Here is a 60,686-nt window from a genome sequence, read left to right on the forward strand (position 1 = left end):
GAGAGGCCTACACAGACACACTACTGAAAGAGTAAATTGCATTTCAATATACGATGACGACTCATTACAAATAATTTGGCTTTTGCTGAGCTGATAACCTATGTAGGATTATAAGACTTAGACATCCAACTCACTGTTAATTGGCGATAAGTTGTCAGTCCTAATACAGTTTTAAACAAAGTTCTAAAACCTTTTTCTTTCAATGTGGGTCAATAGAAAATACATTAGTACTGCCTAAGTGCAGCCTAACAGAGAAAACTTATCAGTCCAATTTTCTACTTGCAGCATCAGAATCAGCTCTCGTGAATATTTTATCTTCCCCAATAATATGCAGTCCATTTTTATGTTAGCTTAGATTCCTACTTTAGAACGTTTGCAGGAACATCCAAAACTATATGGACTGCATAAGCAACAAAGAGTTATATGTCGAAATAATGGACTTCAATCACAATGTTCCTTATGTATGCATTGTCATTCTTTATTTTCCCCAGGTTGTTGTCCCATGATACTGGAAGGCATAGCTGGGTACTTGGTAATGGTAAGTTCTCAGCTACAAAGAACAATAAGTTTATTCACACAAAAATGAAAAAGCTTTTCAAAACTCGCATCATTCCACTGAACCAGAAACTTATACTTTTCATAATAAATTTTGCATTGTCACACCATAGAAACTTACACATCCGATAGTAAGATGTTTAACTGTTTAAAAAACATAAATCTGGGCAACAGAACAACACCCAGATAGTTAAAAATCCTGGTAACTAAGATTATCAACATCCAAAAATGCCTGTGGAAAGTTTGGGACATGATAAGAACACACCTGATGGCATGAAAACAACAAAAAAAGAACAAAAAATGGATCATCTGTGCAGCTAGTGGTTCTTGTCCAAGTTCCATGATGACATTCATTTATCATCCTGCAACTCTGCTTCTCCCTTCCTCATCAAGACCTCTCCAGATACTTGTTATACCAGGCTGCAATGTAAAAAGTAGCATGTTAGCACCTATTAAATTATCTTCATGTCATTGAAATCTAATGAAAAAGAAGAACAGACAGAAGTTTATCAATACGAATCCAAGGATGCACGCACACATGTTATCTGCAGAGTTTTATCTTTTATGGAAGGAGACAAATATAAGTATGTTTGGCAGGAGACTTGGAAGTGAAGCAGAGTTCATGAACAAAGCTAACTTCTTTGAGATAAGTCAATAACCAAAATGCACCTGTAAGATAAGTCAATAACCAAAATGCAATACAGATCCAATTTTTAAAAAGTAACAACTGGTGGGAAATTATGTGAATGGTTTAAAAGCATGAACTTTATAGACTACAGAACAAAGCATTTGTATACCTGTCTTTTCTCTGCATGACGAGCTATCTTGGCTTTTAATTCAGCTTTCTTCGAAAAAGCCGCCTCACAAACCAAAGATCGACGTGTTACTTTCTCTACTTGCTTCAAATCCAAACCAAAACAAAAATGATAGCGAGTCAGTCTATAGGAAAACCACCATGCACCAACACCAACAAAACAGAGGAAAAAGCACCAACGGCTCTACAGCAAACCTACATGTACCTATTACTTTAAATTGTTGACATGGCTTCATGTGCGATGTATCTCACTGCTAACTCGTTAAAGACTAAACTATGATGAGTAAAAAATGCAGACATATCCATTTCTATCTGAGTAAGAAATGGAGACCTACAATTCTGCTTCACATCCACTGACATCAGTATTGGTTCCTCATTGAAACTAACATGATTCATGATCCGAGCACGGGAGTATTTGGGTGCGACATCATGATGAAGATAAAACGACGATTACAAAAATTAAAATCTAGTGACATCGGGATAGCTGAAGCTCACCGGAGAAAGACAGATTATACGAAGCTACTAACATACGAGAAGAGTGGTGAAGAATCACCTGGGTTGTTCTCAGCACAATTAGTCCTTCAACTTAAAAAGTAAACATTACGGCACCTTACTACTTCACTATTACTTCTGTTGTATGTTTCGCAGACTCACTGAAAGTCAAATAATAACTTTAAAACTTAAAACGACTTGTAATAAGACTTAGAGAAACTAATAACACCTAAAATGATAACAAGGACTCCTGTGATTTACCTGAGTGAGCGGTGTTGGTCCATAGTACTTCAACTGCTTGAGGAGTTCAAGTCATAGTTGAGCCTGGGATACGAAACTTGAGTACAGTTTCTAAGTGCTGCAAAATCAATCATCATGCATCAATTTTGGTAAGAAATAACCAAAGCTCATAAATGACTAACCAAAATTTTGATAAGAGTCAATCATTATCCTAGATGCTCAGAACCCATCCTATGAGCAAAAATCCTGTACTTGGAGGTACTTGAAGAATGTCAAGTTTAAGTCTTTGACAAATAGTACCAGTTCTGTGCATCCGACTATAACTAAAAGCCCTACCAGCGATCTTGTCCACACCTGCAATACCAAACAAGGAGCATTCAGAAGAGAACGTGAACATCAGCAGAACAAACTGAGTTTATTTATCACTTTAAGATAAATGTTTTAAGGTAAGGTAAGGAATAACAACAACTATCTTTTCCTTGTTTGGGACGTGAAGTCCTGCAGTACAAACAATTAGATTCCACATCATGAAACTGGCAGGTCCTTAACTAGTCCACCCAACTATGTTTAAAGACTATAAGTTCCATTCGTGTAGACATATCCCCGGGAAAGAAAATCAAAAAGATCTTAACAAAACTCTATTTCTTTAAGATAATAAAAACTAACCATTAAGCTTATCAACGACTTTGAAAGTAGAGAAAAAATTAGCCATTGGGTCATAAAAGTTGAATCAAATTTCATAATTACAACTTTAGAACAGTATACCATCAAAGAAAATTAACCTTTGCCAGTAAAGATCGAATGAAAAACACAACTCACCTGTGTTGAAGCAGCATAAAGTAACATTAGAACCTCATTGACTCAGACACTTAAATAGTGTGACCATAACAAGGATTTTCACATCGAGGAACTTGTCAAAAAGCTCATCCTGTGAACAAGTTGAAATTTAGAAAAGGTCACGGGAATACACCATAATGATGATGCAAATAACATTCCTTACAAAGAGTAAAATGTTGAACAATCACCTGGGTTGTTCTCATGATAACAGTTTGAAAAATCTTTTTTTACATACCCATCTGATGCAAGCTTTCTAAAGTCAGTACTTACAATAAATCATCTGATACAAAAATGTAACAACTATAGTCATGCTGCCTACACGGTTTCTAACTTATACAGATAACAAATTAAACGTCTTAAGTAAATAACATCATAAACAAAAATTAGTAGAACATTTTAGATACACAATATAACTCCATCCCTTTCATGCAACACGTCCCTAGCTACAACTACAGCTTCACTACATACCCACCATATCGTCTTCATCTCCTCATTGACTCCACCAATAGTCCCCTGTAATTCAACCCCTTGTACTAACATCAAATATTCTTCGAACCACCACTATTATCTCATCCTATTTATCTATCATTCAAACTCAAGAACACTGGTCTAAGTTTATAACCAAAAACCTAATTTGGGATGAACCCTAATTCCCAATTCATTCATTATAAAAACTGAAATTAAACCCATCCAAACTTCAATTAAAAGCAAACCCATCACTAATCGATCGATCTATAAATCAATTCCACACAAAAACAAAGCTAATTAAATAAACCCCAAAATTCAACTTACCTTTCTGTTGAGTTTGAATCAACACATGGATCGACACCATGACCATCAAATATCCCTGATTTCATTCCATTTCTCTAAATCTCAGACTCATAATATTTATCTAATCTTATCTGTAAAAACATCACCTTTTTATTAATATTCTATGAATCCCTCTCTTAGAACTAAGCTCAAATCTCTTGAAATTGAAAATGACAGAGAAGAGGAATAGAGGAACAGAAAAGAAAGGAGAAAAAATGGCGGAGAAAAAAATGGAAGTGAATAAAACTAGATCTGTTTCAGCAGATAAGGCTGTGAAAAAATAAAAAAAAAGAAGAAGAAAAAATTCGACGGCTGAGAAACCGTAGCAATTACACTGCCGGAAAATCATTTTACTATGTCGGAAACAAGGAATCGACCAAAAAAAAATCTACTCCTTTGACTAATCCTAGTATTTCCTACAGTTGGTCAAAAACCCTCACAAATAGTCACTATTTGTGACGTCCCTAAAAAAACCCTCCCTAATAGGACCTATTTTTGTAGTGCTTTACTAAAACCGTAGAAATGGTAAAGACACATGCTTTCTACTGGTGCAGGAACCTGGATTCCGTGAAGGACATCGGGCTAGACTATATTATAGCTAATTGGGGTATGCTTTTCATAACATAGGGTTCGTTCGTTTTTTGGTTTGAAGACTGGGTTGTTTTTGCTTTTCCTATTGTTTTGTTGTAACTTTTTTCTTCTTCTTGGGCATGAGTTGGTTGTGTTTGTACTTCCTCCCATCTTTGGGTCTCTTTGTTCCTATGTTCCCTGCTTGCTTTTGTAAGCTTCTTCAATAATATTCTTAATTTTGCAGAGTAAAAAAAAAACATTACGGTCTACTGGACTAAACCTAGAACTTCGAAAGGTCCGTCTTCACGTATCTAAGGATGCATTTCTGCTAAGATGTCGTTTACTGAAACATCGTTGTGCAATATTTTCCAGTTGACCTCATCGAGCACCCAAACACTCACGGTCATTTTCCTTCCTGTCCGTCTAGTTTTAGCGTAACATACCCAACCTTCTGACTCCCCAAGAATACTCACTACACCAAAACCTCCGATTTGGGACGGAAATAAGCGTTCCAATGAATTTCACCAACGCGTACATCCTATGGCGTAGGAAATTTTTGTGCAACGCTTAAATAAGTTGGTCAAATTAATTTGTGCAACACCTAAAAACGTTGGTCACCTGGTTTACCAACGTTTCTTGAGCAACGTATTCTTTATTTTGTAACGTTTATTATAATTTAGGAACGTGTACTCTAATTTGAGCAACATTTTTATACGTTACAAACCAATTTACAGGTATTAAAAAAAAAAATTCCCACAATGTGTCCGGGTAAAAAATAAATTCCGTCTATTATTCCGGCGGTTTTCTGCACCTTCATATAATCAATTAAAAGACCCAATTTTTCATATGGTTGGTCATCACAATCCATCAAGACATACTCATAAAACAAAAAAGGCCAAGTTTGAACAAGTATATAGATGTAAGATGAGATTGCCATACATGTGCAAAAAATTTACTAAGAGCATTTATACCTATTCCATACACGAGACACTCGATCACTAAGAGCATATGCAGGTTGGAAATTTACATAAAATTCGAAAACATCCATATACTCTTCTAACCTTTTCTCTTCAGTACAACCTTCTGACCAGGTTGAGTGCCAGAAGGAACCTGTAACCAAGACCGGGATAAAATTACATTACCTGGGATAAGTTCTGAAAACATAACTGAATAAAAAAATACTACATATAGATATGGTCGTCGTAAAAATTATGAGCAGAGAACTACAGATGGGCAATTCAGGATTTGTCCCATAGTTTCCAGACACGATAAATTGATCTTTCATCCAATAAAGTAATAGCAAGAACTCCACATACCTTGAGAACAACATCCCCGGTAAGAGTTGGGACTTGAACCTTTCCACCAAGAATTTCCTATAAAAGAAACAACCCAAACAAGAATCTGGTTAATATTCCTCATGCATGAACTAGAAACTCATTCTTACCTACAATACAAATAAATTATGCGACTGATTTAACATACCAATATTCGGAACTTGTTGCATAGTTAATCCTGATGCAAAGAGCCATCCCAAATTTCTATTGCAGCAGCACCTGAAAAGAGGAAAATACATACAGTCAGCATATATAAAATACTCAATCCGATATGAGTTGAAGATATATGATACAAATTCAAACTCACTCAAGATCACACTTAAGAAGTTAACTTATTTTTTCAGTCAAGATCACACTTAGTGAACCTAGCAGGTCACTTTCTCCATACAAGTCACAGCATTACTAAAAGCATACAACCAACTAGTATCTTGCCAATTTTATCAATCCGTTGTGAATCAAGTCCAGTGCACAATAATGTCAAGGAGCCTTGATAGAGCAGAAATACTCTTTACCGATAAAAAATAGACGTGGTCTAAAATGGACAGTATAGAATAAATTAGTTGGGCAATAACAAACCTTACACCCCAAAAAGGTTTTAACGGGATGATTCTCTCCAACCTTACAAATGCTGATTTTGGTGTCAGCTGAGGTCGTTGCGAACGTGTAGCAATGCCGCCAATCAACATCCATGACTCAATCTGAAATGACACTTGATACAGACGTTAATCTTTACATAGCCGGTGGAGAGTGAGAAGAACAGATAAAATTGGAACATTAATATTTCAGCGACTAACCAGAGTGAAATTCAATTTTTTTAGTCCGTCTCAAGGTATTCATTCGCCACCGCCACATAATAGCAGTTCCATAGGAACTTCCAGTAAGAAGATTGTTACCCTTTTCGTTCCATTTTATACAGAAGATTAGCCCTCTACGATTGCTCGAGGTGCCCCTTAGCTCTGCTGATTAGAATAAAAAGATGAAAAGCTAGCAATTAAACATCTAAATTGAACAAAATCTTTCCATTTCTTTGAAGTCATAAATCAACACAATGTCAGTATATGACTTTGTAAAAGCAATACGATGCAGTATAGTTCAATGATTTTATCCACTGTTCATTTAGGTGATCTTTTTAGAATTTTCCCACTGAAAACTTCTTAATAAGCAATTTGAATGCAGAGCAGGTGTAAAAGTCAAGTAATCTAGAATTTGACTAAGACTCCACTATACAATGGAATCATAATACCCGCATGAAAGGGTATATCACCATTAACCAACAATAAGCTTAACTTGACGAAGGCACTAAATCAGTAACATAAACTCTGATTAATGCTTAAAAAAAATGATTAACCTAATCATTGGTTCCCATTGACTCAGCATTGAGGCATGGCGGCTCACTTTCAACACATAGGACATATTGGTTAGATTTAGATCAATACAATACATACACTCCCCTTTCTCTTACTGAAATATGGACTTGGAAGTAGAGTAATAATCAATTTTCAAAATGGGGTGTGTATATCTCATAGTTCATTAGCTAAATTACCTTTTTCATAACAACAAGAGCTGTTGGATCATGACCACGTTATACACAATCCTGACCGCATAGACAAAAACTACTAGAGATGCACCTGTGGAACAACCCATAGTTAATTGACATGTTTGGATTACAGTATATAAGCTAACTCAGTGTGTGACTCATAATCCCTTCAATGATGGATGGCCTGCAATTACCAGACAAACAATATATATCCATCTTATTGACCAACATATAATGAAATGTAATGAACAAAACATCCAAATCTCATTTACCAGAATATACCTAAATTAGCGAAGGAAGACAAACGACGTTGCAGACCAAGATTGTCCAATTCAGACTTGTATTATGAATATTCATTGCTGAAATATATTTTGAATTCGACTTAAGGAGAGTAGTTCATTGTGGCATGCCATTGGTGCAAACTGAATGACATAACTAAAAGTTGTAATATGATCCGAATTACAAGTACAAACATCAATTAACAGCATCATCAAACTGAATGACATAACTCAACATTGTTCTCAGGGGTATCTAACAATTCTGATCCTCCTTCCTTTATCACCTACAAATAAAAAAACCAACCTAATTTTTGATCTAGACCAAAATACAAACAATAACTAAAGAGTTAAGAGTTTAGTTGTTATACCAAGAACTGTGTTGAGTTCTAGTAGATCTAATGTAACCTCAGTGCTTAAGTTTCAACTGCTTCCTTCAGGGAAGAACCCTGCCATACACCATCCATGCACAACCTTCTCTTGGATTCACGTCTAATTCTGTAAGGCTCATTTTTCACTTTTATTCAACAACTCCCACCTACAATAAAAACATTGAAGATGTTATTAATTTAGATGAAACTTTGATAAATAAAGGGAAAAATTAGTTCTAATATACATAAAAATGAACAATACAATATACAAATTACTACTCCTTGCATCTTCTCATAGTTGTATAAGTCCGAATCTATATTCTTAGAGTAGTCAACAATGTGAAACTCCATCATTTCTGAATAACCAAAAGGCCGTTATTCTCAGAATCAATAAGGGATGGACAGGAGAAACCAAAACAACCAGATTAACTTAAAATCCAACCCACAAACCTCACATCTAAGCAATTAAATTCTATTAAGATTAAGCAACAACACCCAAATAATTGACCTAAATGATTTTTCCTACTGATAAATTCCACTGTAACCAAAATCAAAACTCAAATTCAAGAGAATAGTTTTCTAGGGTTTATAATGGAGAAAATCAACATACCTAAGGTTTAAAACAAAATTCGGGTTACAAGTACATTGAGTCTGATTTCATAAATATGGGTTTTGATTTGTGAGATAAGTTAAAGAGATCTCTAGGGTGACTGTCAGGGATCATGATTGTCAGGTGCTAGGTACTCTAACAAGGGGCATACGTATTGCATCAAACTTTATTGCAGAGGTATATGCTGTCATCATGTGCTTTAGAATTGGCAATTGATACCAGACCAATCGGAATAAATTCAATAAAGTCGACCACTGATGCCTTTGTACATGCCAGTTGTGTTGATTCTCTCTCTCCTAAATATCTTGTCTAAGCTCTCTAAAAAGATCTCTCTCTTTTACAAAGGCGCTCGGCTCCTTATATAGGAGTTTACATAGTGGAGGACAGCTAATAAAGTCCCTTATTTCGTATTTGACGTGCGTCACTGTCGCATAGGGAAAGCCACCAAGCACCATTAGCCATCCATCACCTTCTCAAGCATGAGTCCACATCGCCACATGTGAAATTTGTACGACCCCAATCAGCCAACATAAATCATATCTGCTACTTCAACATCATCATTCTTAAGCTTCAACAAAACTACACACGATCCAATGACTTACTCAGTCAAACAAAAGTTGATAGAAAACAAAACATTGAACCCGTAAATCATTTTCAAATTAAAACTTGCAATTCTTCCCCTCATTTCACCATCTCTCATACCCACCCTTTTCAAATTAGTGAACATTACTCTATTTTCATCCTGCTCTGCAAAACTGATTTCTACTCTATTATGGCATGTTCTTCAAACACACCTTCACCTAGCATTGATAACCTTGTGAACAAGATGAACACTGCTCTTACTATCCCTGAGGATTTGTTCCCTAAAGTCTTCATCAAATCTGAAAATATCATAACCAAACAACCTCTTGACTGGAAATGGTGTTTCATTGGAAAGCTCTGTAGTAACATCTGCTTCCAGACCTCTAGAGTCAGCACATTCATCAATACTCAATGGGAACTTCAAAGCAGAGTGGAACTAGACAACTAGAACAGGAGAAGAAACTACTACATACTCAGACTCACTCATGAAGAAGATTATTCAACTTTGATAAATGGAGGACCAAGAGGAGTTTTTGACAAGCTTATGGTCTTAGTTGGTGTCCATGTAGGAGTTCCTGACTTGATAAATGAAGAACTATTCAAAAAGGAGATGATTTGGTTGCTCATTAAAAGAATACCAGCACGCATCATCCCTGACATTCAAGGCATCGTCAGACCAATTGGAGTTTACCAAGCTGCTAAGAAGGCATATGGGAGGGACATATTTGAAAAGAACCTGGAGATAAAACTTACAATTGATGTCACTAGACCTCTTAAATTTGGTATTGAAGCTTTTGAAACTACTACTACTTCACACTAGCTTGAGTTTTCCTATGCTCTCAATGGAATAAAGTTTTGTAAAGTCTGTAGAATTCTGGATCACCCAAGACCCCCTGTCCCACGCCTCCAAACCACTCTCAATCCCATTATAACAACCTTCCAACACCACAACCATCTCCCCCTCCAAGAACTCAGCAACAAAAAATTGTGCAAGCTGGAAAGAATATTATTCACAGGCCATACTCTGATGCTGATGTTGCAGCTGAATTTGAGATAAAAATGAAAATTGCGAAAAAAGTTGGAGCTTGAAAAACCAATTGCAAACATTGCCTCTTCTTCAAAAGATCCAGTCACTTTTGGATCTCAACCATCAACTACTATGGAAGCAGATACACCTCACCTAGATGTCTTAGCTTGCAAAATCAGGAAAAAAAAAAGCTGGAGCTCTATAAGAAAATTGATGGAAACTACAAGAAAAACCTTCCAAGAATGAAGGCTGCTGCAAGAACCAAAAATGCCAGTACATCAAAAAAATAACCAACATCAAGCTGTGAATCCTGATGTCATTTTCCAAACTCTCCCCACCAAAACCCTTCCCCTTCAACACCCTTCCAACACTTTCTCAAATTAAGGAAAGAATGGAGGCTGAACAGGCTGAACACTTCGGGAAATCTACTTCACCAACTCCCCTGCCCACTATGATGGAGACCAAAAGCAGGAAACCTCTCCAAGCTGATAATGACATTGATACCAATTCCTTTGACTCTGACTTCTTCAAAAGATTCAAAGACCGGGATGATATCTCTGCAGTACCTCTGGACTCCAACAATATCTTGATGGCTAATGGTGACTTAGGAAACTCTGCATGTGAAACTATGGTACAATTCTACACTCTATACCACCATATGCCTATATTATTACTTATACTCAGGTTGTTTCTCCATTTGAGTTTACTTACCTTTTATGACACCATTGCTAGAAGACTTTCTTCAAAGTATCTTATTGTGTCCTATTTTTGGCAATTCTTTACCACTTTGGCATGGAATTGTCAAGGACTATGGACAAAGGATGTTAAAAGATACCTTAATGATATGTTTCTAAACCCTGATATCATATTTATCTCTGAAACCAAAAAAAAAAAACAAGAAAATCTCAAGAAAACCACGAATGATCTTAATGTTCAAAATTACTGGTTTGTCAACCCAGGAGGGGCTAGTGGCACTGCTGGTGTCTTAGATTTGATATGGATAAATAACCTTAATATTGAGATTATTGACTTCTCCTTAAACCATATCAATGCTATAGTCAATCCTGCCATTGGCACTCCTTGGTTATACACTGGTTACTATGGTAGTCCTTATGAAACTAATAGTAAACTAAATTCTTGGAAAATGCTGGAAAATACTGCTGCCATTAACAATTTACCTTTGTTGGTTATTGGAGATCTAAATCTCATCCTTCATGACACTGAAAATTCAGTGCCCAACCTATTGATAACAATGAAGCTGTTGTTTTTAGCAACAAAATTCTTGATTGGGATCTAATTGACTTGGGCACCACTGGATGTCCATTCACTTGGTCCAATAAAAGAAGTGGTCATGCTCTTACTGAAAAAAGATTGGATAGAGGATTAGCAACAGAAAGTTGGCTTCTTTTATATCCCAATACTACTATATCCAACATGCTTGCTATTGGATATGATCACCATTCTATCCTTCTTAATTCCAATCCTTCTTGGAAAACTGGTAAAATTCCTTTCAAATTATTTGGGCCTTGGATGGATCATAAGGATTGCAAGAAGATCATATATGAATGTTGGAGAAAGAATCTTAACTATCTCCAGTGCTTTTCTCATAGCCAGGAAACTTAAAGATATCAAACTTCATCTCAGAAAGTGTAACAAGGAAGTTTATGATAACATTAAGACCAACATTGAAGAATGCAAACAGCATCTCCATTGGTTACACAACAACTACTTCAGAGCTGACAGAATTCAAGCTGTAAAATTAGCCAAACAGAACCTCGGGGATTGGCAAGATATTGAAGAAAATTTTTTGAAGACTAAAAGCATGGATGAATTCATAAAACTTGGAGATCAAAACACAAGCTACTTTCATAGAGCTACCAAGTGTAGAACAAGAAGAAACAAGATTGATGTTATCCAAGACAGTAAAGGAAACTGGATTACTGACTATCAAGAACTAAAGAACTGTTTCACTCAACATTTCTCCAGAATGGCTACTGCTGAACACACACTCATTAACCCAGAAATTATCAACCTAATCCCCACCACTATGACCACAATTGATAACAGAATCCAGATCACAATGAAGTTAAAGCCATTCTTTTCAATATGGCAAAAGACAAAGCTCCGGGACCTGATGGATTCCCACCTAACTTCTTCCAAGCCAATTGGGAAATACTTGGAGAAGACATTTTTAAGATGGTGCAACATATCTTCATATCTGGAAATATGCTAAAAGAGATGAATTCAACCTTTATGTCTCTTATTCCTAAAGTGGAAAACCCTACTTCCCCAAGCCAATTTAGACCTATAAGTCTTTGCAATACAACCTATAAAATCATATCCAAACTCATAGCCCAGAGAATAAAACCTTATCTCAACAAAATAATATCTCATTACCAATGTGCTTTCATACCTGGAAGGAAAATATCTAACAATATTGCTATTGCGCATGAACTCATCCACTCTATGAGATCCAAAAGAGGTATTAAAGGTGAGAATGGGAGTATGGGCATAAAGATTGACATGGCAAAATCTTTTGATAGAGTTTATTTGAAATTCCTCAATACCATGACAAAGATGGGCTTCAATGATCAATGGTGCCAAAAAAATCATGCAATGCATAACTACCACTACCTAAGATGTTCTTGTAAATGGCTCTCTAGACTCTTTCATCAACCCTTCAAGAGGTTTAAGACAGGGAGACCCCTTATCCCCATATCTCTTTGTCTTCTGTATGGAAGATCTTTCTAGAACTCTTATACATGCTGAGGACTTGGGCATCATTACTGGAATAAAAATTTGTATAGGTGCTCCCTCCATTAACCATATTTTCTTTGCTGATGATTGCATGGATTTATTCAAAGATAACAAGGTTGAAGCTCAGAACCTCATGGACATCCTCAACATTTTTGGTGATACTTCTGGCCAGCTTATCAACTTCAACAAATCTGGAGTGTTCTTCAGCAAAATTACAGATCCTAATCTCATACCAATCATCAGCAACATCATGAGAGTTCAAGTTCTACAACTGGATGATAAATATCTATGTTCTCCTCTCTTTACTCATAGAAGAAAAATCAAGTCTTTCAGACCAGGGGTTGATAAGCTAAAATTGAGATTATCGAGTTGGAAAAATGTCCCTCTAAACCCTGCTGGAAGGAAAGTCCTAATCAAGACTGTCACTTCAATAGCTAGCATCTACTAAATGAACTGCTTCAGAATTCCTAAGCAAACTTGTCAGGACTTAAACAATCTTCAAATAGACTTCTTTTGGGGCAAAAATATGGAAAATACCAAAGGCTTGGACTGCAATTTGCAAACCAAAAGAAATGGGTGGATTAGGCTTCTTGAATATGGAACTCTTCAACAGCTCTATGATCATAAAAATTGGATGGAGAATTGAACAAGACAAATACTCTCGATGGTATCAACTAATGGATGCCAAGTATCCCTGGGAAGAAGTTTCCTAAATATGGATACAAAAGTAAAAGATGGAGACTCTTGGATCTGGAAAGGAATTCTTGAAGGTATACAGAACATACAACAACATTGTGACTGGAAGATTGGCAATGGGATGAGAATCAAAATTTGGGAAGACCTATGGATCCCAAATTCAACATTTAAGCTCATCAAACCCACTCATTGTCCACCACAAATAGAATTGCTGACACACCTCATGCAGCCAAATGGGAACTGGAACATTCATCTTATCCATCACATCTTCAATCATAACATTGCTCAAGTCATTCTGGCTCTGAATACTCATCCAGGGGAAGAAGACACAATCCAATTGAACTTAAATGAAACTGGCAAGTTTTCTTTCAAAGGCATCTACAGGGCAAAGATATACTACTTGTACAGAAATGATACCCTAACAAGAAATTATGAAGCTATCTAGAAACTGAGCATTGCCCCAGTTATCCAGATCTTTATCTGGAAATTTTCTCATGAAATACTTCCCACAAATGCAAAGACTGCGAGCATTTTGCATTATATTGACCCTATATGTCAAGTATGCAGTAGTGGGGAGGAAACTATGACACATATCTTCTTAAACTGTCATGCGGCAACTGAAGTTTGCCATGAAATCTTTAGAACCTCCCATTGAAAGTTTGATAATAATACAAACTTTATGGATTGGTTCAACTCCTGGTTCACCCCTGGAGATACTGTTGGAAACACTGACACTTATGCTACTACCTATTGGTATATTTGGAAGGCTAGGTGTGACCTAGTTTTCAATCACACGAAGCCTAATGCCAAGCACACAGCTCTTTCCATTAAGCAACACCTATGTGACTATAACAGGGTTCACAACCTGTCAACCCATGTCCTGGATAATTTCTCTCTCAATGGTGCAGAGTCCCACACAGAGACAAACGTTACAGTTCCTTATGATCTAAACCAACATACTACGCGGGAGTTTGGCTTTATCATCAGAATATGCACTATACAGGATCCTGAAAACTTTAAATATTTCTCTGCACTAACTATATTGGATGTTGCAGGAAACAACATTGATAGCAGAGGACACCCAGGCCATGTTGGAGAATGGGGAGCAACAGGAGGCGCAGATCTAGCTTTCAACTGGGCCAAGGAAAAGCAGCACATGAACATTGAAGTACATGCTGGATCCAGAGAAATTCTATTAAGGTTTCAGACTCTTTATTACCAGGCAATCAAGGGAAGATTCAACCTAAGTCACTATGAAAACTCAAGAAACAATGAGGAAGACAATTATTCAAGAACTAAACCAATATTTTTTGTGTTAACTAGTCTTAAATTTATCCATAGACTTCAAAATTCTTTGTTTATAAGCTACAGTAGAGTGTAAATCGAGTTTCTCTGATGTTGCTACAGACATAATCGGACTCAGTTATTGGAGTCAGATTTGGTTTCTCTAGTGGTTGACTTGACACCAATGTAGTCAATTGGTCTCAGACTCGGTTCGGACCAGACGTTGAGAGAATTTTTTCTCGAGATGATGTCCAGCATTTTATAAAACTACCAATTTTTAAGGGGAAAAAAAAGGTTTTCAGGGTTGGATTAACTTTTTATTACTGAATTTTTACACCTAAAACTTGTCTCAGCAAGATCTAGTGATACTCTTTTAAAAGGGAAAAATCACTCGAACAAAACAGTGGCAGTTTTACCGTTAAAGGAGTATTTACAATTCACTCAGAAAAAATTATGGTAAAATATGTTGTCCAGGAAATTTGATTATAAATTGTAAAATGAGAATCAAACACCCATTTATCACATTCCAATCTAATGATTTTAGCTAGAATGCACTAACAGCATGTGCAGTTACATGTGTTTTGACATGACGAATCCCATATATGTTTGCACAGGATTAGTGGCATACTGAGAGTGTCTTGGGGGCTCATACTTCCTCACCGAGCTAAAACTTCAAAGGGTCCGTCTTTAAAATTTCACATTGATATATATTCATTTCTAGTAAAAAAAAAAAAAAATCATGTACGGTTGCATGTGTTTTGACATGACGAGTCCCATTTGTGTTTGCACAGGATTGGTGGCATACTGAGAGAGAGTCTTGGGGGCTCAGACTTTCTCAGGCAGTGCACCACTACAAGAATTTCGCTTACCTGTTGTCAATCAAAGGTGTTGTTGCTTCTCCTGGCTTACTCGTACTGCTAGATGTTAGTATGGCCCAGCTTTCAAGGTTTTAAGATACTGGAAGGCGTTATTGGGTACATTCCATAGCTTTTCCATGTTGAGTTTCTTATTGATGTTTTCCCTGTTCACTTGAGTACGGTGGTTTCGGTAAGTTTCCCGCGCAGCTGCCAGATGCATATCATGCCTACTTTGGGTTTGCTGCATTTGGTCTGCTTGAGGACCCTAGCGGTCTTAACCTGCTCTGCATTCAACTAGGCATAACGGATTGGCTGCATCTGGAATCTGATCTACTTGTTATTCAGGTGTTCCTGCGTCAACCAACATAGGTGCAGATGCTCCACTTGGATCAACCAAGATGCACTTTTGCCATCATCTCAGGGTTCATATTGGATGTTAATCATGTGCAAAAATAAGAAAATAGAAAAACAAGAAATGACAACAAACGGAAAACATAATCAGGGATTCTACTCTAGTATACCTGCCGCATTGCTGGAGCTTTCATTTGCGCTTGCAGATCAGCTGTTGAAAATGGAAAACTTGAAGAGGATGATGGATCAGCTCTGAAATTTGACAACTCTGGAAAAGAACCAACTCCTGTTTATAGATGGATTAGAATTCCAATTTCTTCTGTCTTGACACACTATCTGATCCAGACCCATGACCGTTAAGCGCTACTGCTGAGGGAAGATAGACGATTCCCTTCCAGAGACGAGGCGACTCAAACATTAGCTTAAGAGCATCAGGCGGCATGTTGGCCATATCAGATGCGGACTTGAGCAAATCAGGGGACTTGAGCATTGGGTTGTCTCGCCAATCATGCTTGAGGCAGTCTTAATCATGTATGGTGACACTTTCCGCACTTGAACCACCCAAAGCCACAAGACTGTCAGGATCAACTTGTGAAATGAAATTCTCTGGAATGACCTGTTAACTAACAAGTAATAAAAAAAAAAGATATCAGCCGATCTGTCTGCAGCATGATAAACTAATAGAAAACAAGTGCGCAAACAGCGAAAAAACTGCAATTCCGTCTGGTAAACATTAAAATGTGGGATTTGGTTGGTTCTGAAAAATAGCTGAACCTTTTTGCACTTTATTAACAAAGAAAAAACACAGCAACTCAACAGAGAGATGTGGAGTTTATAGATGAACATAGAAGAAAATTGAATTTAAGTCTGAAAATTGATGAAATGAAAAAATCAAATACCGAGACATGCATGTTAGTTATTCAAGTAAAATGAAAACATCATTCGATCAAAGAGTATCACTTCTTGCAGATGAGAATTAACTGACCTGATGGTCTCAGGGTTGTACGCTAAACCCTGTAAACTCTCACCATTAGCAGAGGAACCCATCTAATCTTAGGCCAAGTTTGACCCGCTCCAGCTTCTGGTGCCTTGGCCACAGAATTTTCCTTCGGTGGGGGAACTTTTATTTGTTTCAACTAATGTGAAATGGACCTTTTATTTAGTTATTTCTTCAAATATCAATGCTGTGATGCAAAAATACATTAAGAACCCCATCTCCCCTGAACAATGCCCCGTACCTCTTGATGATGCACACAACCCTCCCCCTTCTTTGGACAATCTCCCGCTGGCATATCTGTTTTACTTAGAACTCTCATATTAACATGGAAAGGAATCAACCACATCCCCTTTTTAGTCAGAATAGAACTTTACCATGTGCAACAGATGTAGTCTGCAAAAGCATATTAAACTGAGAAACTTTAGAATCGGCATAATTACATGGAAAAAAATAACAACCTCACAAGTGAAGCTGGAGTATCTGAATGCAATCAATGAGTAGTAACCATCACAAGCATACACATCCTAATAGGAAGAATCCAAATAAACCTTAAGGTAGGGCCTCAGTGTGCCAGGAGCCTTGGGATGAATGCTAAAACTAGGCAAATCAGCTACTCGCTTAGAGTATAAGCACCAAAATATAGTGATTGAACTTTTTGAATTTAGATCACCGGATCGCTGTAATATGATGACATAAAATAAATATTTCACCATTTATGACCAAATGAATCCATACCTTATAACATCTGCAATGGTTTCATCATCAGGAGAACTCTACGAGCCTAGCTCAAATCAGAGACGGCATCCTAATATAAACAACAGGTAACAATCTTGATCAGAATGTGGAAGGATTGCAAGCAAGAATATCACCTATTGCATCTACAAAAGGGCTATACATGTAACCATTTTTTGTGTTCTTGCCGCTACACATTTTACAAATTATGCAATTATTTTATGGTACGCAGAACGCACAGCTGCCTGCTAGTTCTGGCAGTCGCATGTCACAACTGACTAATCTATTCTTCTCAACCTAAGTTATCCCGAAATGGAACGAAAAGAAATATTGAGATAAGGAAAAAACAGAAATTAAGGAAAAACTCACAGAAGCAAAATGGTTGACATCCTGATGATGAGCTTCATCTGCTCGGAACACAATTACGACATCTTTTAAACTTGCATCGCTGCGTAGCCTCCAGTAGTATAGCAATAGCAGGATCTGGAACATTTTCAATTTTACCACTATCAATCTCCTTCAAGAACTTTGTGTAAGAATGAACTGCTTCCTCCTCCAGACAACTGGTAATTGTATGAGTGAGCATAGGTGAAAGCAGATACATAGCAAAGAAGGCATTGAAGAAGACTCCTTCGACAGTGAGAACCAAAAAACCCTCATACCATTTGAGCTGCACAAGCTCCACAATAGTCATCAGATGCATCCTCCCGTTCTCTGCTTCTTCAAGTAATGCCTTAATCCAACAACAACATGTTGAAATCGTGGAAGATATGAGATGGAGATGCGTTCCTCCTACCATTTCTCAGACAGCTGCTACTGTTTCCAACATAATTGCAAGACAACCATACCTTCTCTGTATCAAGGTGTAGCAAGCAGGTATATATTCCCAATTCAATAGCAACTGATGAGTCTGGGAACGATAATTCTGTTTCCAACGCAATTAACTGTACCATCTGTACTCTAGTAACTTTAGGTCCAGAAACTCCCCAATAACTATAAACAACTCACTAGTTTCTGCTTCTCTCCTCCAACAGTATCATTCGTCGCTTTTTCTTCTTTCATTAGTAAAGCAGCTTCAACTTTCGCAGCAGAAGCCGATCCCAACTCAGTAGTCGAAACTGATTCCTGTTTTAGAACTCAAAGTTAGATACAGCAGAAAATGATTACTCCAACTCCTCTCTCTAACAAAACCCTCTGAAGAAGAAGATATGACAATGGATGTTGCTGTTGATGCTGAAATGTAACGAGTTTGTGAAAATTCCTGTTTGAACAAGTGAGTTTCAAAGTACAGACCGATCTAAGTTTGAATTCATCTGGACTATCAGAAAACTTAAGAGAAATTATCCTTGATTATTTACATTTCTCCTAAAATGTGTAAGAAGAAAGTGAAGTGCAAAAATAAACAAGCAAACCGTTTTATATGAAAATATTATGTGCATCCTGGTTTATTATATTACTAAGCATGACCCACGACACAGGCTTTATGCACGTCGTATAACTGCATAAAGATAAAGTGACAATGGTTATCTAATCAATGAATTATCATAATGACGATAGGCTAAGCAGATCTTTCTTACCAGTCTCTGCTTAGGATCAGCTAGAAATGTATATTCCAAGTCTTTTCATGGTTCTGCACATAGCAATATCAAGTATCTCAGGCATATATACTTTATGTTCCTTAATAAGCTTTACTCTTATCAAGCTCTGCTACTTTCAAATCTGGAATTCGTGCAGCTTTCCACCTACAAAAATAAACAAGGCTGCAAATCAAAACCATTGGGTACCTCTATCACTTCTTCTTCTTAACATTTACTTTTGTTGTTAGAGAATTCGATTTGTCATTTACTATGACTAAAACTATAGTAAAAATTTTAAAAAAAAAAAAAAAAATACCTGACAAACCTAGATACATACTTCTCCATCTTCTAAAGGTCCAGAAGCAAAATCAGGATCCCATTCAACATAAAAGGCAGGTCTACCAATGCTACCGTATTCATCATCACATTCCTCGTTTTTGTAGTAAGTGTTTCCATCATCATGGTCATCACAAAACATCATAAGTATTATCCACATTCTTGGAACACACTTCATCTGAACTATAGATTCTTCTATGTCAAGCTCCATATTACGAGAAAAATCTGTTACACCTGAAATTGTATGCCAAACTGATTATCCTTTAAGCCAATTTAAGTGATGATAAAGAATCATATACAGAAAACGCGGCATCAACCTAGCAGTTTGGGCCACTCTTCATGTCAATTATATACATAAATGGATTGGTCTTCCCACAGCAGTGACAGCACCTACAAATAGAACCGATACCGACCATATCGCTCGATCTGGTTAGTTTACACTGAGCAAGGAAAAGAAAAACTAGATACCAGGATCGAGTTTGCAATGCAGTCTCTTTGCACAGCTTAACATTAGTTGAAAGTGGCCAAACATATCACATACTAAGTTGAATACATAAACATGTAAGTCGCCTTACACTAATGGAGCAAAAACCTGTTACCCTATCATACATTCAGTAACATACAGTGAGAAGTATGAAGAACATTTTTCTTTCTTGCCAGTACAAAGAAAAGCCTACGTTGAGCATTTAATTCGTATTACAGTGATCATTAGCATGGACTTAATTCGTATTACAGTGATCATTAGCATGGACTTCCCATTTTATTCAGATGATCAGAATGCCTCAAACAGTCATCATTTACAAAAGAAATTAGAGATGCGTCAAAACTAAAGAAATAAAACGTACCTGGAATTGAGGCATTTCCTTTCTGCACTCCAGCTTGATGATGCTGGTGATGGTGGTTGCTGCGGGGGATGCTGACTGTACTGCTAGTGTTTTCGCTGTTGTTGGTTTCTGTCATTCCCTTTCTGCTAGCCTCTGCCAAAAAATACTAAGTTCTTTGGCTACAATAGGACCAAACCCAATGAGTTCTCTCGTCATATCTAACATGAATTTTCAAATCTCAGAGCTTCCAATTTCCTCCCGAGAATAACTTCGTTTATTTTCCTTGTCAATCTCCTTCGGCACACATTTCTAGCTTCAGCAATCATACTCAACACATATTTCTCTTCAACTTTGTCTCGAGTAAATTTTCACCTAGAACAATTCCCCTGTTTCGCCACTTGTTGCTTTATGATTCTCAGAGCAAGTTCCTGCCCTTTCTTTTTCCAATTTGCTACTCACAGGGTTTGTGGTGTGACTCCTTCAATATCGAACACTTGAAAGTTATACCACAGTGGAGTGCATATATATGTGGAAACTTGCAAGTTATACCAGAGTAAAGTGCCTCTCAGCACATTGCATGGCACTAACACCAATAATGAAGTAGAGGGCATAATACCAGAGGTCATCGACTTAATACTAATACCAGAGTAGAGGGCATAATGCTGAACATTAGTTCTATTGCAGTTAAGATGTGTTAATCAAATTTCAGAAAATTGGTATATGCCATGACCTTACTAATTCAGGGCAGATGTCAGGCCACAATCCGTAAAGTAGGAATATATAATTTGTGAAATGCCCCCTCATACCTTTGGTCAGAATAGGAACCCTATCCAGAAATTCAGAGATTGGTTTTTTACAAGCCAAAATGGAAAGATTGCTCAAAAGGGCATCAGATTTCACACGTACAGGTAAATTTAAAGAAGATTTTCAGAGTTTTTGCATGTACAACTGAAACTAAAGTTATCATATACTAGAAATCCCAATAGAAGAAGATCAGATGAAGCAAAACCTAAAACAAGAAACTAAAGTTATCATATACTACACATCCCAGCAGAAAAAGATCTGCTGAAGCAAAACCTAAAACAAGAAAGTGTACTATAATAACATTTATATATGCTACTACCAGCAGAATGATTACATACTACTAAACTAATAAAATTTCAGTAAGACATGGGGTGTAACATATGAAGATGCGGATGGATACCTCATTCTGACAGAAGATGTTCTCCCAAGACTCCGTATAAGAATCGATAAAAGTGCTAAACCCCAAATTGCTGCAACACATCAACTAATTATGAACAGCAGATCAAAAAGAACCCAGACCTTGTACATAAAATTTACACCATGGCTCTGACAGTCTTGACTCTTCATTTACAATTAGATAAACAAACAGGCATTGCTTTGGGATCCAACTCCCAACATCCACGCAAGTTTCCTACTTTTTCATCAGTCAACAAGGTTCTTAATTTTTCATCCGTCAACTGGACTGCAGGAATTTGATGAGAGAATTTAACCAATTCATGGCGTGGTATTTCAAGTATGGATTCATGGCCTGCTTTTGTCTGAACCTTGAAAATCGTCTCATAATCACACACCTTCTCCAAAAGCAACACCTTCAGTGTACCGTCCACTTGTAAAACTTTGCCTATGTCATACTCGCATGTCTGGAGGTCAGAAGAAGACCATTCTGAACAAAAATTCTTGTATACTGCCCACACCTCACCTTTCCTGGGAAACATCTCATACTTGTTTCCATTCGCAGCTTCTGCTCCTTTCGAAAGATGAGAGAAAAAACTAGTATCATCAAACTCCGTTTCGTTACCACTAGAAAAAACTCCACAGCATGTAGGCATCTTACTGTCAAGCCAAGCTAGCATACCCTTTGGTGAGGTGCAAGCTTCAAGCCATTGTATGTTCACTTTAAACTCCTGGATTAATCCAACCTTTTTGATCAGACCATAGTACTTGGGCAAGCCATCCAACTCACAATACAAAGCCCACACCTGACCAACTTGGAACTTGTCTTCAGTTTTGTCATCTTCAAATGTATAAAAAACTGACTCCGGAAGTTCAGAAGGGTCTATAAACGAAGAAGGTGAAGGAGGAATCTGCTCAGAAACTCTCTCTGTCTTTTCTGTCTCACCATTTGAAGTACTTAAAGTCTCAGACTCCTCGAAAGTTTCTTCATTTACATTCTTCGGCACACGAGGCCTCTCCTCTAATATAGATTTTAAGGAACGATGCCTTATACCACCAAGAGGTTTGGCTTTCCCATTAATCAAATCGGAAACTTCTTCAAGGTTACTGGGCAGGGAAGCAGGATCAAGCTCAGAATGACCCCTTTTACCACCAACAATTTTGGCTTTCCCATCAGAAACTTCTTCAAGGTTAAGGGGCAGGGAAGCAGGATCAAGTTCAAAAACACCTTCGGGGACATCTTTTCGTTCTCTACCATTTGTTCTAACTGAAGGAACCCTGTGAGAGAATTTTAACATTTCATCAAATGTTATTTGAAAGGAAGACATGCCATTGGTTTCGGTTCGCTTAAACAAGGATTCAAAACCTTTTAGCTTAACCAATTGGGCAACCAAAATGCCTGATTCATTGATGTAATCCGACAGGACCACAACAAACTCATACTCATACTCTCTGTTGTTGTCCCTATCAGAGCTCCATTTACTGTTACAGTTCTTGTAAACGGCCCAAGTTTCCCCTTTTCGGGGATAGATCTTGTAAGTATTTCGAGCACCTTCTTCCCAGACAATCTTATGGGAGAATGTACCTTTATCTTTAATTGTATCAGTCTTCTCGCGTTTGAATTTCCCACAAGCTACAGGTAACCCGCTTCTTTTCCAAGCAGTCTGATCCGAATCCCCAGGAACAAACTCCAACCATGTGAGATCCACCTTGAAAGGCGAATAATATACTTTATCGATCCGAGCATAGAATCTGGGCATGCCATCCAAATCGTCGAAAAGGGCCCAAATCTGATCAAGTGCAAAGCATTTTTCACTCTTATCCCTGTCGAAGTCATAAAATTCTGGATCGGGAATTTCAACGACCACTGGTTCAGGTCTTCCATGGTTGCCATCATCTTCGGCTACTTCGTCTCCATTATTCTTGCAGTTTTCAGCATTTCCAAATGGTTCACTTTCTTCAAAAAGGACCTTTCTTTTATCTTTCTCCACTGGCTCATTGATTTTAGTAGTCTTTCGTCTTGATCCACTAGCTATATCTTCGTCATCACTCAAGTTCTCTTTGTAACTAACATCATGTTTTCGCCGAGATGATCTGCCACTGTTGAGTCCAGGACTCTGTCCAGCTTTGTGATCACCATCTTCTTCCATGTCGCAGAGGCTTCCAGTTTCCTTTTCTGAGTTAGTGTTTCTTCCTCTTTTCATGTTCTTGGTACCTGAAGGTTTAGGCTCAGCAGGTATAGATTTTGCTTTCATTCCGGCTTCCACACGGACATTCAAGTCTTCTTTTGCATTGGGTTCCGGCGCCGTGGCAGCCACAGAACTGACAGAAGCCCTCCCTGTAGATTTACTTGGCTGTGATGCTGGTGCCATATTGCCACGATTCCCCTGTATATTCACTTGGGCACTCTTTTGACCATCCTGACTTGGGGCATCTTTCTTTTGAGGCACTGACCGGTTGTTAGCTCCATGAGGCATCCTTTGGTTATCCCAAACATAAGCAGTAAAAGGTTTCCTGCAGCTTTGCCTTTGACAGCGAAGATCTCTGTTCATAATGTCTAAGTAATACTGGTACCTTGTACTGCAAAAAGGGCACATAGTCCAGAATGTTTTTGGACCATTAGCATATATTGGTTGGGTTTGTTGCTGCTGTTTTTGCTGGGGAGGATTCATACGCTTGAATAGTGCTGCCATCTCGGTACTCACGGGATTTTTGCTCGGATAGTTATTCATTCTTGGCTGATTTTGAGACTGCCTCTGTTGCATAATGCTGCGCTTCATATCAAATGGTGACCGTTTTGACTGGTCACAAAGAAACCTATTTGCTTCTTCGATCAATTGAAAGGCAGCTCCTGCACCTGGAAACTTGTTCTTATCAGGATGAAGTAGGAGGGCGAGCTGTCTGAACTGCTTCTTAATGGATGCTTCATCAGCAGTTTGCTCAATCTGAAGGATGTGATACCAGTCTGGGACCGATCCAGGTTCAACTTTGCGCTCAGCGGAACAGTGTACTTGGCATACAGTTAGCATTCGACTGATATTTTCCATACTAGGGTATAGTTTTTGAGCCTTACTGATCAGTAATTGAGCTCCCACATAATCTTTGCTATTCATCTTCTCCTCAGCCAATCCCTTGGCTCTTACAGCCTCGTCTCTGTTGCCCTGCATTGACAAATTCAGATTAACACCCACTTCTGCCCTCCAAAATAGCTTTCTCAATTACCCAAGACTTCGACCGCAGGAACACACGATACGGCAGATTATGTAAAGGTTGATGTCCTATTTATGAGCCAAGAAAACATAATTGTGTTACACTATATTTGAACACAATTTGAAAGCGAAAAACATAATATGTCAAAAGAATAATTAGTCTTCGACTCCTTACATCTTTATCAGCAGCAGCCTTAACAAAATTGGCAAATCTTGTCCTCCGAACAGCCCACTTGAGCAAACTCCATATTGATAAAATTCAACAACTGATTAATACAAGTAAAAAATCGAAGACAGGCAAACAGTATTTCACAGAAATCCCATTGTACAGACAAAATAGATTGTGATAAGAACCCACAGCTGCTTGATTTTAAGTATGAACCCTAGAATTTTACAAAAAAAAAACAAACTAACAATTAAGGCAGCAGATAATAACTGGATGATCAACAAAATGAAGAAATCTTAGACTGTACTAAAAACCCACAACTGATTATTCTTTTGCATAAACTCTATATTTAAAAAAATGAAAAGGAAAAAAAAAAAAAAAAAACTAAAAATCAAAACCCTAGATTGAAAACAGGAAACAACTTACAATTTCAAGAAGAATAACCAGTGAGAAAAAAACTCCACCACCCTTCTTAGATTCTTCAAATGGAAAAATATGAATGAACTCAGAAGAAGTAGAACACGCCTGTTGCCTTTTCAGATTCTTCTGAGTGGAGAGAGGGAAAATGAACAGTCGAGAAGTTAATAGAGTACTATCGCGCGTGCGAAAAAAAAAAAAGTAAGCAAATTGGATGGCTTCGCCCAGGTTTGAACTGGAGACCTTCAGTGTGTTAGACTGACGTGATAACCAACTACACCACGAAACCTTTGTTGGCAATTATCGAGAAGGTAAATTTATATAATTTTTCATAAGCATCTCTTAGTTTCATCCTTTCACAGCCATTATTGTTTTCAAAGAATTTATTGTTAATATCTTTAAGCTAAGTGGTTTTCCTAGTTCTATAACGGGTAACATTTTTGTTAGTTAGTTTTGACAGGCCTTATTCAAATCTTTAAGTACCAGTACTACACCGAAAGTGGGCACTATTGGGCCGTTCGCTCCATGTGGCTATCAGTCATGTGCCCTTTAACCATTAGGGGGAGCTTCCTAATAGGTGCTTGTTAGGTTTGGAAAAAGAAACCGAAATTTGTATAAATCTACTCTTCATGAAACATGAAAAAGTTGCGAGCAGACCGATAGGTGTTTGCTAGGGGTGTAAATTCAGGCAGGCTAGGCCGCCCGGCCCAAAAACTAAGACAGGCCGAGCAGGTCAGGCTTAATATTTGTGAGCCCGTAAATAAAATCAGGCCGGACAGGCCGGGTAAAAGTAGATAATTTGCTACCCAAAGAACGCTCAAAGCCCGCTTTTTATACGGGCAGGCCAGATCGGGCCGGACATGCCACTATTTTAAAAAAAAAATATTTTAATTTTAATTTTTAAATGAATGGTATTAAATATATTTATTTTTAATACAATATCCTTTCCTTTCTAACATTGCATATCGTAAGTGATAGTATTATTTTATGTTTAAATTATAATGACAAACTTTTAAGTTTAGCCGATAATAAATAATTAATTAGAGTACAATAAACTTTCTATAAGAAAATTTATTATCATTAATGTTTTGAAAAGACTAATTATAAGTAAAAACAACTGTATATTTTATTTTTCTTGATACAAAATTGACAATTATAAAATGGTAACTTTTAAGTCTTTTAAGAGGATATTAAATGATTAATGGCACATAAAAGGCTTTCAAGTCTGGCACCAGGCCGGGTATCAGGCCGGGCATCATAATTAATTGCAATGCCCGAGACCGCCCAATTAATTAATCCAGGCCAGGCCAGGTGGCCCATGACAAGCCATAACAGGCTTTGGGCTACTTCGGATACGGACGGACTCGAGCGGGTACAGGAAGGCCCAGTATTTTCGGGTATTATTTACACCCCTAGTGTTTGCTTCCGTGAAAAAAAACAAGAGCAAGGAGAAAAAGGACAGCCGTCATTAGAGGAGATTTCCAGCAAATAACCGGTTTGGTCAAGGCCGGCCCTGCGGCAAGGTCAACGAAATCTGACTTCGGGGCAGCACAAGACTGGGGCAGCAAAATTAGTTCTTTGTGTAAGGGTGTTTTTGTGTTAAAAAAGAAATGAAGGCTTAAATCATGATTACAAGTAAAATAAAGGACTTATTCCTAGAAGATTTAGTGGCGTATTGTAAATAAAAAGCTACTTCAATGGTTTAGTACTAAATATATACAATATCTCCTGAGATTTTCATTATTTTCAGTAATGGCAAATATCTCATAGCTATCAAAATCACGTTCAGGAAGAGAAGGAAAAGTTGGAATATTGAACTCCAAACTTCAATTCCAAGATTGATATCCCACTTCTTCTACAGCGATCTCGTCACTCTAATCACGGTTCATATTATTTTTTGAATGACCATATGTCTGCGCGCTTATTATATCCACACTGACAAATCTCAAAAACCTCCCAACAGTTTGAGCTGGCTTTCGAAAGTACAATGCTTGTTATTAGTAGGGAAATATCAGAACTTTTCATCTGCCAAATGAAAAGCAGTAATCTTCCTTTGGTACTAGTTCAACCAATGAAGGGATATCCATTCCAAAATATACCGTCGGAACGTAATATATCATAACATAACTGATAACTAATTTATCCTACATTTCTGCATCCACTTTTATCACCTTCTCCGAGAGTATATACTTGGAGTGATCCTGTCTTTTGAACTACAGTAAATGAGATCCTGATTTCTAATAACATTGTAACTGTTGTTAAAAAGATTAATAAAATCCGGTGATTATTTTAGTTCGTTCGCGGTAGATTGTTGGAAGGTTAAATATTGTAACCAAATCAATCCTTCCGTGTAATTGTATCTCTTTTCTTTAGAGATGGGATATTTTGGTTTTGTAAGTACTTTGTAAAAATATTTTTTATCATCTTGTTCATCCCGATCAGACCGTGTAAGTTTAAGAACTTCATCATAGTATCCAAAACAAAGCCTCGAATACCCAGGTAATTCAACAAAAAAACAGAAACCGATTGCAATTTTTAGAAGATAAAAGAGAGATTCCCAATTTTTTGATCCAAGTTTGCAGCTTATACATACTCGAGAGGAATATATTATAGGATTTTTGATTGAATATCGCTGTACAAGTCAAGAATTTTGATGTGCTTGTGGAAACATTGGCAACTGAAAATATATATGTATAGACTTATATACGTGAAGATGGTAACATAACTTATAGACAACCTTTATACTCCTACTTACTTTTTTTTTATGTAAAGTGGCAACATTTTTTGAGTCTTCTTTGGGGCAGAAAAATGCCAGGGCCGGCCCTGGGTTTGGTTGGTGAAGATTTATCCACCGCATCCTACATCTCTTCGAAGGGTTTCTAAGGGTTTTTTCAAATCCTAGTAGTAGTAAATTTCTCATCTTTCTTGTGTTGTTGGTTGAATTTACCTAAGTATTTGGTAAAAGATTAGTTATCCATTGTTAGCATTGAGTAGAGAAAGAGGGCATTGTTATCCAACTGTTATATGCATCTTAAAGTTGTATGAAACCCCAGTTTGTGAGTAGTCGTTGTAACCCATTATTTTTCATAGTGGAAGTTTTTCCGTGGTTGTTTACTCTTCACATTGAAGAGGTTTTTTCCACGTTAATCTTTGGTGTTCTGTAATTGGTATTATTTTCGTCGTATTGTGTCTTATTGCTGGTGTAGGTTCAATATTTTCCATAGCATCCCGTATCGGCAATTCCCCAAGTAAGTGGTGTCAGAGCTACGTTGGTCGGGATAATCGTGTGCAATATGGAAGGTAGTGTGGCAATTTTGTGACAACCTGAAAAATCTGTTAAGGCATGATTGTAGCTGAAGAGAACAGTCACAATTGAGAAAGAAGCGTAACTTAAAAAATATTGAAGAAAATATGAAGTGTAAAAGTTCCGAAAATCTATAGCGGAAAGCAGAAAGTTGTTTTATGAAGGAATAAAAATAAGAAGATAAGCTTCTCCATGTTGTGAGAATAGGGGAAAAGAGTGTAGCCTTCTTTGGGAGAGTAAGAGTGAACCACCATTAAAGCTTCTTCGGTGAAGAGAGTGTAACCTCCATTGAGAGAGATGAAGATTTTTTCTTTTCATATCCTTGTTAGTGAAAACAAAAGTGAAAAAGTGAGATAAGCCAGGTGAAGCTGATGAAAATTGATAAGATTGGGGAGTTAGTTGAGAAGATACATACATAAGACAACGATTCTGATTTGTTGTTAATTTTGAACCATTTGGTAATGAAATTAGGGTATGAGAGGTTAGATAACCATACCTTTGAGATTATTTTAAATCTGTAAACTGAATCGAGAGGAAGATAAGTGAAGATCTCAATCAAGATATCATCTGTTAACTTAGTTGAAGAAACCATCGCTTTCAATTGAGATAGAAAAATCCCCAAATTAGTTTTATCTGATAGGGGGGGCAAAGGAGCTGTTTGAGAGTCTTTTAGTTTATCAGAATAAATTATAAATTCAATTGCGCATATTTTTTTTTCATAAAGTTGATATATTCTGATTATCACTTGTATTTATTTATTTGTTTTCTTGAATGCACCCTGAAACATCCTCTATTTGTTCAATCTTGTTGACAGGCACTCAAAAGTTCTAGCACAGCTGTTAGAGAAAAGTTAGCAAAATCGTGAAGGTGGATTACATAAAAAGATGAACAAATTCAACAGTAAAAAAGTAAAAATGAGAAACTGGAACAGTAAATACACAAATTCAACTTAGCATCCGCGTCGTATTATTCTTTTTTTAAAAAGGCAAATCACCATAACATGTATGTTTCATAAGTTGCTCTTATCAAATATGAAAGTAAAACTAATCTAGTTAAGCTGTTGGCAAAGAATAACCTCCCAACAATCATTCACAGAAATATTTTAGGAACTTGGTTTCAAAAAATCGGCAAAAAAAAAGAACCAACAAAAACGTATACCCAAAATCTTGTTGAAGAATAAAATCTTCACACAGCTACATATAAAATCTCAAACCCCAGTTAACTGGAATAGTGCAACTATTTCTTTGCTCTGCTAAGCCTATGCAAGTGATAATTGATGCTTCCCCATGGCTTTCTGTTTGCACTAGCCTGCAAAAGAGGTAACCAATGGGCATCAATGCAAATGACTTGAAAGAAAGGAAAGCTCGATAATCAACGAAGGTAATACACAAAATCAATGAGTGAATATACAGAATTGAGAGTAACTGTGCACCTGGGTATCCGTGCAAGTACGCAAGAGGTCCTTATGCTTAACACACTTATCATCATTGTTCCCACTAGTGGCCAAGCAATTTAGAAGCGCCATCATCTCTTTCATGCAAGGTTTTGAAAGAGTCCCAAACTTCCTTGGATTTATGTACAAACCACCAGCTTTGCGGCCCATGCTTCTCTAACCTGCAAAGTTTGAACAAGCTAAATGACTAACAACCAACTAAAGTTGAGATAAGATTAAGTTTGATCAAAAGTTTATTATACAAGGATTTATGCAACCAATCCATCAGAAAATATAAAAAGTAGTTTTGCAGATCAGATAATAACTTTAAAAAAATCAACAAGAGCAGCAGAGTGTAAACAACAAAAAGTCTTTTACTTCCATTCCATGAAGTTGGAAACCTCAGTAGGTAGGAGGAGTCTCACATTCTATAAAACCATAAAAAGTTAAAAACAACCATCTTCCTAAAAGCAATCTCTCATTGTCAGATTAGAATGTTACTAACCTTGGATATGTATGCTCTATAACAATTCTAACCATACAAATGTTTTCTGAACTTACTCGTATGATAACCCTTAAGCTATGAACAGCATAAAACCATATATACTGACGAACAGCATAAAAACTTCTGAAAGTTTAGACCTTAGAGTGCACCTGGAAAGTAAAGCCAAAAATCACAATAAACCAAACTCTGGATTTCCAATAGCGGGTCCTGGCGCATAGAAGTAACTCTATCGTCTAAGACAGAGTGCCCAGGAACAATTGGGATCGGCTTATGATTCATATTCGCGTCGATCTCCTCAAGGAGAAAAGAAAGCAGGTTATGATTAAGGGATTTACCATCATCTTTGATCACTAATAGCTACATTTCATAGGCATTTACGAGACGCTATCTGCGCCTTTTTTCTTAAAAATATAAATTTCAAAATCTACTAGTTAAGACATTAAAAACAAATAAGAGAATATTTCAAAGCCATACAGTACAGCATGAGTCATTAAACACCATTATAGAAACCAAAAACTTCAACAGAAACAGCTGCTACATAAAACTTGGCATAAGCTGCCACTTAAATACAGTCTGTATCTGAACTTCAACAGAACAGCTCTTATGCAACCCGAGTAAGCACTTTTTCATGACAATGTTTCAAGTACTAAGACAAAAATTCATGGAATTGGATCAAGGAGTTTCACAGAGAGTCAGTGAATGATTCTCAATTTGTTATAGCACAGACATAGCTTTAACTGTAAAACAAACTATGGGACAGTATTAGCTGCTGATGCATTGAGGGAATTCCTCACACTTCCAGCTTTATTTCACTGAAAAATCACAACGAAAGTGGTGCTAAAAGCTGCAAGTACGAAACAAGAGGGCATACTAAATATGCTAAAAGGAAAAGGTATCCTATGGCATCTGTTAGTTTTGAGTGACTGTTTGGTCTGTTCATCAAGTTCTCAATTGCAGTGGTTTGGTTCTTCATCAGGTAAACAGTTATGGTGGTATAAGATTTGGTTGTCGTCAATGGTTGAAATTCAAATTGGTACACAATGAGGTTATAATGTGTTACGGAACGCGTCCATTTAACATTTTCAAAATATCACCTGTCTAATGAACTAGTAATCCTCAAGTTATATTTTGAATTAACACCTAATAGTCAAAGTAGGGTACTGACGATTCTGAAGTCAGTACACTTAGGAGTCATTTCCACCTGTGACTTTTAAGTACAGGCCTCAGTAGGATTCTTCGGCGGACTTCGTTCAATTAAGGCTATGAATAGTGAGGTTTAATTGAGAGACCTAAGCATGTCTGAAGCACATCAAAGAAAGCAATAACTACACAAAAAGAATCCGAGAAAGCAATAACTAATCAATGAAATTGAAAAATGCTAAGCATTTCTAATGTTGACAGTACTAATCAAAGAAAGCAATAACTACACAGACAAAATCCAAGAACCCCCAATTTCATTTCGACACCAAAATTCAATTCAACCATGTCGAATGAATTGAATCCCTCAATTAACCACAAAACAACAACTCCATAGTCGAAGGACTAATTTCTTATAAGAAAAACACAAATCCAAATTAAAGGCACACAGACAAGGAAAAAAGGTTTTAAACCCTAGGTTTTATGTTCCCCGAATAATAACCAGTCATAATTTTGACGGAAGATATGAATTTTTGAGTGTAGAAAAGAAAACCCTAGATTGAAATCACAAGGAACTTACAAGTTGAAGAAGAACGAGTGAGATTTTTGGAAGAAAAAAAAGCTCCACCACCAGCAGCAGCAGCACCGCCCCTCTCAGATTCCTAAGTGAAGAAGAAAATGAACTAATTAAGAAGTTAAAATAGTACGGCCAAGAAAAATAGCAAAAAAGTTAAAAAAGGATAATGGCTTCGCCCAGGTTTGAACTGGAGACCTTCAGTGTGTTAGACTGACGTGATAACCAACTACACCACGAAACCGTTGTTGCTAAAATGTTGATGAAACTGATTTTGTAGTGTGACTTTAATTTTACTTCCGAGAGTGGGAATGTTTATTTTGAAATCTGACAAATTCATGGTGTGGATTCAAAATTAAAATTAGTTTATGTTGAGTGTTTTTTAATTGTATCCATATTTTCGGAATCATAACATGCTTTGATTATAATCATAAGTTTCTCACTAGTTTGCGCAACTTGTAAGGAAGTGCGACCATAATCTATAATTTTTGTTCACAAGTGCATGTTGACAGTATTGTCACTTGAAACATTCCAAACTTCACTATAAATGGAGACCTCCAACCTCACTCAATTTATCAAAAACAAGCTCAAGTGTTCTCCTTGCTACGAGTTCAGAAATTTCTCTCTTTTTTAAGAAACCATGTCTTACGGTCATGATAAGTTGAAATTTAAGTTGGGAGTGGAAGGAGGAGATGATGATGATATTCTTAATGGTAGGTGCTTCAACTTTGACGGATGCAGGTCTGGATCGGGGATGAGCCTAGAAGGACCTGGTGATGATATTGTTGAGGAAGGAGATGGTGATAATGACGATCCGAGCTCAGCTGTTGCTACCGAATACGTCCTTCAACAGTGAAGGATGCAAATAAGACACTTATGAAGTATAATATCTAAGTATCCTTGTAGGCTTAATGTTGTTGTAAAAATAAAACTGGATATGTGCTTGATTTTCTTTTACTTGTGAAAACAAGATAAAACGAATTTGCTTTTGTGTTTATGCTATGTTTGGGTTGATTAATGAAAGATTTATCCTCAGTCTGGTTCTTCTCTTCGTAAGGATCTCCCAGTTTTGACCGCCATAAAAATCGAAATAGAACTGGAAGCAAAGCGTCATCTACACAAACGGACAAAGCGATCAATTACTGAAATATTACATATTTCAGGGCAAAAGAGCAGAGAGAAAAAAAAAAAAAAAACAATTTGCAGTTGCCTGAGTGGAAGTCTTAATAATAATTCAAGAAATGTCAACCTGAAATTCAATATTTTCAAGAAACCATTTATCTAGCAGTGTAGCACTATCAACCTGATATTCCTAGAGTAATTACTTAGTAGCACTGTGGGGTCCGTACAGCTTTAGTTTCTCTAGTCTTCAGGTTCACAGTTAACACCAGGCGTCCGCAAGTTAATATGTGAATGAGAGTTATCGAAGCAAAAAAGAACAGAAGTAATGAACGCAAGAAAGAGCTACAAACCTACTGGTCGCACTGAAAAATACCAGTTCCTCATGGCCCAGAAACAAGAAATGTGCTAAATACTGAACTCCTATTGTGAGCTACAGTACCACGGACCCCTTCCACTTCCAGTAGGCTCACCTAAAGCATCTAAAACCGCCTGACTCTGACTTCCTTTCTCCAAGGGCTTGCTGAAAGACAGTAAAACACATAATAAATATAACCAAGGTTTCTTCCATACCCCAATTCAGAATATACACCACAAACAGCTTCAATACACGACGCTCAATTGACCAAACCCAAAATAACCTCAAACCATCTCAACTATACCACATCTTAAGGCTTTGCAGATACTACCACAAAAATGTTTTTCAAAACAAAGTTTGGCAAAGAGTTCACATATCATGTTATCAAGAAGGTTTAAACGAACAAATCACAAACTCCTTAACAACACCAACATTACATATTTACGCTTTCCATGGCGGTTTTTGTCCGTGTCTTGAATCTCAAAATCAACTAACCATCCTTAAAGTAAAAGTAAAATCAGTTGTAGCTAGATCCAGTGCAGGAGCATAGTTTACGGATATGGCTGATGGAATCTGTGAGTTATTGCCATTAAGAATATTGTTGACAGAGATTGGTTTCAGACCTACATGTCCTATGAAGTTGTACTGCGACAACAAGGCTGCCATCAGCATTGCTCACAATCCAGTCCAGCATGACAGAACAAAGCATGTGGAGATGGACAGACATTTCATCAAAGAGAAGTTAAATGCAGGGATTATCAGCACTTCGTTCGTAAGAACAGAAGACCAGATTGTAAACAATAACATGTTGAGTTCCTAGTCGACCATAAAACTCTTTCCTCGACAAGCTGGGAATGCACAATATCTATGCACATGCTTGAGGGGGAGTATTGGAATGAGTCATGAATGTCGTTGTACAGTTAGTAATATAGTGTTAACTTACTGTAGAGTTCGTGTTAGCGTTAGAAATATTTTCCTCCTAACCCAAAATATGTAAGTTGTAAAGACACCTAATTGTATAAAAAAAGGAGTCTCTCTTATGGGTGAAGATAACCCTTTCACTATCACTTTCTCTGTTTCTTCATGGTATCAAAACAAAGGAGACGGAGAAGAGAAAACCTAGCCTAGATCCCCTTTAAAGCTTCGATCTACTGTAGCTTCAATCTGGGATCGGACTTGAAAGTTAGACTCGTAAATTGTTCGTGAAGAACTAGTGGCTGATCTATAAGTAGGTTTCTCCATTTGAAAGTTGTACTTTTTGACAGTTGTTCTTTTTCCTCTCTTTATTTTGTTGAGTTAAAAGTAGATTTGATGCCTAGAACCTATGAGAACAGTGTTGAGACTTCTCTTCAGGGGGGAGTAGAATTAGTGAAGATCAGTTTAGGTATGATTTATGGTATGACCTATGCTCTGCACCTAACATAAGTAAGGAAAGTGAGACCACTCCACCAACGGCTTCTTCACTTCTTCAACTTCAACTTCAAATGGAGAAACCTACTTACAGATCAGCGACTGGTTCTCTACGAAGAGCTTACAAGTCTAACTTTCAAGCTATAGTAGATCAAAGCTTTAAAGGTGATCTAGGCTAGGAATTCTCTTCTCAGCCTCCATTGCTCTGATACCATGAAGAAACAGAGAAAGAGATAGTGAAGGGTTATCTTCACCCATACGGGAGGTTCCTCTTTCTCTACAATTAGGTATCCTTACAACTTACACATTTAGGGTTAGGAAAAAAAATATCTCTAACACTAACAATAACTCTACAGTAAATAACACTCTAATACTAACTGTATAGTGACATTATATCTCATTCCAACAGTAAAATACCTAAAACTATAACTTCTCGCAGTTTCTGTATACCTACAGCAGCAACCCTATATCACCAACAACAACCATAATCAACGACAACAAGTACAACCAAGCCTTCAGTCCCAAACGCATCAGGGTAGGGTAGAAATGAAACCCATGTCAAAGTCACAGAACAGCAGCAGCCTTACTACCCCTAATATGTCAAAGTCCCAACATGAGCTGTCTGTAGTAACATGTCTACTGTAACCACAATAAATTGCAATATCATTAAAAGCAGTCAATGCAACAGCGTTTCCTATTTTAAACTCAGTTGGACATTACTGATTCCAATCAGTAACACATCCAGTTGTAACACAAAGACTACCCAATGCCGATGGAACTATACCTTCATGGGTAAGTTATATCCGTACACATGACTAACATCATAGAAAATTAACTACCTAGACCAAATGTGAATTCAGCTAGTAGTGCTGCTGGCGGTGTTGCTCCTGCTTCATTACCTTCTATTTGATCTGATCCACAGTTACCTGTTAAGCACCTACCTTTATCCGATGACTCTTATGTGCAACAAGTTCTACACCAGAACCAACCTGACCGGCTGTCGGGGCTTTGAAAAGATACTGAATTGCCCATTGGTAGTTTGAAACCTGTGGGTTAAAACTTAAGGTTGCCCGAGTTTGATAGTATCCCTAGTAATTCTATGAAACCATAAAAACCACCATCATCCCAAAGGTGCAATGTACTTGTCAGGATTAGAATGTTAATAACCATAGAAATCTGTGCTATGTGAGACTTTACAGACACTCCCTACATTTCATCCATTAGACTTAGCCTTAGAACTCTCTACCAAAGATTCCAGAGTTTCAGTTTATTGTGATTTCTGACCTTAGAGTGCATCTGTACGGTAAACCCAAAAATCACAATAACCCCAAAATCTAAAGCTAATTCTTATGGATGAAATGTAGAGAGTGGCAAAAAAAGGTGTGTTCCCTGTCTCTCCTCTCAGTTGTGGGGAATGTAGTTGAGAAGAAAAACTTAGGCGACACATAGTGTCACGCAAAAAAAAAAACACACTGATGTCTGACAATTATTACTTTAAGCGAGACACGATGTCTCGTTTCGGTAAAACACTTCAATGAAAAGGATTTTAAGGCTAAGCAGGGGCGGACCTATCACTGGGCTAAAGGGGGCTTTAGCCCGGTTATCCTTCCCAGTCCACAAGCCGAAAAAGAAAAAAAATCTGCTCGACCAAGGCTTCTAGCCTGGGCCTTAAAGGAAAATTTATCCTTCCTGGGTCCGTCCTTGAGGCTAAGTGTTATGGTCAAGCAAGATAGCATGGCTCGCTTTCTACTTTTTGGGTAGGGAGACACCACGTCTCACGTAGCTTCATACACTGTTCCAAACCGCTGCACCCAGGAAATGTTCACAGTGACGTAGTAGGGGTCTACATACGGAAAGCCCATTAGACTAAGCCTAACACTGGTAACTCTACCTTTCCAAGTCAGAATGCCCAACAACTTCTTTTAGATTAGACTTTAGAGTACGATTCACATTCGCATCAATCCCTAAGGAGAAAAGAAAGCAGGTCGTGATCAAGGGATTTGCAGCATCCTTGATCACTAAAGGCTGCACTCCTTTAACAATGATCAACAACTGCACCATAATCAGAGATTACTAACCTATTCCAAGAACATTTATGACACGCTATGTGCGCTACTTCATTCTTAAAAACATACATTTCAATATCTACTAGTCAGGACATTAAAATAAACAGGATAGCATACAGCCATACACTCAACTGACAATCTTACAGTGTCAAACACCTTTATTAAAAACCAACAGTGCTACTGTTACACCAATCTTGGCATAAGCCGCCACTTAAATGCAGTCTGTATCTCAATTTCTATAGAACACCTCATATGCAACCCCAGTAACCAGTGCTTCTGATGTCCTCTTATCAGTCCAATCAAAAACTGCTAAGCATTTCAATGTTGACAATAATGCAAGAAAACCTTAACTACCCAGAAAATCAAAGAACCCACAAATTTCATTTCAACAGTAAAGTTCTATTTAAACTCCATGATGAAAAACTAACACAAGTCCTAATCACAGACAAGGAGATTGGAAAAAAACTGGAAGGAAAAAGGCTTTTTCTTTATGCACAGAATACAAAGTTTTATGTGCCATGAATAATCAATCAATCAGTAATTCTAATGGAAGATATGAATGCTTGAGTGTAGATAAGAAGCCCAAGATTGAAAACCAAGAGGAACTTACAAGATGAAGAAGAAGAAGACGAACCAGCGTGAAGTTTGGAGGAAGAAAAAATTCCACCACCACCAGCAGCAGCCTTCTCAGATTTCAAGTGCAGAACAAAAAAAAAATGAACGAATTAAGAACTTAATAGAGTACGTCAGAAAAAAATTTAAAAACTAGTCTTTCAGTTCCTTTGTATTACTTATCAAGGATGTGTACTATGAAATTCAGGTTTACATGGTCTTTGAACTCTTAGGATTGCTTGCTAATTATCCATTTTTATTCGATGCTTACGAGATTATTAAAAGTGGATTTTTCTATTCCATCTCTGAAGCCCAAGAAGACTGGTTGGAATTTTTTCATTTTTAGATGAATTATCATAACGACAATAGGCTCAGCAGATCTTTCTTACCAGTCTGTGCTCAGAAAAATTCAGCTAAAATGTATCTTCCCAATCTTTTGATGGCTATAGGTGAGGAGGGCACTTCACAAAATCAGGTATCTCAAGTATATATAGTGTTTGTTCCTTGATAAGCTTTACTCACATCAAGAGCTCTGCCTCTTTCGTATTGGAATTTGTGCAGCTTCCCACCTACAAGAATAAAAGGCAAACAACAAGGCTGCAGATTAAAACCATTGCATACCTCTATCACTTCTTCTTCTTAATGTTTACTTTTCGTTGTTAGAAAATTCGAACTAACATTCAGAAAACTAAAAATTAAATTAAAAAGATTACCTGACACGCCTACAATACTCAAGTTCATCTTCTGGGGTCCAGAAGCAAAATCAACATAAAAGGCAGGTTTTTAATGCTATTGTACTCATCGTCAGTTTCCTCGTCTTTGTAATAAGTGTTTCCATCATCATGGTCATAATAAGCATCATAAGCAATTTCTGTATTCTTATAGTACACTCACTTCATCTGAACTAGATTTTTCGATGTTCAGCTCCATATTAAGGAAGTAATATGTTACACCTGAAATTGTATGCAAAATTTATCAATCTTTCAGCCGTTTCAAGCGATGACAAAGAAACGCATATACGAAAAATGACATAAACCTAGGAAAGCGACATGTATTTTGAAGGTACGAATTCAGTAACATCTATCATCAGGTTTTCATTATGCTGCACAAGTGAAAAGTACAATATCACCACAAGTCAGCTCGAAATGGTAATAATAAGCATTGAATGTACATGTATTAGATGTGGTTGTATCTGCATAGTCAATTTGGTCTAACAGCTTAGGTGGCGCGTGGCAGTATACTGGTAACATTGAAAATAAAGGTTTTTTGCAGTTTGGGCCACTCTTCATGTCGATAAGTCGATTATATACACATGTGGATTGGTCTTCCCATAGCAGTAACAGCACCCGTGAATAAAACCGCTATCGACCAGGATCGAGTTGCAATGCAGTCTCCTTGCACAGCTTAGCATTGTTTGAAAGTGGCCGGACAGAACACATACTGATACGTGGTTATCAATGTTTACAAATGGATCTAGCGTTTTTTAACAAGGAATATGGTGATGCTGAGGTTGAGGTTGAGTACATAAACATGTAAGTCGCCTTACCTTAATAGAGCAAAAACATGTTATCCTATCAATGATTCAGTAACATATTGAAGTTAAAGTATGACGAACATTTTTCTTTCTCGCCAGTACAAAGAAAGCATACGTTGTGCATTTAATTCATATTACAATGATGATTAGCATGGATTTCCCATTTAATTCTTATGATCAGAATATCTCAAACATCAATCCATTTACAAAAGAAATTAGACCCATTAAAACTAAAGAAGTAAGACATACCTAGAATTGAGGCATTTCGGTTCCTCGTTTCCAGCTTGATGATGCTGATGTGAGTAGTGCTGCGGAGTTTGCGGACTGTACTGCTGATGCTTTTGCTGTTATTAGTTAATGATTCTGACAGTCCCTTTCTGCTTAGCCTCTACCCAAAAGTACTAAGTTCTTTGGCCACAATAGGATCCAACCCAGTATATATCTCTCACCATATCTGACACTGTTAATAAGAATTTTCAAATTCAGAGCTTCCCTTACCTCCCTTGAATAACTTTGCTTATGTAAATTTTCTACTAGAACAGTTCCCCTGAATCACCACATGTTGCTTTATGTTCTCAGAGCAAATTCCATCCCTTTCTTTTTCAAACTTGCTACTTATAGGGTCTGTGATGTGTCTCCTTCAATACTTCAACACTTCAATATCTAACACCTGAAAGTTATAGCAGATTAGAGGGCATGCATATGTGCACAATTGCAAATTATATCAGAATAAGTGCATCTGTGCACATTGGAAGACACTAACACCGATAAAGGAATAGAGGGAATAAGTGCACACTTGATAATTATATCAGAGTAGAAGAGAGCTTAAGCGCAGAATGCAGTACTAGGGTCAATGACTCTAACATAGGAATGCTCCACATTAGTTCTTTTGCAGTTAAGATAGGTTAGTCAAATTCCAAAACTGGTTCATGCCATGACCTTACCAAGTCAGGGCTGATGTCAGGCCACAATCTGTAAAGTACGGATATGTGAAATGCCCCCTCATACCATTGATACCCAATTAATCACTCCCCAAGTTTGCTCTTCTTTGGTCAGAACATAAAAACCAAAAATGGAATGATTGCTCAAAAGAGCATCAGATTGTTCACATGTATTACATCCAGATAAATTCAAAGAACTTCTAAAGTTTCAAGGAAAATTTTCAGAGTTTTCGCATGTGCAACTGAACCTAAAGTAATCATATACTGTAAATCCCAGCAGAAATAGATCTGCTGAAGCAAAACCTAATAATGTAAGAAAGCATAATATACTATGCTACTATCAGCATAATGATTGCAGATTACTAAAACTAATAATACTTAAGTAAGGCATGTGATGAAACAAATGAAGAGCAAAAAAAAAAAGAAAAAAAATAGCTACATGAAGATGCAGATGGATACCTCATTCTGACAGAAGATGTTCTCCCCGTACCGCGTATGAAAAACGAAAAAAATTGCTAAACCCCAGACTGCTGCATCACAGACTTGTACATCAAACTTACAGCATGTCTTTGACAGTTTTGACTCTTCATTTACTATTAAATAAATTACTTTGAGATCCAACTCCCAGCAACTATGCAAGGTTCCTACTTTTTCATCATTCAACGATTGCAGGAATTTTATGAGAGAATCTAAGCAACTCACAGCATGGTATTTCAAGTATGGATTCACAACCTGCTTATTGACCCTTGAAAATTGTCTCATGATCAGAAACCTTCTCCCAAACCAACACCTTGATTGTAGCGTCCACTTTTACAACTGTACCATCCACTCTTATCCCTGTCACAGTCATAAAAATCTGGATCGGCAACTTCAACGACCATTGTTTCAGGTCCTTCATACATCTTCAGCCACTTCATCTCAACTATTCTTGCAGTTTTCAGCATTTCCATCTGGTATACTTTATTCAAGAAGGGCCACTCTATTAAATTTCTCTGGCTTATCCACTGGCTCATTGTGTCTCGTCCTGATCCGCTAATTATTTCATCGTCATCACTCTTTGTAACTAACATCATGTTTTAGCCGAGATGATCTGCGAGTATGGTGGCCACTGTTGAGTCCAGGATTCTGTCCAGCTTTACGATCACCATCTTCTTCCCTGTCGCAGCTGCTTTCAGTTTTGAAACTGTCAGTTACCTCTTCTGGGTCAGAGTTTCTTCCTCTTTTCCTGCTCTTGGTACCCTGAGGTTTAGGTTCAGCAAGTATACATTTTCCTTTCTTTCCGGCTTCCACACGGACATTCACGTCTTCGTTGACATTGGGTTTAGCCGCCCTACCAGCCACAGAAGCCCTTCCTGACATTTTGGGAGGCTGTAATACTGGTGCCACATTGCCACATTTCCCTCGCATTTTTACTGGGGCCACCTTCCTACCACCTCTACGGGCTTTTTTCTTCTGAGGAGATGGCAGGTTGTTAACTCCAGAAGGCATCCCTCGTTTATTCAAATCATTCTTTTGAGGAGATGGCGGGTTGTTCACTCCAGATGCCATCCCTTGTTTATTCAGATTATTAGCAATAAAAGGTTTCATGCACCTTCGACAGCGGGGAGCTCTGTTCATAATGTCTCTGTGGTACCTTATACTACAAAAAGGACATACAGTCCAGAGGAGGCTATTAGCATATACTGGTGGGATCTGCTGCTGTTTTTGCTGGTGAGGATTCATGCTCTTGAATTGTGCTGCTGCACCAGTACTCGAAGGATTAGAATGCATCCCAGGTTGTTTGCTCGAATCGTTACTCCTACTCGGGTGATTTTGAGACTGCATCTGTTGACCAGGTCTCATAGTGTTACGCTTCATATCAAATTGTGATCGCTTCGACTGGTCACAAAGCAACCTCTGTGCTTCTTCGATCAATTTAAAGGCAGCTTCTGCACCAGGAAACTTGTTCTTATCAGGATGAAGTTGAAGGGCGAGCTTTCTGAACTGTTTCTTAATGGATGCTTCATCAGCAGTTTGCTCAATCTGAAGGATGTCATACCAATCTGGGTCCGACCCAAGTACTCTGCACTCAGCAGAACAGTGTACTTCACATACAGTTAGCATTTGACTGATATTTTCTATACCCGGGTATAGTTTTTGGGCCTTAACGACCATTCTTCGTGCTCCAACATAATCCTTGCTATTCATCTTCTTCTCAACCAATTCCTTGGCTCTTACACCCTCTTCTTTGTTGCACTCCATTGGTAAATTCGGATCTCAACACCAATTTCTGTCCTGCCAAATATCTGATTTCTGATATGAAAACCCAAGACTTCATTCCCAGGAACGCAACCACAGCAGATTATGTAGAGATTGATGTCCTCCTCACGAGTCCTATTGACGAACCAAGACAATATGATTGTGTTACACAATATTTGAACACAATAAGACAACACGCTTATTTCACAATGAGAATTTTTACCTACATGCAAAATGCACCTTGTTTTTCACAATGTCTCTTCCAATTTCTTCAAGATACCATAAATCCCTGCAGCGGAGAGACACAAGCACCAACTGTTGCTACAATGTTGCAGAGTTCAACTACAGTTCTTGTTGTTTTCAAAGATGTAATTAGTAATCTGAAATATGATTAAAGAGAAATATATTCAATCAGCAGCGCCGAAGTTACTCCTACCATGAACTCCTGCAAGTACAAACTGTGTAGAAAACCCTAACCACTCCAAGAAAAGTATAATTACGGAGAAATCGAAAAATCCCCAAATTTCATGTCAACAATGCCCTAAATTGACCACAAAATCGGTAACAACAATTCTATAATTTCTTATAAGAAATACACAAATCCTAAATCGAAGGAAAACAGACACAGACTAGAAGAGGTTGAAAGAAATGAAAAGAAAATAAGGTCTGTTATGCACAAATCCCTAAGTTTTATGTTCTATGGATAATCAATCAATCAGTAATTTCCACGAAGATATGGATGCTTGGGTGTAGAAATTAAACCCTAGATTGAAAATGGTAAGTAACTTACAAGTTGTAGAAGAAGAAGAACCAGTGAGAAATTTGGGGGAGGAAAAATGTCCACCACCAGCAGCAGCAGCGCCCCTTTCTCAGATGTCTATGTGAAGAAGAAGAGAATGAATGAGTTGAGAAGTTAATAGAATAAGCCCAAAACAAAAAGAAAAAACAAGAAAAGAAAGGAAAAAGAAATTATGGCTTCGCCCAGGTTTGAACTGGAGACCTTCAGTGTGTTAGACTGACGTGATAACCAACTACACCACGAAACCGCTGTGGGTATGAAGTCCAAAACAACACTTACCTTGTTTCTAGGTGTCATTCCATCAGGATTTTGGTGAAGGTTAGTTGACGGTAAAAAATTCGAGTAAGGATAGAAATATGTGAAAATTACAGGAAGACCCATTTTTCTAATTTCCCCCACTATGAAATCCATGCCCAAAAGTCTGAAGGCGCCCACCCATTTTTTAGGGAAAAATTATTCTCAAACCCATAGTTTAGAAAAATTTGTTTCTGTCTTTTTTTTCTTCTTCTTCTTCATCTTCTATTCCTTTTCTTCTTCCTCTCCACTATACCGAGTAAAATTATACATCGGCAAATCCATCCCTAGAAATCAAATTAGTCAATATGAATAGTTAGTCATACGCTGTCTGAAACCAAGAGAAGAATGGCGGCACCTAAAACTCAGAAAAAGGGAGAGACTCATGGGGTTGTGGGAATTGATTTCGAATTTAAGATTGAGAAGAACATATGGGTTTGAATCATATCGAGAAGGTGATTCTTGTGTTGTTTTCCGGCGATTAGGGATTAACGATGAGTACCAAGTTGATGAAATTGGGGATGCTGTTGATTATGATGCCCTGTAAATTGTTGAGATCTCAACAAATCTGGTATGTGGATCTGGAATTGGAATCGGAATTGGGATTTGTTGTTGTTGCTCTGGTGGTGGTTGTTCATCGGCTACCACGGATCTATTAATAGAAGAACGAAATAAATTTGATAAAATACTGAATATGTATGTTTTTTGGAGTCTGGGAAATCATTTGAAGACGCTGAATCTATCTCATAATCTTATTTCTGGTTCTATTCCATCCAACATCGGTAATTTTGGGTCACTTAAAAGTCTTGATCTTTCATTCAATAACTTCTCTGATGAAATCCCTGAATCTATTAACTCATTGTTGAATTTACAATTTCTTAGAATGAATCAGAATGGGTTCTTTGGGAGACTCCCACATGGCATTCTAAAGTGTGAAAATGTAGTTCCAATTGATATTTCAGTGAATGGGATTAATGAGTCTCTTCGCGATGGTTTTGGGTCTTTTCTCGACTGCTTGTTGTCACTATTTGTAAGGAGCTCAAGGTGCTTGTTGGCATTTAATTAAACAACAAAGAAAGTTTCATAAGGGAGATCTCAATAGATGTGGTAATGTTGTCGGAGATTGAAGAGTCTGATTTTTGCCGAGATATAGATAGGGAGTTGTGAAGTTGGTGGCTAGTTATGCACAACATGACTGCATAACATGTCATGCAGTCGAGAAAACGTCTGCATAATCTTTCATGCACCAAGAAAATGGTTGCATAATGCATTATGCATCCAAAAATATGGCTGCATAATGCATTATGCATCAATTTTTTTCGTATCCACTAAAATCAACCAAAACAGTGGCTACATAACTTGTCATAGATGCATAACTTGTTATGCAATCGAGAAAATGGATGCATAACCTGATATGCATCCAAAATATTGTTGCATGATTATGCATCGAGAAAATTGTTGCACAATCTTTTATGCATCGAGAAATAGATGCATAACCAGATATGCATCCGTAAATATGGGTGAATACTACATTATGCATCAATTTTTTTATGTACGCACTAAAATCAACCAAAACAATGGTTACATAACTTGTTATAGATACATAATTCCTCTTGTTTGCCATTGCATGATGATGTTTTGTATTTATGTCCATCTCCAAGTAGTAATCATCCCTTGCTTTCTGCCCCCAATAATCATTTTGAACTTGTTGCCAATGTTCAACTTGGGATTCTAACTGTTGAACTTGATGAGTTGCATTAATATCCTGGCTACCATCTTGAATTGCTTAGATTTGTTGATGAAGTAAGAATATATTTCTTTCAATGTCTCCAAACTTTTCTCCATTCCATTTAGAGATGTATCTTCTAGCAATAATAAGTCTCTGAAATAACTAATAAGCATTAGAACCATTTATCTGGTGATTCCAAGCATCTTGAATTTCAGACTTTAGAGAGTCATCTCTTTTCTAAGATTGGAAATATTTCCAATTTCTTTTTGTATCTCTAATATTGTGAGAAGTATCAAGCATTATAGGACAGTAATCCGATCCAAGTTACGACAGATGCATCAGATTAGCATCTGGGAAATGGATATTCCATTCTGCATTTGTAAGTTCTCTATCAAGACGAGAACGACGTATGCCAGTACCATGAACATTAGAAGACCATGTAAATGATCTTCCAGTATATCCCATATCTTCCAATCCAGCTTCATGAATAAGATTAATAAAAGGAGCATCTCTTGAAGAAGAACTAAATGAATAAGAAGAATTATTTGAGACGCTGCCAATATTATTAGAAGTAATTCTATCTTCATTTTGAAAAACCAAATTCAGGTCTCCCATTACTACCCATGGCTGTTGAATAAAAGTACTTGAATTCCTTATGTAAGACTATTTTTTTTCTTTATCGTTGGGGTATGAGGAACCATACATACATGTAAGGATCCACTCTGGATTAGATAGGTCATCCTGCACAATACAGTTAATAATCCAAGAATCCTGATTGACAAGTTTGAAATTAAAACCATCTTTCCATAATAAAATGAGACCTCTAGCTAATCCTATTGAGGAAATCAATTTATGATTTGGATATTTATATGGCCTAATTAATTTTTGCATTTTATCTTCACCTATCTTTGCTTCTGAGATGAAAACTATATCAGGGTCATATCTTTTTATGAGGTCTTTGAGATGATCTCTAGTTTTCTTACTGACAAAACCTTGGCAATTCCAAGCAATGATCCTCATATTTAAGCTCCAGAAACTAATATGAATTCTAGTGTGACACAAAGAAATCTACTCTTGTAATAACTCATAAAAACCAAATAAATAGACGTTTTGCAAGAAACCAAATAAAGTAAATAGAATGCAAATTTAAAGGTTTTGTTACCTCAAATGCATGGTCCTCCATGTTCTGCACAAGATTTTTCTTTGCGCTTTCCGCATTCTTCTCATTTTATCCAGTTTCCACCACCACAATAGGTTCAATATTCAAGTTATTGTTACCATCATTCATAGCCTCACCATGACTTTCCAGAATAGGTCCTTGTATAGATGTGTTGGAAACATTGTCTTCCAAAATTTGGTTTCTAGATCTTTTGGCAGTTATCTCTTCTTCAGCATCCGTCATGTCAACACCTTCTGCTTCAATATTCACTTCTTTACTAGTCATCTCAATACCTGCTTTTTCCTTATTCTTGCGATGTTCTTCATACTCCTCAATGGTCATGGCTCGTTCCTTTAATAATTCAGCTACTTCTCCACAAATATCATCATCATGGTCAATGATATAACACTCATTACAGAGACTATGAAGCTGCTTCAACCAGTGGTATCTGATCCAAACTAGTTCATCATGATTTGAATTCCACAATTCTCCTCTTTTTAATGGCTCTGTTAAATCGATTTCCACTCTAGCAGTAATCATACTCCCTGATCTTGGTCTATAATTTGGTGGATCAGTGGATATTTTTTTACCCATATCCTCAATAGCTTCATCAAACACGTCAACATGGTGATGCTCAAGTAACAAACCTTTAAATTGTACGCTCCATGCTTGTTTTCTGAATACGTAGTTTGTGTACGCAACACCAGTTGTATAATCTTGTAGCGAAAGTAAGCATCTGTGGACATTCCATGGTGATTTCTTCAAGATATCATTATTTTCCTTGTCAGAGTTAAACTTCCTTTATATCAGCTATTTTTATTTTATCACTATTTGTTATTAACTTTCCAATAAGACTGCTGGACCAAGAATTTGCGGCTTCATGCAGATTCTTGGCAGAATCGATAGCTCTTCTTTCAGCAATGATGGATGTGCTCTTCAACTTTGTAGTGATTGTTTTAACACCATTGTTATTTGTGGTACATTGTTATCTTTCTCCATTGTTCTTTGGAAGAAGTCTCTGCTAGGGTTTGGATGTTTCTTGGGTATGTATCGATTACCTAATCTACCAAGCTTTATAATTAAAGGATTTCCAAAAAAAAAGATATACCAAATATTCTGTTTCCTAAAAAAGAGAGCAGAAATATTTTGAAGACTAAAAGAATAATTCTTGTTATGATTCTGTTGCATGAGATCCGAGAAAATGTGATGCTTCCATATTTTACGGGAAGAAAAAGGAGGAAGATTTTGTTTTTGAATTTTTGAACCTGGATTGGTGAGTTAGTGAATGAACATGTATGTTGAATCATGGCATCAAAAATTTGAATCGGGGGAGAATAATGGTTTTCATATTGAAATGAACTCAGAGCTGAAACACAACGAGTATGCAATATAGCATTGTATGGTGGAACTATAGTAGGCAATATAGCCGATGTTGACAATACTGCCGCGAGAATCAAAGAAATGGTGAGCACCAAGACCCAATATAGGGAGAAATCCATTAGCAAACCAGGAGAACCTGCAAGAAAATCACAAATTTATGAATAAAACATATTATAAGACTAATGATTTAAGAAAATCTTGAAACAAGGAAGAGCTAAAAAGTAAAGATGAAAAATTAAGGAAAAAAGAATCGAATGAAGTTTTATTTGATGCATGAAATTATCTAAATGTTATTTTCTCACTTGCTATAGTATCTAGCAAGTGATGATACAAAATAAAGCAAATTATTTGTAAACTTTCATTATTTATAATTATCACCACCACCACCACTCTTCCTCATCATTATATAAATTATTTAGGGTTTGTTTTCGATTCAGGTATTTCCAATCCGTTCACAGGAAAATTAGGGTTTTTGAGTTCAAATTTGATGAAGATTAAACGGTTTTTTGCTCTGCATCTGAGACAGCGAAAGAACAGTGGTTTTATTGATTAATTCAAGAACACACGAAGGTTGGTGGCGCTATTGATATCTAGAAGCTGTTGCTGGTGGTGTATGAAGAGCGACTGCAATCGAAGCAGATGGGATTGATTGAGATTGGAATGGTGGTGAAGATGGTGGTGATTAGCTTTTGATAAATTCTGAAGTTAGGATTTGTAATTGATCGTCGATGGGTGGATGTTCTTGAGATGATATATGGATAAAGCTGCTTTCGTTAGAATTGGAAATGGATTGAATTGATGTGATGAAGATGCAAACTGGTGGTGTTATGAAGGATGTATGGTGTTGTTGTAGTATAAGAATGATTGGGTTGCCGAGATGTATGTTAGGAATGATGCATGGAAGAAGAATTGGCCTGAGATTGTTTTTACATCTTCTGAGATTGTTTATAATCAAGTGATTTATTCTTCCTTATTAAAATCCTGGCTAAATTGGGGCCTATGCCACTTAATTGGGGCCTATGGACTTCCACATCCACCTAATAGAGAATGATAAGGGGTGTCAAAAGATTGTAAAAATACTAAATTAACCCTTAAAAAAACTTAATTATTATAACACAAATACAAATACTAAATCATAACTTAATTAACAAATCCTAATCAATCAAAACTCATTTTATTTATCAATTTCCATCAAAATTAAAACTAAATCCTAATCAATCATAAACAACAATTAAGATCTAATTTCCTTTTGTTAAATAAAAAGAAAATCCAAAAACAGACAATTCAAGTGATTGAGTTAAATCTCTTTAAACCATTCCATCTAAGAGATACTTTCCAATGATTTACCTCTAAATATGTAAAACTCACTCATCAAGTTTTCTGATAACCCGCCCAGAATCGGTTTATATGTGCACCATAGTAATCTGATTCTGCCGTTAATCGGTTTTTAATGTAAACCTTAATAACCCGATTCTGGGTTGATGTGATGAACATCAACTACAATCGGATTACATTAGTACACACATTAACCGATTTTGGCTTCTTGTTCGGATCATTTTGGACCAAATGTACTCCGATTAACGTCAATAATCTCTGTATGCCAATAATCGGACTACATTATCGTCAGTATAAACCGAATCTGAAAAAGTGGCAACAAACTACCTCTAGAATCGGACTTTATAAACATTTTAGAAGTCTGATTCTGTTATAAATTTCATGAGTCCAAGTTACCGAAAAAAAGAAAACCACTTTCATTCATTAAGCTAGGTTCAAGTTTGTAAAATATACAATATAAGAAAGCGACAAAATATAAGCATTCGATATATCCAGTTTTCAACATAAGGAAAATACTCATTCCAACAAATGAACACCATCGAATTTATCCAGCTTGATCAATTCCTCCCATCGCCTCATGTTGGCATCGTATTTTTTTAGCCATTCCTTGGTGACCTCAGTGACCTTGTCAAAGTTATCTACCGGCGGTAATGGACAATCATCACGTACTCTAAGACCGTATGAGTCATTTTGCCTTCCAATACTTGCTTCCTCATTGTGTATCCGTGTTGATCGGCTAACCATTGAGATTGTTTCATAACCGCTCTACCATCCCATGACCTCCTCCTAAAGGATGCTCTTGCCGTGTATATTTTCCTCAAAGTGGACAAGTTATCCTTATCATCCTCCTTAATATTCTTAAGGATATCACTTGGTTTACACGCTTTCATCGACAGTACCGTTTCCCATTTATGTGGTTTCAACCCACAAACGGCCGCGCGTCCAACAACAGATTCTGGATCATCATGATTATGACAATCATTCAACACTTTAGAGAGCTTGTATACCTTACTATCATCGGGTTTCTTGCATGTATTAACTATAAGCTTAAACGGGCAATCATACTTCTTTGAGTTAGTAATGTATTCCTTTGTCGTCTTCTTCACGTACAGTCTGTCCTTTGCCCAGTGACTTTCTTTCTTTCCACTTCTCTCACAAACAAATTCCAAACGATATTTACTTGAATGACGGCCTAAAACTAATGCTTATTTAATCTCTATTCCATTTTTTTATAAACCATTGCTTTGCATCGTCTCTATCTTTCCATTCCAAATCGGTGAAATAGTGGCAGAGGTATCGGCACCCAGCATAGATACCGCTTCGGGTTGATCTTTTTCAAACGCCACAACAATCTACAACAAATATCAAAAAGTTGAGGATTCAAAATCGGTTCATAAGTTACAGCCTATTAAACCGATTATAAGTAATCAGTTTATATGTGCAACTATAAAGACCGATTAAAGAATTGGCGGAAAATTTTCAGAGTCTACAATCGGTTCACGTTTGGTGTCATATAATCCAATTTTGGTTCACATTTCTCCTGGAACTCCAAAATCGGATTACATATTAATGAAAATAAATTGATTGTCAACTTTGTGTATTCTACGATATTATTCAAGGGAAGAAATCGGATTATGCACATCACCAACAAAAACCGATTCTCGTCACGTACCTATCGCGCCAAAAATTTACTACAATCGGTTTATTTGGTGATGAACAAAGACCGATTTTTGTACCCAATTTGGGTATTTTTCCCAGAATCGGTTTATAACATGCTATCGAATAAACCGATTCTGGTTAAAGTTTTGAATTTTTTTTTCCTTATTCGGCAATTTAGACATGCAAATACATGTTTGTAGATCGATACAACTCATACATGTTTATTAGAAGCATTATCATCTTCTTCCTCCCGACGAAATTGTTTTTGTGCTTGAATAATATCCTCAAGCATTCTTTGGTTGTCATGCTCTTCTTCATTCAATAAATTATCCAATTCGGTAGGATCAAAATCATGATAATCTGATGCACCCCCCTCTTCATCACAACTAGAGTCTTCATCATCAGTATATTCTTTCATTTTTGCTAAGAAAATCACAAATCCTAGTTTTTTCTTTTTTCCCTCTACTTCTTTCCCTCCAAACCTTAATAAGAAAAATGAATTTCTACTCTAATCCAAACATTATAATCCTACTCAAACACTTATTAATTTAATAAATATTAACTTAATTAATCATCACTAATTTAACAAAGGCATATTAGGCATTAATATAAATAATGGATAAGGGGCTTCTACAAATTACTTCCTAACGACCCTATTTTGTCATGTAGTTATAGGCACCAATTAAATGGCATAGGCCCCAATTTAACCAGGATTAAAATAGGGGACAGAAGCAAGTTCAGTTTCTCCAACACAGCTTCAGTCACTATAACCAGCAGCAACACTGTGGGATGGAAATCTAAGCATTTTTCGTTCCTTACTGTCAAGGAACGATACAAAGTAGAAGGTATTTAAATTAAAGTCCTTCAAGTCCTTCATAGTCTCTGCATTTATTGCTGTTACCTGTTTGTATAGGGAATTTAAATGGAAGTATATACATAGCGTCTATTTATAATCGGAAATGCTATTCCAAGCGCTCTTCACCACAGCAATCACCACTCAAATGCTAGGTGTTGCACATGCAGTGGTCCAATTTATTCATGAAGGACTCATCCTCACAAAAAAAAAGATACACCATTCGAGAAATGTAGGGTTCAGATGTTGTGAGCTGTGAGTAGAGTGGTGTTTTGTGCTGTGAATAGCACCACCGATTTATAATGCACATAGCTTCTATTTATAATGTACACGTCGTTAAATGCTAAACAAATAGAGTGCACGTGTGTTGTACGACGGAAAACTATGACACCTCGACAAAAGGTCTTTATAATTCGGATTTAGCTGTGACAGCAATTAGCAAGTTTGTAGAATGAAGTCTGCAAAAACAGTAAGAGTGCAAGACAAACAACAAATTTGATATTGTAATCTATCAAAATTGAGATGGATATTAGAACTTTAGACGAAATTAACAACTTCATAAAAGTAATTGTTTCATTTCTTTCCCTGGATATAACTTTTTTCATGCACGTATGCACATGTTATTCCCATTTTCTAAAGTTATCCTCAAGCCTATCAATGGTACCACAAACCCCATCATTTTCTTTTCTCCTATCTGGCAGCATAGATTCATAGGCCAGACATTGTTCATCTACCTTCTTCCTAGGTTTCAAATGAACCCAACTAAGTGGCAAACTAACTGCAACCCATAAAACATAATCCAGCATCATTGGAAAATCTTACAAATGATTTGCCAATCTCTAGCATGGATTACATAGTCTACATGTGACGGCATAAATATAAGCATACGAAAGCATTTCAGATCACCATCACAATAACAAAGCTTCACTATATTCCAATTGAAAATATCTGCACCAATTAACATCGTATGGTAAAAATATATATCGGTATTTGGAAGGAAGGAAAGGCTTCATGAAAAATGCAAAAGGAAACAACCATAATGTATAAGAGAGAAACCAAGAAATGCAAGCTAACAGTTGCACTCTCTAGCACATGCTAGTACTGTTACCATTTTCATTTTCATTGCCAGTGACTCCTATTCTCATTTTCATTTTCATCACAAATGAGATATGAATATGGCATATCACATAAGTAAATCAAATAGGTAATCTAGATAATATGTCAAATTGACGTAATATAGCAACCAAACGAAAAAACTAACTAAAACTATGTAATATAGATTATATGAATTCGATATACACATAAGCAACTTAAAACACAAAATCCCCAAAATTGACCAAACCTTAGAATTACAGATTATAGTAGGAAACGACTTTGATGAGGGGAAATGTGCATACGTAATCATATAATGGTATACGTTTGATTCAATTTCCGATCTCCGCCATTAATTAAACGAAATACAACCAAAATTTCAGTTCGGAGATTGTAGGTGTTGGGAAGAGAGAGTCGAGGGAGAAGAAGAATGGTGAAAGAGAAAGAAAGAAAGTGCTCCATCAACTGAACCACGAAACCTTTGTTCTTCCAATTTCGAAAAAGAAAAAGAATGAAGTCAGGGTAAGGTTTAGTGAGAAACCCATTTGTCTTTGCTGATCAAAAATAAAAAGAGAAACCCATTTGTCTCTTCCTATTTATGTACTCTAGAATTTATAAATACTAACCCTATCTTGGATGATATTTTGTTCTTAATTTTTTCAATTTGGTGTGTTTAGGGAAGCAACTCTCGAACATGTTATCAAGATACCTTAGATCTAGTGTCTACTATTTACGGCAAACTATTGTATTTGATGTCTCTATTGCTGTTAACTTTCGTAGTATACTGCTTTTCTTTTTCCTAACGTTGTGACCAGTTTCCCTTCTATCTTTTGTAGAATTCTTTTATCTATCATATAGCTTTCTATACCTTATTCTTTGAAGAAATAAGATATGGCTGGATGAGCAAGACAGGAGGTCTTGTCAGATTATAATATTCTCATACTTGAGATTATTAATTGCTTAATATTGGTCTCCATAACAATGAAAGTAAAGAGTAAAAACACTGTGAAATCTGATACCATGAAAGTAACTATGTAAAAAAAAAGTGCCATCATCAGTGAGTTGAATGAACAAATTTACGTCCCAAACTATTAATATTAATAGATTAAAAAGTTGCCATAAGATGGAAGAATACAAATAATAACTGTCGGTAAAATAAAATTGATTAAAGGTCTACAAAGGGGAGCCAGAAATCCAGCCTAAAGTATCAATTAACACCTTACTAAAACATCGTTTAGTCGGCTTGATAACCTTAGTCGGCTTCTTAATAACCTTAGTCGGCTTCTTAATAACCTTGTTAACAGTCATATGAACTTGCAGAAGTCCTTGGTTTTCAGGATCAGATCCGTCCATCTTCACCAGTTGAATGACTTTGCTTCGGTTTTCCTCACCAGATAAAAAATCAGCTGACACAGGTTTCTTGAGATCACCTTGTAAGAAATCCCATAAAGGAATTCTAGCTCTACCAACAACTTTAGCACCACAAGAAGTCCCTACTTCGTCATAAGGCACATTCAAGTCACTTTTTTCATAATGCCTAATCACTTCAAGTTTCAAAACCGATTCATGAATCTTCAAAAAATCAATATCAAACTTAATACCCGTAGGAGCCCATCTAATTAGGTAGTCTTGCATCAATCTACGTCTGTCTCGAGTACCCTTGCAGCAATATTCACCATCGAGTAAATTTTCCAAACTAACAGAAACGTAGTACTTCGCACTAGCAGGCTTTACAATGTCTGCAACTGCAAAGCCACAACTCTTTCGTTGTTCTTTTTCTTCGCCTTCAAGGTGTTCTCCCTCAAGGTTTTTCACATCATCGGTGCACTGTTGCTGCTGCTGTTGTACTTGATCGCCTTCGAGGTTCTTGATTTCGTCTATGCAATCTATACTCAAAAGAACGTTAGTTTTGGTAATGTCTTCTTCTGGCACCAGAGAATTGTGCACGCATGCAACTGATTTTCCCTTGCAATACTTCTCCATTCCCGCTTTGTCTTCTTCTTCTTTTCTTTTTTCTGATGGTATTTGATGATCGATTGCTACTGCAGGCTGTTTGAGTTTGAGTGTCCTTCGATGATACATCTTTTCTTTTTTTTGGTCTTCTTTTATTTTTCCTGTGTGTGGTTACCAGATTTATGTAGTTTATATTTATAGGGGTGTAGGAATTGGTATCATAAAGGTACAGGAATTTGGTATCCATAAAATTGAAGGTTTATTAGAGTCCCAATGAAAAATAAAGGAAAGTAAGAAATTTAGAATCCGCGTTTAAAAAGAAAATAGAATTTATGGCTTCGCCCAGGTTTGAACTGGAGACCTTCAATGTGTTAGACTGACGTGATAACCAACTACACCACGAAACCGTTGTCGGTAACTTTTCATAGATTTTTATTATATACAAAGATGCTTCTTTGTTTAACAGATGTAAATAGTTCACGATTGTACGCCGCAGACGATTAAGGCCTTCTACATAGGAGCAACACTCAACATTAAACCTGATAAAAAAAAATTGTACCTTAACTTGAAAATCATAATGGGCTCCTGAATGGAAACTAGACTCGAACCCCTTCAAGGCTTCAAGGCTCTTCGATATATATATATATATATATACATATATAAAAAAGAAAACAACATGCAGCCACTGAGTTTGCACTTGGCATTGATCAATGAAGCCATTGGATTTTTCCGGTCATGTAAGGAGGTGTGTGTTATCGAGACATTTCAGTTAATCATAGTACCGGTACTGCATCTCTATATTTGAAGTATTGATATTACATCTCTACATCCTTGATAAGAGTCCCAAGTACAGGCACAGCCGCACAGGGAAACATTTGAAGATTCCTCCACATTTTGATGGTAGCTCACAGAGTCACACTCTCACACTATCCGCAAAGAATTATCTATTATCTTAGCTACCTACTTCCAAGGCCTCAACCATGTCGAATAATGATGTAGCTTTGATTAGGATTTTATTAAGGGGATTTGCATATATATTATTGTATATACGGTAGTTAAAGATATCTTGTATGTTAGGAAACTTATCAATTGAGTATTATATGCTCACCTTATTTGTAAGAGGCATCTGCCTATTTAGAGACGTACAAACTATTCCTGTAAGACAAGCTTTTGGAATATAACCAATTCTTCATCTTCTTACCTTGTCGTTTCATGGCATCTGAGCCAGGATCGATTTAATCTAAAATCAAATCAGAATTTTTTTTATCATGACTGGGAAGGAAATAATTTCTAGTGATGAACGAAAAGTTGATTCAACTTCACCATACTATTTACATCCTTCTGATCATACGGGTATGCTGATCTCTCCAGTGAAGTTGAATGGGGATAATTATGAGGAATGGTCTCGATTAATGCTGAATGCTTTTAGAGCCAGACGAAAAACATCTTTTTTAGATGGAAAACTTACGCAACAAACAGAGAATGATGTTTATATTGAAGATTGGTGGAGTGTTAACTCTATGCTTATTGGATGGATCCTTACATCCATTGAACCACCACTCAGGTCGACATTAACCTATTTTGAAACTGTCAAAGAACTCTGGGATGATTTGAAACAACATTTTTCTATTCGTAATGGACCAAGATTGCTGCAGCTACGTTCGGATCTTACGAGATGTAGACAGGATGGACAGAATATTCCGGTTTACTATGGACGCTTGAAGTCTCTCTGGGAAGAAATCAATGATCACGTCAAACCACCTTTGTGCAGTTGCGGTAAGTGTACGTGTTCTCTCATAACTCAATGGAATAAACAGCGTGATGAAGAACGGGTACATCAGTTTTTGATGGGTTTGGATGATGCTGTATATGGAACGGTTAGATCTAATATTATTGCACAAGATCCTCTTCCAAGCTTGAGTCGTGTATATGCTCTTGTTGTTCAAGAAGAACGACATCATACAATTACAAAAACACGTGATGTACGTGTTGATGCTGTGGGTTTCGCGGTGCAAACTCAGAAAATATCAAAGGGTTATGATAAAGGCATAGGGTATGCTTCTTCAGACAAACCAATTTGTAAACACTGTGGAAAGAGTGGTCACGAGATGGCAAACTGTTTCCAATTGAATGGGTACCCGGAATGGTATGAAGAGAACACGGGACCAGGAAGAGGACGAGGGCGCGGTCAACATGGGAGGAATAATGGTCGTGGGAAGCCGTCGCCTGTTTTAGCTAACGTTGCCCTGACAAATACAAATTCTAGTAGAAGTTCTCTTTCATCACAGGATCGTGTAGGCCTTGCTAATACTCTTACTGATGCCCAATGGGATGTCATTGTTGAAATATTTAAAGATTCGAATATTGATGGTTCGAAGGAGAAGCTGTCTGGTAAGTGGATACTTGATACAGGGGCTTCAAGGAATATGACAAGCAGGAAAGAGTTTTTGCTTAAAACCCGTACACTTGGTTTTTCTTCCATAAAACTTCCGAATAACACATTCTCAGTTTCTACGTATGAAGGCACTGTGGTAGTTGGAGACAACATGAAATTGACTCATGTTTTATTCGTTCCTGACCTTCATTGCAACTTGATTTTATTGGCATGTTTAATTAAAGATCTGAAATGTATTGTCACTTTGAATGATAAGTTGTGTGTGATACAGGACCGAACTACGAGGACGCTGATTGGTGTGGGTGAGGAACGAGATGGGGTCTATATCTTACACAGTGGAGCGGATATTATGGCAAATCAAGTTACCACCGGTGAAGATTATTCTTTGTGGCATAAGCGTTTAGGTCATCCTTCTAATAAGATTGTTTCTTTGCTTCCTGGTATGAATAAAGTTGATTGTCGGAAGTTTCTCAATGAACCATGTGATACTTGTTTTAAAGCTAAACAAACTCGTGCTACTTTTTCTGTTAGTGAGAATAAAGCAAATGATATCTTCAATTTAGTTCATTGTGATGTGTGGGGCGCATATCGTACTTCGTCTTCTTGTGGTGCACACTATTTTCTTACTATTGTTGATGATTATTCACGTTGTGTTTGGGTCTATTTGTTGGCACATAAAACTGAGGTGGTGAAATTTTTTCAGAATTTTTGTGCTATGGCTAAGACACAATTTGATAGACACGTTAAGCAAGTTCGCAGTGATAATGGTACTGAATTTCGTCCTTTAATTCCATATTTTTCTGAACAAGGGATCGATTTTCAGACTTCATGTGTGGATACACCACAACAAAATGGGAGAGTGGAACGCAAACATCGTCATATATTAAATGTGGCGCGTGCTTTACGATTTCAAGCTAATTTACCGCTTCGTTTTTGGGGTGAGTGCATTTTAAGTGCCGCTTATATTATTAATCGCACACCTAGTACCTTGATTAATGGGAAAACTTCATATGAATTGCTACATAAGAAGTCTCCTATTTATAATCATATTCGAGTATTTGGATGTTTGTGCTATGCTAGTCTTGTCCCTCGTGACCGAAATAAGTTTAATCCACGAAGTCGACGATGTATATTTGTTGGATATCCTTACGGATAAAAAGGTTGGCGGTTATTTGACTTGGAAAAGCAACAATTTTTTGTATCTCGTGATGTAGTATTATTTGAGAACAAATTCCCTTATGCAGCTGTCTGTTTAGGCGATAATACTGACGGTTGTCAGGATAATGGGATAACACTCTCTAATGAACAGACAGTAACTGATGGGTATTCACCTGTCTGTTGTGATGTGTCCAATGGGGATACAGCTGCTAGAGCCATGGCTGGACTACCGGTAGATGATACGTTAGTTAATGGAGAAAGGATGGAACATCCTTTAGTGGGTTCTTCAGTGCGTGGTGATACGTCTTCTCACGGAGACAGCCTGCAGCAGCTCACGGAGACAGCAGCTTACGGAGACAACAGCAGCTTACAGGCAGCAGCTTCTGACCACTTTTCTGAGCACGAACTCCAGGCAGAAACCATCTCTCCAACGAACTTCAGGACTTACAGCCGCAGGAAGGCACTGGGTGGACAACAAGTGGGTCATTTTCTGTCGTGTGATGAGTCACAGACACGCTCAATTATTGCTTCAAAGATACCTATTTCTTCTGAAGGTACAACTACTGTGCACGATGGAAGTTGTGATGATATTCGAAATTCTAAAAATATATTATCAGAGGAGGTTACGTCAGCTACATACAGTCACACAACCGTGAGTGAAATTCCTGATATGGTTGTTCGCCGCAGTGCTCGATCCCGGGTTCCTAGTACTCGACTCAATGAATACATATGTAATACCATTTCCAGAATAGACCCCAGCTCCTCCACTCCCCACTCGTCCACGTCCTCAGGTACGCCTTATCCTGTCACTAATTATGTCTCATGTGATAATTTTTCTGCTAACCATACTCAGTTTTTGGTGGCTATTACTACTCTTAAGGAACCAGCTAGTTATGCTGAAGCTGTGAAACTTCCGTGTTGGCGTGTAGCTATGTCTAAAGAAATTGATGCTCTTGATAAAAATGGCACATTATCAATTACCGATCTTCCACCAGGAAAAAAGGCCATTGGTTGCAAATGGGTCTACAAAATTAAATATAATTCTGATGGCAGTATCGAAAGGTACAAAGCTCGATTGGTTGTTCTTGGTAATAGACAGGTTGAAGGGGTTGATTACCATGAAACCTTTGCTCCCGTAGCCAAAATGGTTTCAGTTAGAACGTTTTTGGAAGTCGCAGTGGCTCAAGATTGGGAGTTACATCAAATGGATGTTCACAATGCTTTTCTACATGGTGATCTTGAAGAGGAAGTATATATGAAACTTCCTTCGGGTTATTCGACTACTTCTTAGGGCAAAGTATGTCGTCTTCATAAATCTTTGTATGGTCTTCGTCAGGCTCCACGTAATTGGTTTGCTAAGCTTTCAAGTGCTCTTAAGACTTTTGGATTTATACAGTCTTATGCTGATTACTCTTTATTTACTCTACAACGAGGTGAGAAATCCATTAATGTACTTGTTTATGTTGATGATTTGATTATTGCCGGGAATAATTCCGCTGCTATTGCTACTTTCAAGGCATACCTAAGTCGGTGTTTTCATATGAAAGATTTAGGTTCTCTTAAGTACTTTCTTGGTATTGAAATATCTCGAGGTACGGATGGTCTGTTTTTGTCTCAACGAAAATATACCTTGGATATACTTTCTGAAACTGGACTTCTTTGAGCCAAACCAGCCTCCTCACCTATTGATCAACATCATCGTTTGGCTTTAGATGACGGACCTATGTACTGTGCTTCATCTCAGTATCGCCGACTTATTGGAGGTCTGATTTATTTGACTATTACGCGTCCTGAATTGTGTTATTCGGTACACGTATTGGCATAATTCATGCAATCTCCTCGCGTGGCACATTGGGAAGCTGCTCTTCGAGTTCTTCGTTATCTTAGGAGCCATCCGGGCCAAGGGATTGTTTTCCGTAAGGACAATGCTCTTCAACTTATTGCTTATTGTGACTCTGATTGGCATCCTGCCCTATCATTCGTCGTTCTCTTACCGGCTACTTTATATTTTTGGGAGGATCACCTATATCTTGGAAGACAAAGAAGCAGCACACTGTATCACGTTCTTCGGCAGAAGCTGAGTACCGTTCTATGGCTCATACGTGTAGTGAACTCACTTGGCTAAAGGCGTTATTAAAATCTCTTGGTGTGTCTCACTCTCAGCCTATGCGTCTTCATTGTGACAGTCAATCCGCA

At 37.2% G+C, this 60,686-nt stretch overlaps 3 protein-coding genes, 2 long non-coding RNA genes and 4 other non-coding genes across 16 annotated transcripts; all 9 read right to left on the reverse strand.

Moving 5' to 3' along the window:
* Positions 1-687: 687 nt before the first annotated feature.
* On the reverse strand, positions 688-3,989 carry LOC113344960. Of its 2 annotated transcripts, XR_003357955.1 has the most exons (8): positions 3,731-3,989; positions 3,127-3,177; positions 2,921-3,029; positions 2,402-2,455; positions 2,123-2,219; positions 1,923-2,022; positions 1,353-1,454; positions 688-975 (listed from the first exon to the last, which is right to left on the reverse strand). It is a non-coding gene; the product is annotated as an uncharacterized LOC113344960 (long non-coding RNA). The 2 variants fall into 2 exon arrangements; XR_003357954.1 differs by lacking the exon at positions 3,127-3,177.
* An 11,279-nt stretch (positions 3,990-15,268) lies between these two features.
* Positions 15,269-25,820, reverse strand: LOC113345017. Its single transcript, XM_026588875.1, has 11 exons — positions 25,815-25,820; positions 25,464-25,583; positions 25,047-25,103; positions 21,670-24,823; positions 20,487-20,943; positions 19,622-19,875; positions 19,306-19,470; positions 18,098-18,853; positions 17,732-17,801; positions 16,985-17,389; positions 15,269-16,622 (listed from the first exon to the last, which is right to left on the reverse strand). Exons 1-4 carry the CDS (start codon positions 25,818-25,820, stop codon positions 21,833-21,835), a joined length of 3,174 nt encoding a protein of 1,057 aa, XP_026444660.1. The 3' UTR covers positions 15,269-16,622; positions 16,985-17,389; positions 17,732-17,801; positions 18,098-18,853; positions 19,306-19,470; positions 19,622-19,875; positions 20,487-20,943; positions 21,670-21,832.
* LOC113345016 (ubiquinol oxidase, mitochondrial-like) lies at positions 18,132-18,681 on the reverse strand. The gene is made up of 2 exons (XM_026588873.1): positions 18,577-18,681; positions 18,132-18,461 (listed from the first exon to the last, which is right to left on the reverse strand). The coding sequence occupies exons 1-2, from the start codon at positions 18,679-18,681 to the stop codon at positions 18,132-18,134; spliced, it is 435 nt and encodes a 144-aa protein (XP_026444658.1).
* Positions 25,670-25,743, reverse strand: TRNAV-AAC. Its single transcript has one exon. It is a non-coding gene; the product is annotated as a tRNA-Val (tRNA).
* A 3,873-nt stretch (positions 25,821-29,693) lies between the features above and the next one.
* Positions 29,694-32,552, reverse strand: LOC113344990. The gene is made up of 3 exons (XR_003357972.1): positions 32,413-32,552; positions 30,191-30,372; positions 29,694-30,066 (listed from the first exon to the last, which is right to left on the reverse strand). It is a non-coding gene; the product is annotated as an uncharacterized LOC113344990 (long non-coding RNA).
* A 24-nt stretch (positions 32,553-32,576) lies between these two features.
* TRNAV-AAC lies at positions 32,577-32,650 on the reverse strand. Its single transcript has one exon. It is a non-coding gene; the product is annotated as a tRNA-Val (tRNA).
* Positions 32,651-32,813: 163 nt separating this feature from the next.
* LOC113344989 lies at positions 32,814-43,574 on the reverse strand. Of its 7 annotated transcripts, none has more exons than XM_026588852.1 (9): positions 43,475-43,574; positions 42,925-43,064; positions 40,906-42,819; positions 39,755-40,175; positions 38,685-38,924; positions 38,361-38,540; positions 37,970-38,042; positions 33,879-34,048; positions 32,814-33,520 (listed from the first exon to the last, which is right to left on the reverse strand). In XM_026588852.1, exon 3 carries the CDS (start codon positions 42,685-42,687, stop codon positions 41,497-41,499), a length of 1,191 nt encoding a protein of 396 aa, XP_026444637.1. In that variant the 5' UTR covers positions 42,688-42,819; positions 42,925-43,064; positions 43,475-43,574; the 3' UTR covers positions 32,814-33,520; positions 33,879-34,048; positions 37,970-38,042; positions 38,361-38,540; positions 38,685-38,924; positions 39,755-40,175; positions 40,906-41,496. The 7 variants fall into 7 exon arrangements, with proteins under 7 accessions (XP_026444637.1, XP_026444640.1, XP_026444639.1 ...); XM_026588855.1 differs by having other exon boundaries at positions 37,994-38,042; positions 42,912-43,064; XM_026588854.1 differs by having other exon boundaries at positions 33,902-34,048; positions 42,912-43,064.
* An 82-nt stretch (positions 43,575-43,656) lies between these two features.
* TRNAV-AAC lies at positions 43,657-43,730 on the reverse strand. Its single transcript has one exon. It is a non-coding gene; the product is annotated as a tRNA-Val (tRNA).
* An 11,540-nt stretch (positions 43,731-55,270) lies between these two features.
* On the reverse strand, positions 55,271-55,344 carry TRNAV-AAC. The gene has a single exon. It is a non-coding gene; the product is annotated as a tRNA-Val (tRNA).
* Positions 55,345-60,686: the final 5,342 nt, after the last annotated feature.

Source organism: Papaver somniferum, unplaced genomic scaffold (genome assembly GCF_003573695.1).
Source record: "Papaver somniferum cultivar HN1 unplaced genomic scaffold, ASM357369v1 unplaced-scaffold_80, whole genome shotgun sequence".
Taxonomy (NCBI): Eukaryota; Viridiplantae; Streptophyta; class Magnoliopsida; order Ranunculales; family Papaveraceae; genus Papaver; species Papaver somniferum.

What these genes read in the sequence shown, in the direction of transcription:
- LOC113344989 (XM_026588852.1), bottom strand. Translation starts at nt 42,687, where the DNA reads ATGGAGTGCAACAAAGAAGAGGGTGTAAGAGCCAAGGAATTGGTTGAG.
- LOC113345017 (XM_026588875.1), bottom strand. An exon ending in TGGTTATTCTTCTTGAAATT is followed by an intron (nt 25,104 to 25,463) that starts GTAAGTTGTTTC and finishes AGTTTGCTCAAG; the next exon opens with TGGGCTGTTCGGAGGACAAG. An exon ending in AGGCTGCTGCTGATAAAGAT is followed by an intron (nt 24,824 to 25,046) that starts GTAAGGAGTCGA and finishes TTGTCAATGCAG; the next exon opens with GGCAACAGAGACGAGGCTGT.
- LOC113345016 (XM_026588873.1), bottom strand. Translation starts at nt 18,681, where the DNA reads ATGGTACAGTTAATTGCGTTGGAAACAGAATTATCGTTCCCAGACTCA. An exon ending in TACACCTTGATACAGAGAAG is followed by an intron (nt 18,462 to 18,576) that starts GTATGGTTGTCT and finishes TGTTGGATTAAG; the next exon opens with GCATTACTTGAAGAAGCAGA.